The sequence below is a fragment of the Garra rufa genome, chromosome 4, assembly GCF_049309525.1.
Source record: "Garra rufa chromosome 4, GarRuf1.0, whole genome shotgun sequence".
Taxonomy (NCBI): domain Eukaryota; kingdom Metazoa; phylum Chordata; class Actinopteri; order Cypriniformes; family Cyprinidae; genus Garra; species Garra rufa.
The window spans coordinates 36,984,757-37,045,851 of NC_133364.1; the positions used below are offsets into that span (position 1 = coordinate 36,984,757).

The window sequence follows — 61,095 nt, forward strand, 5'->3', positions numbered from 1 at the left end:
GGCCGGGACACAAATCTTTGGAGCTTCAGCGGAGTTTTATCAGAAGAAGAGAAACTATAACACCTGCGGCACGCGAACCAGGCTGGACTTAAGTTGCAACCGGCATTAATGCACCACCATTAATGCACCACACATTAATGGGGGCAGTCGTGGCCTAATGGTTAGAGAGTCGGACTTGTAACCCAAAGGTTGCAGGTTCGAGTCTCAGGTCCGGCAGGGATTGTAGGTGGGGGGAGTGAATGTACAGCGCTCTCTCCACCCTCAATACCACGACTGAGGTGAGTCCCTTGAGCAAGGCACCGATCCCCCAACTGCTCCCCGGGCGCCGCAGCAATGGCTGCCCACTGCTCCGGGTGTGTGTTCACGGTGTGTGTGTGTTCACTACTGTGTGTGTGCACTTGGATGGGTTAAATGCAGAGCACAAATTCCTAGTATGGGTCACCATACTTGGCCTCACCTCACCTCCTTTCCTTTCCTTTCCTTTCCTAATTTTCTCCGATGTTTTGGCGTTCACACTCGGTCTGCGCAAGCAAACAATCCAACACCTTTGGTCACAGTTTCTTTCAGGTACCGTTTCCTTCACGTTTTTTTTCCTTCCGCTAACCCCAAACAAGGTGCAAACGCCGGTATAGATTTGGATCAATATCGCCACAATGTATTTACAAAGATGAAAACGAAGGACGTTTTTGCTTTAATATTAGTTAGTTTAAGTTCGTTTTGTATACACACAAAACAGTTTCAGTTAGTTTTCGTTTTTTTTTTAAACTCTCGTTTTTATTTTTATTTCAGTTAACGAAAATGCTTTTTCAATTCTAGTTTTAGTTTTTTCGTTCGTTTTCGTTAACTATAATAACCTTGGTTCAAAGCAAATGTAATCTTTTTCTTTGTTTTCTAAACACTCAGCTGCTTAACATGCTGTACTTTAAATGCCAATGTTTAATATTACTAAAAAATTCTGGTTGCGTTAATTGGAATTCTGTATATTTGTCTTGCATGAGAACTTCATCCATTACTGTTAAAAAAACAGGTGTGAATGTTACCTTGCCATCTCTGAGCGGCTGCTCGGGCCCGTCGTTAAAGCTCGTCTGTGATCTTGTCCCAGAACCTCCATGGCAATCAGGTTCCATCCATTATTGTCTGTCTTTATGCTGCTGATTAGTTTATAAAGCGCCAGGTTTTTATTTTTAAACTCTGAGTTTGGGTTTTCTATGAACGTCTGAGCCAGTCTGATGGAGTCCTTCGGTGGAATATGGCTTGTGTTAAGTGTCCCTGCGGTGTTCTTACTGGACCTGCGAACACTTATAACACTGACCAGAGAGAATGAGAATAAGAGACAATTTGAAAGAATTAAATTAGCATTACATCTGCTTATTTGAAGCAGTAAGCTAGTTTAGAGCTCAGGTGAATATTTCAGAATCTAGCTTCTGTTGTTGTGCAGGATCAAATAAATGGACACGACACTCCTAGATATGCACACTATTTTTGAATACCTAAAAATTAATTATCTTTCTTTCATGGACCTACATACACAGTGCTGCTGTGTTGTAAATAAATAACAGAAAATACCTTCAGTAATCATATTCTTTACCTTTTATATTCCCCAACAAAACCAAGGTGGTACATTTTGATGAGGACTCGTTCGCCACTTCTGATGAATTTAACACTCTGTAAATATTTCTGCATTGCAACGTTTGTCTTCTTTTCACTTCCTCCAGTGATGCTGTATTTGCCAGGGTTTTTGCGACAGAAGTCGTATCCTCTTTGGAGAATAAGCAGGGGTGTGTACAACTCAAGGTTTGTCTGGATCTAGTGAGAAATTACAAGTCTGAGAATAAACATAATCCTGATCATCTCTAGTCACGTGCAGATGACTAACTCTCTACACTGATTGATACGGAATCAGATTTTCATCCATCCATTTTCTGTACTTTCACTTATTCTTCACAGGGTTGCACGTGTAACCCCTTCACCAGGGTCCTACTCTCACCTGCTCCGAGCTGGTCTTAAACCCCAGTTTCCGGCATGGGAGCATAAACAAGAAGGCTAAAGACTGCAGACACTATTGCTGTTGCTAGTGTGCTTTTTGAGATCAGGGGAGTGAGGTTTACCTGCGCAGCACCTACCGCTGGCCTCCGTTACACTCACTTGCATCCGGGTCACGGCACCAATGTATCCCCTCCATCCGGGTCCTACTCGCACCCGCTCCGAGCGGGTCTTCGGCATGGGAGGCGGGTACATTAACAAGACGGCTAAAGACTGCAGCCTCTAACATCTGTTACCTCTTGAGATCAGGGGAGTGAGGTTTACCTGCGCAGCACCTACCGCTGGCCTTCGTTACACTCACTCCCATCCGGGTCATGGCACCAGTGTAACCCCTCCACTTGGGTCCTACTTGCACACGCTCCGAGCGGGTCTTGAACCCTAGTCTCCAGCATGGGAGGCGGGTACACTAACAAGGCGGCTAAAGACTGCTGCCTCTAACATCTGTTTCCTTTTGTGAGGTTTTCCTGCACAGCACCTACTGTTGGCTTCCATTACACACACTACGGAAAATTTAAAGATGCCAATCAACCTGCATTGCATGTCTTTAGACTGGGGAAGGAAACCAGAGTACCCAGAGGAAATGCTATGGGCATCCCAAGTTTGAGTCTCTGCTCGTGGACCTTTTCCCAACTAAGGACAAGCTGTTTACGGAAAATAATTAACTTGGGTGGTAACAATAACTGGTTAATTTAATAAACCAGTAATTGGTTATTTTTCTGTAACAACTCCCCCATTGTGAGTGTTTTAATCCTTACACAGGAATTCTGTTCCATATTTCAACAAGAGGTTGATTTCCTAAAATGTAACCTGGTGATAAACTTCTATAGTAGTGGCAAAATCTTTGGGAATTTGCCTCTGAAATGTATAAAATGATCTGTCTGTTGATCTGTTTATCTGATTGAGAAACATCCAGTGATTTCAGTACATCAGTAAATTTGAACAGATCTGGAAAAAAATTGCCGCTCAGAAAGGGCACACATTGTCACATGAAGAAATCAGAGTCATAAATTAAGTTTACTCACCTCATTTTTCACTTTCTTTTGTAGTGTCAAAGCTTCCATATTTAGGTCCTTTGTCTTGCTGCCTGTTGCTTGTGCTACAGCATGATAAAGAGCATTCTGATGATCCGAGTTAACGCTGACTGTCCTGCCATCATCCTGTATGATGTCAAAACGGCCAATGTACAGCTGTGTATCAGCTCTGTTTTAAAAAGTCAGTACACAAAGTTCATAAGCATTAACACTGAAATTTATTTTTTAATGTTATAAGTTATATAATGCTCTAGTGATTAATCTTACTCTGATGGATGTGTGGCTTTTGCAGATTTGGTTAATATCAATTTTATATCTCCTGCTGATTTGTTGGTTCCTGGGTATCGTTCCACAGTGAGCTGTTTTCCATTTCCATCAATGACAGTAAGTTCAATTCCTTTTCCATTGAGTAGGTTGCTTTCTGTTAACACGTACACATCAAGGGCTGTAGTAGGCTGATTGTCTTTGCACATATCTTCTGAATACTGCATTAGCTTTGTTTTTTCCTCATCTGACAACTGTTCTACTTCCTTGTGGCTTGCCGATCTCTTGTTGTGTTTTTCCCTCTGGTCATCAAAGAAGCGCTCAGTTTTATGTCTGCGCATGATGTTGTCCACCGCCTGTCCTGCAGCACTGTTCACTTGACTCTTAAATGTGTTTGTCATTAAAGAAGTGATATGTTCTGAACAGGAACTGATGAACTGCTCAGACACATTCTGGGCGATAGTCTGTAGAATTTCCTTTTTAAGGCGCTGTACATCATGTAAATTGTGTCGTCCATCTTGGTCATACTTTGTCATTTCTTTCTGAAGCTCACTGATGCTCTCCAGCAATTCAGGAACAATTTTTTTTTGTATTATGTCATTTGTTGGTATGGCGCCCAGTATTTGAACAAGTGATGTTGAGTACTCAGCTACTTTCAGAGCCAGCTTTGCCATTTCATACACTCCGGACAACTTTGCTTTATTCATAAGCTCTTCTGCTGCTCCACACACCTCAGAGAGTTTGCTGATAACATCCTGTGCTGTGGTACAGTCCAGTATAAGTTGAGGAATTATTTCCTCACAAAGCATACCAACTGATTTTTTTACTTGCTTCTCATAATTCTGGTCAATCTTGAAATTCTCTTTTTTCAGTGCAGCTTTTGGAATCCCTGTGCTGACAAACTCCACAAGAGTCTGATCCAGTTGACTGCTCTGTTTCACTGATGAAGTAACAATGTTCTCAAAGCTGCTTTGTAAAATCTTCTTAAAGACTTCCTGAAGTGCTTTATCCATTGCATAGTTCATGGCAGTGAGCACAGACTGTTTCCCAATTTCCTGAACAGCATATTTAGCTGCAAATTGGAAGTTCTGTTTGAGCACTGTTGAAGATGTCATGTTTTTCATTGCAGTCTTAAAAGATTCCTTACTGACGGACGATAAACCAGACTGAACGCCTCCTTTCAAAGAAGTAAACATTACCTTGCCTGATTTGATGAAATCAGATGCAACAGAAGAGAAAGACTTTGTACCATTGAGGAGACATTTTGTCACTTTATACACTGAGGTAACCGCTTTCTTGATAGCGCTAAAGCCAGCTGTGATCAAAGAAAGTCCAATGCTGATACTCTTAGATATTGCCCATGATGCCCAATCGAATGTGCCCTTTATCATCCCCTCTATTCCACTGATCATGTCAGACACTCCTTCTGAAATTAGGGCCATTCCAAACTGGGTGGCTGTTCCAAGTGTCAGCGCACAAACAAGAACCCCAGCAAGAACCTGCACCATCCCGAGTATGAAACATATCAAAGCATCTATACAAAACTTGGGCTTCTTTTTCACCTCAAAAACAACACCGAGGCCAAAGTCGTATAACGATCTCAGCTCATTAGTGATGATGAAGTTCTTTTCTTCAGACAGTGTGTAGACTGAACACTCCTCTGTTATTGCGTCACTGTTGTTTTTTTCCAGCTCTTCAAGTTTTATGATTGCATTATCAATATATGTCATCCAAGACTTAAAGATGTTCATTCTGGCCTCCATTTGACTCTGAAAGTTGTTGTTGTCTGTGTTGTGATCTTTGCTTCCAGTGACTGATAAGTTACATGAGACCATTGTGTTTGAGACTTCTGAGATGTAGACGTCAATGGATTTCTTTGCGTCTTTCATCAGGTTCATAGCATCTGCTTTATAGTTACCTTTACTGAGGTTAATTGTGATGTACGCCTGGTTATAGAGTGCCACAGCCCGATAGTGGGGGTCAGACTTTGCAACTTTTTCCCAATAGGATTTCGCTCCATAATCATTGCTGGATTTTTCACGGCAGTGTAGATCAGTTCTAGCAATCGCCTGTTTGACATGATCATAGAAATTATCACATTCTCCTTGCAGCAGCTTTCCACTTGTTTCATTTATTGTGCTGATAAGGTCTTCTTCAAGTTGTCTGAAATCATCATGCCTATTGATGTGATCCTCATGAAGGGTTAACCACAAGGCCCAAGATTCTTTCAAAGCATTGACGGCAGGCTGATAATCAAACTTTGGCTGATGATGTTTAAAACAATCAGGAATATCACTGAGCTCCATTTGCATGGGGTCCTGTTTTTCTTTCTCTGAGTAATGCCCATCAAAGTCCTTCAGCAATTTACAAAATGTGGAGAATAGACCTTCCTTCAGGTTTATCTCAACAAGCTCATCACTTTCCATGTCGTGGATTCGTTTAATTTCATAATCCTCTCTTAGCTGCCGCATGATTTCTACAGACTGACCTTGGTAAGCAGGTGCGAGATGATCGCAGTTCACAACCATCTGGACCATCCCAGGATTGCCTTTTCGAGATGTGCGACCAAATATTTGTTTCTCCACTCTTCGGTTGTGTGGAAAGTGAGTAAGAAGAACAAAAAGACCACCACACTTATTCACACTTTCATCAACCTTTATGTCTGTTCCTCGTCCTCCGAGATTTGTAGCAATGATGATTCTGCCTGCGCAGAACTTCTCTCTTTCAATGTTGTGCTTCTCACTGATTGTGTAGAGAGTAATCTGTTCTGCCTTGAATCTGCCTTCATCTTTTATTTTCTTGTATAGTTCATCTGCTGTTTTAACATCTTCGCAAATTACCAAGACAACTTGTCCTCTCTCTGCTACTTTCCATGAAGTTTCAGAAATTGCTTGGATCCATTGTTGAGTGCCACCTTTCACCTGGATGACTGGTAGCTCCACCACCCTTTTATGTCGATGTGCAGGTACAGTGTAACTTGTTGCTTTATAATGTCTTGCCAGAAAGTCCTGATCTGCTTTACCTCCTAATGTACCAGAAACACCAAATATACCTCTCCCGCTTATGTACCTTTTGAAGTAATGGAAATTTGACAAGTAATTTGTCACAGTGGATATTGGTGAAATCGCAAGTTGGTGCTTAAACTCTAAAAATTGCTGCAGACCATTACCCCACTTCTTGTTTTTCTCCAACACACCACTTGCTTTGAAGTCCACTGGAATTACTGCATTATACTTGTCTTTGTCTTGACTGCTGGCGACGTCTCTTTCAGCAGCCGGTGAGGTGCAAATCATGTATTCTCTGCCACGTGTCATCCCGACAGCCTTTAGTGCATTCTCCACAAATACCGGTAACTGATTCTCAATGTAGCTTTTCAAGAAAACAGGGATGATAATGAAGTTGGATTCTTCGGATGTCTGGAGATAATCTGAGTACTTTATGGATGACTTTATTGTGCTTACAGTTGCATCAATGAGCAATTTCTCAGACATGATTTCACATGCCAGTCCTCCTTCCAGCAGTAGCATTTCAACTTTCAGGTCACCTTGTTTTTCCTGAGCTTCAATACATCTGGCTTTCTTGTTCTCTAAAGAATAGCACTTAAACACTACACTGTTTTCCAAGACCTCCTCAAATATTCTCAAGAGATCGTACTGTTGTGAAACTCCAATTTTTTTCAGAACTTCAGACAATGCTTTGGACATTCTGTCCTCATTCCCATCACCTTCATTTTCTTCCTTACTCTCAGCTTGATGTATCATTTCAATATCTTCGTGGGTGTAGAATCCTAAAGTCACTCCGGGCAACAAGATCTCATTTGCAGAAAAGTTTGCTGATGTTTCCAATCCCATAACAGCTGCCGTTGCGGCTTTATGTAAGTGTTGGATCCTTGTCGCCCATTTTATCTCCCCTGTTTCAAACATTTCAACTGGTTGGCAACTAGATATCATGGCCCATATGTTGGAAAGCACTTGTTCCACATGCCTAAATCCACTAGATTCATGGGATAGGAATGTTACTTGAACTCCATTATCCAAGGTCATATAGTCCACTTCATCCACTATTACAAGCTCAAACTGTCTTGTATCACGAGTAGTCCTCTTCTCAAATTCCTGTTTAAGTGTGTCTGCTGCAAAGGCTCCCACTGTGCCGTATACTATTTGTTGCCTGTAAGCATCTTTAAGACGTTCCTCTTGTTCCTCTGGTGAATAGGCACTTGAATAACGTGGGGGTACTACAGATGAGGTGACATCAAACATTTCAAAAAACTTTTTCCACTCTTCTTGGTCTCGTCGGGCGAGAACCGGAGAGCTTGTAACAATGTCCACTTTTGATCCACGAATGGCCAGAATTGTTGCAAACATGGCTAAGATACAGGACTTGCCCTCACCTGTGCCAATCTCTAGAAGACATCCCTTAATTTCTGTCACTTGTGCCAGAAGAAGCAAAAGCAAAGATGCTAGTTGTGTAAGTCTTGGAAAATAGCCTTCAATCTTCACATTGTCTTTTGTGATGATTGTTGAGCAGTCTTGCACTGTTATTGACATTCCAATTAACACGTCTTTCAACAGGGTGACATTTACGTTTGTGAAATTAAGAGATCTTATCTTTCCTTTCAATTCGGCAATTTGTTCCTTGGTAAGGTCCACCAATTGATATTTTGGGAGTTCTGACTCCATGTATCTTAGCACATCCTTCAACAGCACCAGGACTTCCTCTGGGCAGTTTGCTTCACGAAGTTCCTTCACAATTGTGTCAACATCTTTTTCTTTGTCGTTTTTTATTTGCTCATGGAGAAAGTTTAAAGGTTTTTCAGTCGTAAGAGCAGAGAGAACGAGGATACAGTCCAGGTGGTAGGTTTGTGCTGCATGGAGAACTGAATCGATCTGATGGCATTTGATAGCTGGACTTCTGCATAGCAAGAGCATTATTTCTGTTGGTGTCCAGATCCTGTTGAACAATATTTGACCCAAAATGTCCCTACTTTGTGGTGAAAGCTCTGAGATTGTGTCAAGTACATTTAATAAAATGCGTTCCGCCAAAGTTGGATTTGTGACATGAAGCTGCTCCACCAAACCTAAGAAAAAGTCATACTTCTTCTCCCAGCCAAGTGGCTGATCTTCATCATCTTTAGCATCTTCAGTGCTACTGTGCATAATGAACAATAAAGATGCCTCAAGAACTGTGAGCTTCTCTGTAAGAGACAGTTCATTATATCTTACAGCATGATCAAAGGTAAACTGAGACCATGCTGAAAGGTTGTTTTCTCTACAATATTGAACTGCAAGTTCATTCTGGAGTATCTTGATCCTGGTCCAAATCTGATAGAGCACTATCTCTTTATCTTCTGTGACCTGATACTTCAATAAAAGATCTTTGAATTTTTCTTCAACATCAATAACCTACATAAATACATGTGAAAAACAAAATTGGATCTCAGTAAAAAGTGATACTTTATCATATGCTGTATATACAGGTGCACCTCAATAACTTGTGAAACTTGTGTACTAAATTAATGAATAAATTCACAGACTGAAGTAGATTAAGTCTTTGGTTCTTTTAAATGGACCTATTATGCTCTTTTATGAAGTCTTTATTTTGCTTTGGGGTGCACTAGAACATGCTCTCATGATTGGTGGTTTGTCTACGCCGGATAGTCTATGCCGTTCTAAAGCTTGGAAGTGCCAGGATTATTTTTAATATAAGTCAGATTGCATTTGTCTGAAAGAAGGAAGTCATGTACACCTAGGATGCATGGAGGGTGAGTAAATAATATGCTACAGTAGTGTTGGTCCTATCATCAGCCTGTGAGATCGCCAATACATGATATTATCATTATTGCACTAATTTATTTAATTATTTACATGCCCTAAACCAGCCCCAGCATAGAGTAGTGAAGCTAGTGGTCTACACGGTATGATAAAAAAAAAACATTACCACACACTGTACACGTGAAAAAGCATAATATGACCCCTTTAATTGTGATGATATCGGCTCACATTTAACAAAAACTCACCAATTCACAACAAATTAGAATATGGTGACATGCCAATCAGCTAATCAACTCAAAACACCTGCAAAGATTTCCTCAGCTTTCAAAATTGTCTGTAGTTTGGTTCGCTAGGCTACACAATCATGGGGAAGACTGCTGATCTGACAGTTGTACAGAAGACAATCATTGACACCATTCACAAGGAGGGTAAGCCACAAACATTCATTGCCAAAGAAGCTGGCTGTTCACAGAGTGCTGTATCCAAGCATGTTAACAGAAAGTGGAGTGGAAAGGAAAAAGTGTGGAAGAAAAAGATGCACAACCAACCAAGCAAAAGCGATTTAAGAATTTGGATGAACTTCACAAGGAATGGACTGAGACTAGGGTCAAGGCATCAAGACCCATCACACACAGACGTGTCAAGGAATTTGGCTACAGTTGTCGTATTCCTCTTGTTAAGCCTGGTAACCTTCTCCTTAGCCCAGGTAAGAGGTGTCTTACCTGGGCTAAGGAGCAGAAATGGACTGTTTCCCAGTGGTCCAAAGTCCTCTTTTCAGATGAGAGCAAGTATTGTATTTAATTTGGAAAGGTCCTAGAGTCTGGAGGAAGGGTGGAGAAGCTCATAACCCAAGTTGCTTGAAATCCAGTGTTATGTTTCCACAGTCTGTGATGATTGGTGTGCAATGTCATCTGCTGCTGTTGGTCACCTGTGTTTTTTGAAAACCAAAGTCACTGCACCCGTTTACCAAGAAATTTTCTAGCACTTAATGCTTCCTTCTGCTGACCAGGTTTTTAAAGATGCTGATTTTATTTTCCAGCAGGATTTGGCACCTGCCCACACTGCCAAAAGCACCCAAAGTTGGTTAAATGATGTTGGTGTGCTTGACTGGACAGAAAACTCACCAGACCTGAACCCCACAGAGAATCGATGGGGTATTGTCAAGAGGAAAATGTGAAACAAGAGACCAAAAAATGCAGATGAGTTGAAGGCAACTGTCAAAGAAACCTGGGCTTCCAGACCACCTCAGCAGTGCCACAGACTGATCACCTCCATGCCACACCGAATTGAGGCAGTAATTAAAGCAAAAGGAGCCCCTACGAAGTATTGAGTACATTGTGGCGAGGATCCCGAAGCACAATCAGCGTCGCCCTGGCAACTCACAACGAACACCTGGATCCACTCACCACGGACCAATTGTTCACGGACAACGCCGCTATAAAAGCAGTTCGCTTACCACAGACAGATGAGAAACTATCTCCAATGAGGTTGAAGCTTACCTGCTCTTTGCTTTCGTTTCCCCGCAGATTCGCCGTGAACGATTGGGCGCCATCACTTCCTGGACACTGCCACCGCAGCGATCTCACTCCCAGCACTTACCTGCTTGTTTGCACCTCCCCGGGAAACCTGCACGACGAAGACTTCACCTCTCACCGAGCACCAAACAGTCTTGTCTTTTCGTGCTGTTCCCTGCCCGGCCACAAGGTGGTGGAGAATGCAGGCAAGTTTACGGGCCTGAGAACGCCGACGAGCAAGACTCACTGTTTGTTTACACCACCATCTTGCCCCCATTCACTTCCGGTTCTTTTTGTTTCAGGGCGCGCCGCTCCCCGTGATCATGGAAGAACTGGTAAAACAACTCACCGAGGTTAGCGTCCGCCAGCAGCAATGTTTTGAACTACTGACGGAACAAAATGGACAGATTCAAGGATATTTGGCAGAATTACGTGCCCCGGCTGCTCACACCGTCCCGTTGCCGGACCCCCGCGCCGCCGCCACTTGACTGCTACCCAAGCTGACCGCAGATGATGATATTGAGGCTTATCTCAAGATGTTTGAGTCTGTCGCCCGCACAGAGGGTTGGGCGAGAGGAAATTGGGCTGCGGCATTGGCATCGCTGCTTTCTGGTGAGGCCCAACGGGCGTATTTTTCATTGTCAGTAGCGTCACAAAATAATTATAATGAATTAAAAAGAGAAATTTTAGGGCGTTTGGGGCTTTCAGCCGTCACGGCCACCCAGCGCTTCCATGACTGGGAATTTAAAGCGCGGCTGCCAATTCGCGCCCAAGCGGCCGATCTGATGCGGTTAGCTGAGCATTGGTTATTAGAGGACTCGCCATCTCCGGCTCAAGTTGCAGAACGGGTAGCAGTCGACCGGATGCTGAGAGCGCTTCCGCGTTCGATGAGGCAGGCCGCCGGTATGAAGTGTCCGAGGACCATTGCAGAACTAATCGATGCTGTGGAGCTGGCGGACGCTACCTACCACCGGGAGGTCGGGGAGCGAGCGCTGCCTTTTCCCCGGAGGGTGAGCCATGAGCGACGCACGCCAGAGGCGCCACCCCGAGCAGTATACAGACCGACCAGTCCCCGCGACGAGCCGATGCCCACTGATCCACCGTCACCGACCCCCAAAGCTTGGATGGCAGGCTGTGTGGTGCATCAAGAGACACCGAAAGGGGCCCCCACAACCTCCGTGGTGAATCGCGGACGACGATATCAAGCCCTCCTGGACTCGGGAAGTTCGGTCTCACTCGCCAGGCCCGGGCCCCTGGAACCCAGGCCAGCCCCTAAGTCGACCATGCCCATCAAGTGTGTCCACGGCGACACCCGCCAGGTACCCACTAAGCTACTTACCTTTTGCAAGGACGGAAAAGCCTGGACCCTGGAGGTTGGGGTCCTAAACGACCTACCTGTCCCGCTGCTGTTGGGCCGTGACTGGCCGGGGTTGGAGGCTGCCCTCACCGAAGCTGCCCGGTCCTCTCGTCCTCGTCGCCACCGGCATCGGCCACCGTCGCGGGGGTCTGGGGGCCACACCAATCTGCTGACAACTGACAGTGGGAGAGATGGTGAGTCCCCCTCCCGTAATACTAACCTCTTCCACAATATCTTCCAGCAGGTTACTGAAGGGGGAGATTTTGGAAGGGCCCAAAAGGAGGACGACCGACTGAAGCACTGCTGGCGACAGGTCCGCATCCTTGAGGGAAAGGAAGTCCTCCCTGCACCTCACCCTCTCCCATACTTCGTCGTCCAGAACGGTCTGTTATACTGCATCGTGGAGCGACGGGGGGAGGTTAAGCACCTACTGGTGGTCCCGAAGACCAAGACAGAGCTGGTTCTGGAGTTAGCCCATTCACACCCCATGGCTGGTCATTTGGGAGCCCAAAATACGACGCAACAGATTCGGGACTGGTTCCACTGGCCCGGCCTGGAGGCTGAGGTAAGAAGGTTCTGCCAGGCCTGCCCTACGTGCCAACGCACGTCACCCAGGAAACCTCCCCCCAGCCCGCTGATACCATTACCCATCATCGGGGTGCCCTTTGAGCGGATGGGGATGGATATCGTGGGGCCGTTGCCGAGGTCTGGTCGGGGACACGAGCACATCCTGGTCATCGTGGACTATGCCACCCGGTACCCGGAAGCAGTCCCCCTCCGCCAAGCCACCACACGCAAGCTGTTCCTGCTCTCCAGCCGGGTGGGTCTACCGTCAGAGATACTGACCGACCAGGGAACCCCCTTTATGTCCCGGCTAATGGCTGACCTCTGCCGGCTGCTGAAGGTCAAACAAGTGAAGACTTCGGTCTACCACCCTCAGACCGACGGGCTCGTCGAGAGGTTTAACCAGACCCTGAAGCAGATGTTGTGACGGGTGGCTGCCGAAGACAAAAAGGACTGGGATCTGCTGCTGCCGTATGTGCTGTTCGGCATCCGGGAGGTTCCTCAGGCCTCCACAGGGTTCACTCCATTCGAGCTCCTCTTCGGCCGGCAGCCCCGTGGCCTCCTCGATGTAGCCCGAGAAGCCTGGGAGCAGCAGCCGGCAGTGTACCGGACCGTCGTGGAGCACGTCCGGGACATGCGGGATAAGATCGACCGGGTCATGCCGTTAGTCCGGGAGCACCTGGTGAAGTCCCAACAGGCCCAGCAACGTCACTACAACCGGGCGGCCCAACCGCGGGAGTTCCAGCCTGGAGATAGGGTGATGGTCCTGGTCCCCAACGCAGCCTGCAAATTCCTGGCCCAGTGGCAGGGGCCATACACCATCGAGGAACGGGTAGGCCCGGTTAACTACTGGGTAAGACAGCCCGGCCGCAGAAGAGTGAGTCAATTGTATCACATTAACCTATTGAAGATGTGGGTCGGGGACCGGGACCAAGTAGCCGCCCTCGCCTCCCAAAACCCCGCTGTTGTAGATGTCAGCTCCAACCTGTCAGCCACACAGAAGACGGAGCTGCGGCACCTGGTCGGTCAGTTCCTGGACGTCTTCTCCGACAGCCCCGGCCAGACTAATGTCCTGGCACACGACATCTGCACCCCTCCTGGCGTCATCGTCCGGCAACGGCCCTATCGAGTCCCCGAGGCCCGCCGGCAGGCTATAGAGGAGGAAATCCAGAAAATGCTCAAGCTGGGGGTAATAGAGCCCTCACGGAGCCCGTGGTCCAGCCCGATTGTCCTGGTCCCGAAGCCCGACGGCACTCTGCGGTTTGGTAATGACTACCGACGCCTAAATGAAATCTCCGACTTCGACAGCTACCCCATGCCCTGAGTGGATGAGCTCCTGGAGCGGTTGGGGAGGGCTCGGTACATCACAACGCTCGACCTCACCAAAGGCTACTGGCAAGTCCCCCTCTCAGCCGACGCAAAACCCAAGACGGCCTTCTCTACGTCCTCGGGGCACTGGCAGTACCGGGTTCTCCCCTTCGGCCTACATGGGGCCCCCGCAACATTTCAACGTCTGATGGCTGTGATCCTCCGTCCCCATCAAGCATACGCCGCCGCGTACCTCGATGACGTAGTCATCCACTCGGAGGCATGGGAGGACCACCTGGAGCGGCTCCGCAGGGTGCTGTTGGAGCTTCGCCGGGCTGGACTAACCGCCAACCCCCGCAAGTGCCACCTAGCCATGAATGAAGGCAGGTACCTGGGCTTTAAAGTGGGAAGAGGACTCATTCGGCCCCAGGAAGATAAGGTCAAGGCCATTATGGACGCCCCAAAGCCGTCCACCAAGTCTCAGGTACGTGCCTTCTTGGGGTTGGCGGGTTATTATCGGTGTTTTATCCCCAGCTTTTCCTCTATAGCGGCCCCCCTGACAGACCTGACCAGGAAGGGACAACCGAAGCGGATCCGCTGGTCTGGGGAAACCGAGGAGGCCTTCCGGCGCATCAAGAGGGCCTTAACCACCGAGCCCGTCCTACGTGCCCCAGACTTCAATTGTCCCTTCCTGTTCCAGACGGATGCCTCCGACACGGGATTGGGGGCCGTGCTCTCCCAGGTCCAGGAGGGAGAGGAGCATCCAATCGTGTACATCAGCCGGAAGCTGTCCAAGGCCGAGTGCAACTACGCCGCTGTTGAGAAGGAAGCTCTCGCCATCAAGTGGGCAGTCCTGGAGCTGAGGTACTATCTGTTGGGCCGCCATTTTACTTTGTTCACAGATCACGCACCCCTACAATGGATTCGCCGTGAACGATTGGGCGCCGTCACTTCCTGGACACCGCCACCGCAGCGATCTCACTCCCAGCACTTACCTGCTTGTTTGCATCTCCCCGGGAAACCTGCACGACGAAGACTTCACCTCTCACCGAGCACCGACGCACATCCACCTGCCTCACCAGCTTTTCACTTAAGTCTGTCAATAAATCCACCCTCCGGGGCTCACCAAACAGTCTTGTCTTGTCGTGCTGTTCCCCGCCCGGCCACAACATATACAGTAAATTAATACACTTTCCAGGAGGCCAACAATTCACTAAAAATTTTTTTATTGGTTTTATGAAGTATTCTAATTTGTTGAGATTTGGTGGGTTTTTGTTAAATGTGAGCCAAAATTAAACCAACCAAAGACTTACTTCAGTCTGTGTGCACTGAATTTATCCACTACTTTTCCACTACATTCTAACTTATTGAACTGCACCTGTAAAGTAACGTTGCTTAATTTGAATTAAAGTCATACCTCGTTCCTCTCAATCGCAGCAGCATCATCCTCTATTTGCTGATGGAGAACATGTGTGCGTTCATGATGTTGTTTGTGACCTCTGAAGTTCTGTTTTTCACGAAGCCGTTCAGTCGCTCGAGAAAGCTTGAGTCTGGATGATTCACTTTCTCTGTCCAGCTCCTGTTGAATCCTTTGCTCACGTTCCAAACGTTCCAGACGTCTTCTCTCCTCCTCTAGGTGTCTCTGTTGTTCATCTTGTTCAATTTTTCCTGTTTAAAAAAAGCATCTGTGGTTAGATGATCTTGAGAGTCAAGGGTGTATCACATTACACATCTACAATGGTGCAAGAAACTGTAACAGATAGGTAGAACTTTATAGTCTAACCCAATTTCACCTCTCTATTGTCGATCTGATCATTTTAAGGCACAGATGCCACACTGCCCTCCAAAGGCAAAGCGCAATAACTACACATTTGGTCAAAATTGAGTCAAGGCTTAAAATTGACTTTGTGACAACTGTTTTGTCTTGTGGCAAAGTCACCTGGTTCATTTTTGTCCCAGAGAAATGAAAGTGTTTCAGAGAAAAAAGAGTGTCAACATGTTTGACTAGCTGGCATAAAAACTTTAAAGGCATTTTTCTCAGTTTCAGTGTTGGCGTAGTTACTGCACTTTGCCTTTGGAGGGCAGCACAGGCCTGCAGAGTTTAGTTAACCCTGCTCCAACTCACATATTGGTCATTTCTATGTCATCCCCTGCTGAAGATAAACTCAGCAGGCTGGTTTTAGAGGGGGTTTGGCCACTTTAAACCAGCTACTTCCAGCTTAAACCAGCTAAAATCAGCCAACCAGCCTAGGCTGGTTTTAGCTGTTCTTTCAGCAGGGCCTACAGTGACTTTTTTGTCTGTATGATATGAAATGGCTTAACCCTCCTGTTACCCTAAAATCCGCTAACACCTTTTATCCACTGGGGTCAATTTGACCCCAAATTTAAAACCTCTAGAATATGATATTTTTTTGCTAAAAGGTTAGTGTCAGGTAATTGATGTCTTTGTTGACTACTTAACAACACTCTGAAACACCCCCCCACTTTCACTGTCAAACACCTGTGACAAAATCTCACTGACAAAACCTTTGCGTAGAGGCCATTTTCAATTGAGAGAGCAATACTCGCAATACTACAGGTATGGTTATGTTAGTTTTTTATTTTATTTTTATTATACTTAACATATAAAATTATAGTGTATATTTTAAAATCATAGCATGTTATAGTGACCTCAATATCACCCAAAACAAATGTGTGTAAAATTTTTTATATTTCTTATGTTTTATACAGCTAAAAGAACCTGGGGTCAAATTGACCCCAAAGAACACCGATGTGACAAAATGTGTACAGGGCATTGAAAAAATAATATTATGTTAATTTTATGTTTACCAAGTTTTCCCCATTAAATTAGGAAAAGTCATTCAATCTGAAGCAAAAAAAAAAAAAGTCAATTATATATGTTAGGGATGGGAAGATTCCCCGATTCACTCGGTGCATCGGTTTAAAACGTTAACGATGCGATGCATCGGTTTAAAAAGTGCGCATCGGATACAAATTGGCATTTGTATCGCGATGCATCGTTTCTAACATATCTGCATCGGTAAATCCCGATTTATTTCTTTATAATTATTAGTAGACATACAATACTTTTATTATTTAGAAAGTGGAAAATATTGTCAGATTGTTTTCTCCCCTCTGAACTGTTTCTCAAGCACGTCTCCCTTCACTGCTGCGTGAATGACGTAGACTATCACAACACTAGAGAGACCGGGGCGTGTCCAGAAAGTCACATAGAGCAGGGATTCTCAATCGGTGGCCCACGAGATGGCTTAAAATCAGTGGTGGACGAAGTACACAAATCAAGTACTTGAGTAAAAGTACAGATCCGTATAATAGAATATTACTCCAGTAAAAGTAAAAGTACTCCTTTTTCCATTTTACTTGAGTGAAAGTACAAAAGTACTACATTTTTTGTGTACTTAAGTAAAAAAGTACTGACATATTTTGCAATTTTATAAAGGCTATAAATTTATATTAGCATATATATTTTTTATAATCCTACTATAAGCCTTGGTTTTTCCCAAAATAACCACTAGCCTATATGGAGTCAAGATAGATTTTTGTTGCTGATATGGTCTACGTTGACAATGTTCACTGTGAAGCTTACATTGCATTGTAACGTTACCTGAGAGAAAACTGATTTAACCATCTCATTTTCACCAGTAAGAAAAGTGTTTTAAAGCTTGTTATTTTGCGGAACGGCACAGTTATAAATGATATGAGAATAAGGCCTGAAGTTAGGAAGAAAAATTTAATTATATTTTCATAATATTTTTCTTTTTTCTCAAACATTGTCTGTGGTGTAAAAACACCCCTGGCCAAATGTCCCCAGAGGGCATCACTTCCCACTTTGATAATTTCTGTAGTTACCATCTGAACATCACATATTTTCTTTTCCCTCAGATGTAATCTGTCTAGATGGTTGATTATAAATATTTGGACTTCATATCTGAAAATTACCTCAACTTAGCACCCGCAAGCTTGTTAGCTAGACAGTTAGCATCAGCTAACAATATTTACTTATTTTCAGTATGGTTATGAATAAACATTTATTTCTGTATATTAGGCTAGTTGATTCAAACAATATAAAAAAGTATACCGTTAATAAACAATATAAAAACAGACGTCACATAGGGCTAAATGCGTAGCATTTTAATAAAACTGTTGAGGTTACAGCAGCGAGGAATATGAACGTGTAACGTTATGATTTATTTGATTTAATCTGTGTTATTTTAATGTTTCGTTTTTTTTACCTAAAAAGAGACGATGTTGATGATGTGTCTGCATTTAATCATTTCAGCGGGCTTAAATCACCCTTTACAGCAGATTTAGTTCGCAAACAACTGAAAGTTGCAATAATTAATCCTAAAACTCGACATTATATCTTACTTTTCGCAGCATCAGTCGCGCGCGCTCACAATCTCCCGGTTCTTATTTGTGAATTCAGATGACTGCAGACTCGCTCTAAACGGCTCATTTGAATCAGTGAGTTTGAACAGCTGCAATTGGATCAGTCCAATTCGTGAATGAATCGCTTGTGGCGATTTGCGAACCGATTGAAAAGAATCAGTTTGTTCATTAATCAGACACTGCTTCTGCGTCTCGGAGCACGTAATATATTATAAGGAGTAACGACATGTTTTATTAAATGTAGTGGAGTAAAAAGTACGATATTATGCTTTGGAATGTAGTGAAGTAAAAGTAAAAGTTACTCAAAATAAAACTACTCCAGTAAAGTACAGATACTTGAAAAATGTACTTAAGTACAGTAACGAATTACAACTACTTCGTTACTGTCCACCACTGCTTAAAATTAGCTTAAATTTTATCCTAAAATGGTCAAAGCACGGCCTCTTTCGTGTTCTTTGATTGATTGCTTTGGACTCGGCGCAGCAAGCCTCATCGCATACAGACTGAACGGCGGCTCAAAACTTTCAACCGCGGCACGCAAACATCATCAGAGACCTGCAAGGGACTGATTTTTTTTGTCCCGCTCCTGCAGAAATGTATGTTATTTTGTCCCACTCCCACCAGCAAAAGCCCACATAAAAGTAACCTATACCCCCGCGGAAAAACGGGTCTCTACTTTATCTCTTGACTGCATGAAACAAACCCTCACACTAATGTAAAAGTAAAGACGATCAGAGTAATAGTAACAATGACACTCTTGCATATCGGAGTCTAGGCACACATAAGTCCGCTGTTGATTCATGAACTAGTCATGCTTTCGGGGCTCTGATCCATAGTATTTTTGTGTGAAATTTCTAAATATTTGCATAGTTGTCAAAATGAATGTCTTGTGAGTGTTTTATAATGGATGCTCATCCATAAAGGTGGATCTTGTAAGGGTCAGTGGTGTTTATGCACATATGAGCACCAGCATCAACAGATATAGTATGTATTTGCTGTATTTTTCATTTGTATGTTCATTTTATGATGGATACAAACAGTAGATATTCGGTCAGTCCAGTTCAAATGGACAGGTTTAGTGAGTGGTATTTTGGCATCTCCCTGTTGTTCTGTTTGGCAGGTTTACTTACTTTAGAAAAAGTACTCTGTAGTTGTTTAGAATGTCTGAATTAAAGAATTCAGGAGCTTTAAATCTGTCTAATATATATAAATAAATAAATATACATATATACATAATCAAAAAGTCTTGGTTTTACTTGGTTAATAAATAATCAAACTCCGCATCCTCTTTTACATCATCACATAAACTTGATCTAATTAGTTAGTGCTGAATTATCGCATCGTATCGTGATATGGGTGTGAATCGTATCGTATTGCATCGCAATATGTCACAAATGTATCGTTAATATATCGGATCGGATACTTTGTATCGAGATGCGTATCGGATCGGCATTATACCTTAGATTCCCAACCCTAATATATGTACATATGTTAAACATTGAATGGGGTCAAATTGACCCCAAGGATAACAGGAGGGTTAAATGATATATTTAGGATTTTTATCACTTAAACAGAGATAACAGACATTAAAATTACTATTTTGTATTTTACACACCTTTTTTGAAATATGCATTTATTGTTAGCATGTCCTCAGTGTCAAGTAATCAACTTCCATAAGAAATATAAACCATGAAATGATAAAAACCTCAAAATATTTTAAATTATGTTATAGACTAGGTTAAAATGCATCTAATCATACATTAAAATCATAATTTTCTTAATTTACCATGTCCCTAAAGTCCACCCTGTTAGTGTGTACTTTCTAGCCTTCCAAAATAGATGACAAATCCATTGAGACCATTTTTATAAAGTGATTTTTTTATTTTTCCTACTTGAATTCAACTGTACAAACTGAGGTAAGTGTCTCAAAACTGAGGTAAATATCTCATTTCTTCCTTTTTTGTTTTTTTGTCTTTTAAATGTTATTGCACTCCTAAAGTTCCACCCTGTTAGGCTACGATATAGAGCATTTTTGTAAAAATTGTACACATATCTGACATAGTTGTAAAAATTTCTGTTTGTCTGTAGACAGTTAGAAAACTAAATGTTGATTACTCAAAGAGATACAGTTAACGTAGCTCAAAATGTTCCACCCTGTTAGGTTTATAAATGTGAAATGTGAATGTGAAACTAACAGGGTGGAAATTCTAATGGAATAAATAACATTTATTAAGTACAATTTCTTAAAATAAATGTTAAGAGATGGGGAACAAGACTAATATCTTAATTACATGTGAAACCCAGAGAGAAATACACTTTTAAGTGCAAATAGTTATTACCAAAGGTTTGCCAAACAGCCAGGCAGTTAGCTAAACAAGATTAAAAAAGAATTTGTAAAGATAAAGATGATTTAAAGAGAGAGAAATTTACAGTATTGTCAAAATTGAGAAAACATGAGTATGAGGAAGAATATGCAATGCAGTTAAAAAGACAGATCTTAATTTGAAATACACTTTCTAAGACTAAACTGAACTAAACAAGATCTCAAGTACTGCACCACATACAATGAACTCCACAAATATTGGCACCCTTGGTAAATATGAGCAAAGGCAGCTGTGGAAATAAATCATTTATCTTTTTGATCTTTCGTTCAAACAATTCACTAAATGTAAATCTAAACTTTCATTGAAGTGAAACAATTTAAAGTGGGGGAGAAATCTCATTATGAAATAAAAAACAATCTTTAGTTCACATCGGCCACAATTATGTCCTTTTCCCAATATAACAGTTCTGAGTTTTCTCCTATAATGCCTGATGAGTTTGGAAAACAGCTGGCAAGAGATTAGAGACCATCATTTCAAACAGAATAGCAGATATTTGTGCTTGTTTTAAGCAAAAACTAACAAAATTTGTGTTTTTTTCAGAAAACAAGACATAATATCTTAAGGAATTTTCCTTGTCAAGTAAATGCATCCTGATTCAAGAATTCTTAGATATTTATACTAGGAAACAAGACAAAAATACTCAGGTTGAGATTTTTATCTATTGGTATTTGATAGAAACCATTTTCTGTTGATTGGAACTTCTTAATCATTGCCCTGATGGTGGGAATGGGGATTTTCAATGCTTTAGCTCTATTCGTACAGCCGCTCTCTATTTTGTGAAGCTCAGAAATCTTGTTCCGCAAATCAGAACTATATTCATCTCCTTGTGATGGACGATTAAGGCAATTTGGCCTTTGTGTTCCTCAAATTTATAATCCTGTGAAACAGAAAGTCACGACTGGATTGAAATATACCTCAGATATTTTTTTTTGCTCAATATAATTGAGAGATGCCAATAATTGTGGCCAATGTGAATTGGAAAAATGATTTCAGAATGAGAACTTTAATGACAGGTTAGAATTTTGTTAATTATAAATAAAGGATTGAAAGGATAAACAATGAAGATTTATTAGAGAGAAAAAACAGCTGCTTTTGCTCATATTTACAAAGGGTGCCAATATTTGTGGAGGGCACTGTATACCGCTAGAACAACTAATATTAAAGATCTCATATTAGAATATTGGTACAAAGATGATCCCGAAATAAAGGGAATATTTAACAAGGAGCCATTAATTACAAAGGGCTAGCCCTGGTGATAAAAAAAAAAAACTTGCAGAGGCTGGTTGGCTGGTTTTAGGTGGTCAGCAGACTGGTTTTAGAAGGGTATTGGCCACTTTTCCAGCCTGGTCAGGCTGGAAAACCACCAGCTAACACCAGCCTGGGAGACCAGCTAAAACCAGCTACTTTCAGCTTAAACCAGCTAAGACCAGCCAACCAGCCTAGGCTGGTTTTAGCAGTTTTTTTCAGCAGGGAGAGTGGTAAAACCCTGTCCTGTCCCAGATAGCACATCTACGTCTACAAGATGTCTGTTAAAAATCTCTTGATCTGGAAAGCATTTGCTGTGTACAAACGTCTGGCAGACATCTGTAAGATGTCAGTTTTACATTCATTCTAAATCATAAACATCTTAAAGACATCTAATAGACATCTATTTGACATCTGATAGGAAACGTCCAATAGACATATTGTAGATGAGCAACCCTGATAGCACACATACATCTCAGAGACGTCTATTTGACGTCTACATTTACATCTTTCCTATCAGATGTCAAATAGACGTCTATTAGATGTCTTTAAGATGTTTATGAATTAGAATGAATGTAAAACTGACATCTTACAGACGTCTGCCAGACGTTTGCACACAGCAGATACTTTCCAGATCAAGAGATCTTTCACAGACATCTTGCAGACGTATGTGTGCTATCTGGGAAACTACGTCTTGCAGATGTAAACGCAGATATCAAATAGACGTCTCAGAAATGTATGTGTGCTATCGGGTAAAACCCTGTCCTATGAAACAAACAGAACTAAATATTACTACAGCTCAAGCTCCCTTGGTAATTTTAAACAACACACACAAGCTAAAAACATGGATTTTTCTGTAATAGAACAGCAAAGAGGACATTTTAAATGGGATGTTCATATAGCACATATAGGTGTGATGGTTGGGGTGCAAATACTTTCGAATGTTTAGTATATGTTTGCAGGAACTTACCGTAGTTGGGACAGTAATGGGTGCCACCCTCTGAGGTGCAGTGCATCTGAATCTGGGAACGGTCGTAGGTTTCCCTTAAGATAAAAGACGTGTCGCCTTTATGGGTGTTAAACTCGTACGAAAAACTATTCCACGAGTGATTTTCATATCTGACATGGATGTAGCGATGGATTAACCGGGCCTCCTCATAGGATGTTGTGCAGCCAGCATCGATGCGTGTATACTGTAGAGCACAATTATCATCAAAAAAGAAGTGGAAAAAAATGACACGTAAATACAAACTGATATTGTTGTGAGATATTATGTCATGCTGGAATTAGAATTAGAACTACATAATTAGAATATAGAATTTCATAAATAATTTCATACAAAAAAGTGTCCTGAAGGCACAAAACATCCTTACCCCTTTGTCCTGAGTGGCAAAGTACCAGGTATAAGGAGTCTGATTGACGACTGAAACCTTGGCACCCATGGTTCTGGATATTCTGTTATGTTAAAACTTTAACCTTGGTCAACATTTAATAGTGATGGAAGACAAATAAGATAAATGTAAGAAAAAGACAACATATTAGAAAACAGCAACAACCAGAATGGTATTAATCATAACTAAAGTAAAAGAATAACCTGATTTCATTCCTGTGTAGAGTCCATGACTGTGAGAAGAGTGAAATAGATCATGCTGTAGATCTGCTGCTCTTTATAATCTGTCCATCAGAATGGGAGGACAGAACAGAAGGGGGCTGAGCTTAAGACTATTTGAGATAAATAAATAAATATACAAATATATAAATAACTTGGTTAATCAGTTATCATATGGTAAAGTCTTAAAAAGAAACCAAGAGTTAGGTATTATCACGGGTGACTTTAGGTGTGTTTTGTACTTTGTACTTAAAGTTACAAGTGATAATATTTAACCCCTGGGTTCTTGTTTAATCTGTCATCATACACTATACACAATGTATAACTCATACACAATATTTAAAGGATAACTGTTGCCAAAATGCAACCTGGGCTGTTTTTTTTTTTTTACTGTAAACGAGACAAACTTACATCTAAAAGCATAATTACGACAAACGAGACGTTTTTGAGACTGACCGTGATTTCGTTTTGTGGTCAGTGGCCGGTGAATGGGAGTACTAGGGGCATAACTTTGAGCGCATCAAAATCGATATTTTTACAACACTAAGAAGGCTCAACACACCATGAAACTTTGCTCGAAGTATCGCCTGGGTCTCTACACATGAACTCCAGCATTGAGAACATTGTTTGTGTACACAGAGTTTACTTGAGTTTTTGTCGATCTCCGAATGCGAGGAGAGTAAAGATGGATAGCTCCTAAAGCATATTTCCATATAAATGCACGGCTAATCCGTTGTTTTGTCGCAAGTGAAAAACAATATTAACCTTCTAGTTGTAAAAAGAGCCTCATATAAGCCTAATATTTTGTCCTATGGAGTCCATTCATTCGCATTCGGAGATCGACGCTTCTTGACTGGCAAGACGGCCGCGAGCGGAAACTCAAACAGTGAAAGTGAGTTGTTCAAAACCTTTCTTTTTAGTAAACTCTGTGTACACAAACAATGTTCTCAATGCTGGAGTTCATGTGTAGAGACCCAGGCAATATTTCGAGCAAAGTTTCATGGTGTGTCGAGTCTTCTTAGTGTTGTAAAAATATCGATTTTGATGCGCTCAAAGTTATGCCCCTAGTATTCCCATTCACCGGCCATTGAAAACAAACCGAAATCACGGTCAGTCTCAAAAACAGCTTGTTTGTCGTAATTATGCTTTTAGATATAAGTTTGTCTCATTTACAGTAAAAAAACAGCCCAGGTTGCATTTTGGCAATAGTTATCCTTTAACTCCTTGGTTTATACACTATAGTGTTTTAAATCTGATTAATGAAGAACCTAGGAGTTAAATATTATCACTGGCAACTTTAAGTGTGTGTTTTGCATTTTGTACTTATTAAGGACCATTTAATATCAATTTCAGATAAATCTTACTTCCACTTTCAGGAAATGTCTGTCTTCAGACTTGCATGTAATTACACATCTCAGTTTATAGAAAACAGGAACATAAAGAAGAGAAACTCTCAAACTGAGAGTTCGGGGTTTTCAGAGAGTTCACAGAGAGTTCAGTAGAAGAAGATACACTATAACATAAAATAAAATGACATTAAACTAATTTTAAAATATGAACGTTTTCTAACAAACTGTTTTTGTCCTTTTCAGAAAATTTTCTTGCGCTTTTCAAAAAGTTCAGCCATTCATGTAGGTCCTCCCATTACTCTGATCTGCAGTTATTTTTTTTATCTGCGGCTCTGATGAGATTTCTAAGTCCATCCTGAGATGAGTCTTGTCTGATTCACTCTAATTCACACTCTGGGTGAATCTTAAGTTTGCAGGTCGGGAGCAACAAGCCGTGAAGGAACTCATTACAGTTTTCTCCAGAAGTTTGAGGTTATTGGCTACATTTACATTTTTATTGTATCATACTAAAGTCCAAAAGACAATGAACATGTCACGGGTGACAAAAACGCTCAGTGAGTGGAACCCTTTGGACGAGGTACGAGTTTCCAGAGGGAACGATTTGGGTGCGACACATCTCACTCTGACTCCCGGTGTGGCAGAAACATTGGCCGGCCTGATTAGCGCTAACACACGGCAGGTGGGTGTGCTTCATGAGACAGACATAAAAGGACCATTCAGAGAAGCTTCTGGGAGAGAAGTTGGTTGTGCCAGGGCAGTTCCAGACACGAGTTCGTTTGTGGAAATTTGCTGGGCGCGGAAGTCGCCCATTGACGTCTACTGGATGAATTTATCGATTGGATCTCGGCTGGGAAGAGAGAGAGAAAGTTAAGTGAATGGATTCCATCTTTCCAACATTTAGAAAGTTGAAGAGGATACAGCACATGTAGATCTTACTGGTGGGGAAGTTATGTGTTTCAGAGTGTGCTGAAGAGGAATCGAGAACTGAATATCCCCGACGTGAGTGGAACGGATGGATTGAGGCTCTGATCAGCCCTATTGTGTGAGTGGATTACAGTGCTTTTGTCTCATTGATATATATGGACACATTGCTGTGGATTTGAAGTGAACACGAGTGTGGTGTGTCTTCGCTGAGAAGTGGCCCAACCCCTGCTTGCACGTTTGTGGAAAGATATGATCAACCTCTTCACTGCCTGAGCCCTGTGAGTGTACAGCAATACTGATGAAATATAATTAACCTCTTCTCTGCCTGAGCCCTGTGAGTGCACAGCTACGCTGGAAGAAATATTATCAACCTCTTCACCGTTTGAGTCCTGGAAGTATGCAGCATTGCTGGTGAAGTAAGCTTTTAAACTACTGTCTTCCTATTGTGCACTGATGGAAGTATCCTGTACTGAGAGGAATCCTTGCCTTCCTACTTACTGCTTGAGTCTGGAGGTATGCAGCATTGCCGGTGAAGTAAGCTCGTCAACCACTGCCTCCCTATTGTGCACCAACGAAAGTATCCTGTACTGAAAAGGAACCTTACCTCCCTACTTACTGTCTGAGTCCTGGAGTATGCAGCATCGCTGGTGAAGTAAGCTGTTGGATTACTGTTCAATTACTGTGCACTGATGAAGGTATCTGTAATGGAAAGAAGACGTTGAAGTCCATTACGTCTGAGTTCATTGATAAATTGTGTTCAATAAAGACTGTTATTCCTTTGGAAATTTTCTCCTGTCTGTTTTGTCCATCTGTTGCAGGCCTGTGGTGTCGGCTCCTCGCGGTGGTGGTGTTCAAGACAGGGGCGGCTGGTCATTCGATTCAGTCCGCCCCCGGTGACAAACATCTGATTTGACATCTGATAGAAAACGTCCAATAGTGCAGATGAGCATGCCCCTGATAGCACACGTACATCTCAGAGATGTCTATTTGACGTCTGTATTAACATCTGCAAAACATAGTTTGCTCATCTGCAATACGTCTATTGGATGTTTCCTATCAGATGTCAAATAGATGTCTATTAGATGTCTTTAGGATGTTTATGATTTAGAATGAATGTAAAACTGACATCTTACAGACGTCTGCCAGATGTTTGCATACAGCAGATGCTTTCCAGATCAAGAGATCTTTAACAGACATCTTGCAGACATATGTGTGCTATAATGCAGATGTCAAATAGACGTCTCTGAGATGTACATGTGCTATCAGGGATGAGTGCTATCAGGGTAGCGACTTCCATAAAAGTCAGGGATGAGTGCAAAACTATTTTTGGGAGTCTAAAATGACCAAACAATACTAGAGGGTTAAGGATATGGGAAGGGGGGACTGGGGGGTGTGGGGGAGTTTGGACACAGCCGAGGTCAACCAAGGCAAACAGGAACTAAGACAAGAAAAGAGGAACAAATTCTATGCAGAAAAATGGTTCACAGGTTCACTTTAGTAGAATGTATTACAAAATCTCAACAACAATCTAAAACGAATAAAGAGTGTGCAAACAGGAGATTTTGAGTTACGTCACAAATGTCTACAAACTCTTCTGTAATTAACTAACATCACCATATTTTGGTTTCTGGCATATTATTAATGTGTGTGTTACAACATTCTACAGTGAATCCATATAAACTATGTCCAACTATTTAAAACAGGGGTTCCCAACCTTTTTTACTTTGGGGCCTCTCTCTGGTCAATTTTTCAAGGCCCCCCATGCCTGACTGTACTTCCGCAATAAAGAAAAAAAGTGTTTATATTTAAACATTTGTTATTAACCTAAACATTTGTTTTGCCTAAATATTCTTCTACTTCATGTTATAAAAAAACCATCAAAATTCAAACAAACTTTAAATTAAAGCTATACTTTATAACCTTAAAAGAAAGCCTCTGCTCAATCCTAACTTAAAAAATAAATCATACATATATACATATACAGATTTAAAGCTCCTGAATTCTTTACTTCATACATTGTTTAGAACTTCAGAGTACTTTTTCTTAAATAAGTGAACCTGGAAAACCAAAAAGGACAACAGGGAGATGCCAAAAGACCACTTACTAAAAAGGCCCCTTTAAACTTGATTCAATTGATGTTTGTATCCATTAAAAAAATAAACATACAAATTAGACATACAGCAAATATATTCTAAATCTGTTAAAGCCTCACTAAATCCTCCTTTATCGGTAAACATCCATTATAAAATACTCACAGGACATTAATTTGGACAACTAGGCAAATGTATTAATATTTCACGCAAAAATACGATAGGAATCAGAGCCCCGAGAATCAATAGTGGACTCATGCGTGCCTAATGTACGACTCTGACATAGATGAGTATTACATATCAGGCATGCGCAAGTTCATTATTGACGGCTGAAGGTCTGGAATCCATGGCAGCTTTCATTGGCCAAGGCTCGCCCATAAGGCCTTAACCGACATGTCAAACAACCAATCACAGTTTGTTTCGTTCAGCGTCACGTTTCGGGGTGTGGAAAGTCCCTACAACAACAGACTGGTGTGCAACAAGTCAGTCTTTGAAATAACCAGCATTGAAAGTTAACAAAGAAGAGAGAGAACAAGCAGAAAGTTAGTAATTTGTTGCGAATATGTAAAATAACAATGGCGTCTACATAAGCACCTCTTAGCTTTATTTCAAAAGGGACCATGTACAATTTTAACATAAATGTTTCCATTTCATGCATTGTACTGAATTTAGCCGATGGCTAATTTTCATTCGCAGTCCCCTGGCAGGTAAACATGGGCAAACAACATAAGACAACCACACACATACAATACATTAATACTTATACATCTTCTATCAGGGCCACAAAGATCAATAAAAATGACATTCCGTTAAAATGACCATGTCAGTGTTTACAGAGTTGAGTTGATTTTAAATAAGATTTCAGTTTAAGTTTAAAAATATCAATTGATGTGCACATCCTTGTGTCTTCTGGTAGAGTATTCCAATGAGTAATAGCTTTCACAGAGAAAGATGATAATCCAAAGGCAGAGTGACGAAAAGGAACAACACAATCACTAATAGATGATCTAGTAGATCTTACAAAGTGTGCAGAACGAAAATGCACAAAATCACTTAGTATGGAGGGGGCCAGACCATTTAGAATTTTATACACCATACACAAATTTAAAAAAAAAGTCTAAAGTTAACAAAACTCAAGAAGTTGTATTTCTCCAAAACCCTACAATGATGATGTTGGCTAGGCTTTTTATCTAAAATTTTTAAAGTCTGTTTGTAAAGAGATTTTAAAGGTTTAATAACAGTTTCACCTGCTTGACCCCAGCATGTCAGACAATATGAGAAATGAGAAAAGATTGTAGCATGCATGAACATCTTAGCTTCATCAGTGGGAAGACATTGTCTAATTTGTTTAAAATTTACCACATTGTATTTTATAGTCCTCACCATTTTCTTTACATGTTTTTTTTAAACTAAGATTTGGGTCCAGTGTTAAACCAAGGTAATTAAACTCAATAACAATTTCAATCTTTTCACCTTTTATAAAAAATATCTGCATTGGAACAAATGTTAGTTTTAGAGAAAAACACCCCTTTTGTTTTACCAGTGTTCAGGGTGAGACGCGATTGCTCTGACCATTGTGTAATCCTTTAGCATTATTTAACTTCTCAGCTACTAACTCTACATTTCTTGCATGTGTAAAAATAACAGTATCATCAGCATACATTTGCAATTGTATCCCTTCACACTGCTGCGGGTGATCATTAATGTACAAACTAAATAATAAAGGGCTTGGTATTGATCCTTGAGGTACGCCAATTGTACAGTTTTAAGTTTTTAGAATGAACCCCTTTAAGTTTTACACATTGCTGTCTATTTGCTAAATATGAGGAAATCCATGCTAAAGCCAGAGATGAAAATTGAAATTTAGATAGTTTAGAAAGAAGAACATTATGATTAACCGTGTCGAAAGCTTTACAAAAATCTATAAATATAGCACCAACTGTTCCACCTTTATCAAGCCTAGATCTTATTTGCTCTGTTAAATGTAAAGTTGTTGTTTCAGTTGAATGATTTACTCTAAAACAAAAATTGCATACAATGTAAACCAACCTTAGCTGTGTTAAGATAAGATGTCAGTTGTTCAAGAACTACCTTCTCAGCAACCTTGGAAACTACCGGCAATAAGCTGATAGGTCTAAATACTAACCTCAGAGTAATCCCCACATTTAAAAATGGGAGAAACTGGCTCGCTTCCATGCAGTAGGATAAACACCTTGTTTAAATTATAAATTAATCAGATGATAAATAACAGGAGCTAAAGTATCTTTATGAGTTTTAAGGAATTTAGTATCAAATTGATGAACAACCCTACAGTACATTTAGTATTTCGAAGTGAACTGATAACTTTGTTAACCTGCATTTCACTAGTCACGGCTAGGTTAAAACTTTGTCCATCAACCTCAGATGGCAAAATATATCTTTGGCTTTTGGCAAATTTATCCCCTAATTTGTTAACAGAATTAATAAAATAATTAATAAAGTAGTAGCTATAGTATAATCATCTAAAATAAAATGTCCTTGAACTTTAGGCCCAGTTTACACGAAGGGAAGACGCAGATATTTCCCTGCGGTTTGGCCTCTCATTTACACGAAAACCCCGTTTTTATCACAGAAAATGATTATTTCTAAAAACTCCGGCCAAAGTGGATACATTTGAAAACGCTGTTTTCACTTTGTAGTGTGGACTGTGAAAACGGAGGCTTTTGAAAACGATGACGCATATTTATAGTCATGTGACGCATATTGTACCAACAGATAAGATATATACCAGTAATTGTGCCTGTGCTATTCACTGTCACACTGCTGCTAAAGAGATTTACCTTGTACACTCTCCAAATTCCAGTCCTAAAATGATGACGGAAAATTTACTCACAGTTGCTGTCCTACAAAACATGTCGACAACTGCTTTTCAGATAAAATGTGAATGAGCGCGATATAGACACATCAGTGGATGATGAGATATTTCCATAAATGATCCCGGCAGAAGAATTGGGTGGCTTTACGCATGCGCAGTAAGGCGAATTTGTTGTTTTCCTACGTTTCAGTGTGGATGAGAAACTTTTTGGAAACGCTAGTGTGGACAGAGAGCGTTTTAAAATGAAAAATCCGTTTTCAAATGTATCCGGATTAATGTAAATGTAGCCTTAATCTTAAAATAGAGAAATTGGAGAAATTGTCTCCTTCTGTAAAAGGCTGTTAACATTTTTCAAGATCAACTGGCCACTTCCTCTTGCCTCATTCAATTGGTGAAGATGATAATTTGATTTAGCTATTCAGCTCTCGAACCACCCTATTCCGGAGTCCTTTATAACAGAGCCTAACTAAACTAGCTATTTCCTCATTAAACTCTGCTAGATTTGCTTTAGGCATACAACTGAAGACTTTAGTAGAAGTTGCAGCGTTATTCCTAAATCTATTTTTGGTCAACTTCCTAGCAAGCAAGGTTAAATTATGATCAGATAACTCTTGATTATCCTTTCAGGTTTATTTGTAAATATTAAATCTAACTGAGTCTTGTCTGCAATAGTTTTAAATTTTTTCTCTGAAATTTGTCTTTCCAATTCAAATTAAAATCACCCAAAAGAAATAACCTTTTTTTATGATTATATTCCTTTAAGATTTCTGTAAGTTGTTTATAAAATACATCATTTGCAGAGGGGGGTCTGTACACACATATGATAATAAATGACATTTGGGTCGACATTTATTTTCAACCCTACAAGCTCCAAATCATTGACAGAGTTAAACACAAGACGCTCACACTTCATACTATTTCTCACATATATTAACACTCCCCCTCCCCTTCCCGAGGATCTGTCACATCTAAAACACTGATATCCAAGCATCATAAACACACTTGGAGAAGATAATTGATGCAACCACGTTTCAGATATGCAAAGGAAGTCCAAATTTGAATTCGACAGTAAATGAGACAACTGTTCATTCTTTGAAGCAATGCTCCTGATGTTCAAGTGTCCACCAAAAAGTCCTCTAGGTTTCACATTCGGGTCCCACAGAACCTTCGCGGGATCTACAGTCTGAAAAATTCTACATAAAGTCTGCTTGGACACACTTCGCTGTTTGACGGGCCAAATAATGCCACTGGCACTCACCTCATCATGAGACGCTGCCAAAATCTTCCACAGGTGAGGATCAACGCCAGAGTCCGGCTGTGTTCTTGGGTTAGTCGGACCCGGATTTAGTTGAACATCCCCAGAGAGCAACAATAAAATGAGCAAAACCCCATAGTCCTTCGTGATGGTGCAACAAAACCCTGCTGTCTAGCGGTGCATTTACACGCCACGACGTGTCCGTAGTCCAAAACACATGAATAAATTGCGGAGTATCCAAACAGGTTGTGATGAAAACTACCAGCACCAGTAGGTAACTGGAGAAAACCTGGATGTAAGCAGTATTTCGCCTGAGCAACATAGCTACTGGGGTTCTTAGAGCACACCTGATCCACGTGTAGAGATCTAACCACAGCACGTACCAGCAGAGCAGCCATAGAAAATAGTAATAAAAATGTTTTTCGTGATTGCAACATTTAACTCTGCAAATAAAATATAAAGTGGCCTCTGATAAGAGTGTATAAAGAAAAAGAAAACGGCCAGCCAGATGTAAAAAAAAGTGGAGTCGCAGCACCTGCCAAGATACGACACCACGCCACTGCCGCTATCTTTGAATCGAAGTCAAAGTCGAATCGAAGAATTTATTCCGTCACATATGGTAAAAACTACCTTTTGATGGATCTGAGCAGATTCCACACAAAAATTCAAAGGGCCCTCTTTTTTGCAACCGGTACAGTCAAAACTAAAGCGTTAACTTTTTCCCAAAAATCAAGTTGGATGCCACCACCACAACTCTTACCTAATGAAACTTGGGATTTTTTTTTGACAAAAATGTCACAGATTTCCAAACTTTATTGGCTCATCCCTCCACCCTTACCTCCAATCTAACACCACAGGAAATTGAAGCTCTAGAAGACCTTTCTCATAGAAAGGACATCGTGATTAAACCAGCAGATAAGGGTAGTGCTATAGTGGTCATGGACAAACCCCAATAAGTGCAAGAATGTTTCCATCAATTACAAAATACAGATTTTTACACCAAATTGGCAGCACCCATTTTTACAGACTCAATACCCCGCATCCAGCAAACAGTACAAAAATTATTGGAAGGCGGATACCTTCATAAAAAGCAGGTGGATTATCTGACAGGAGAACAAATCCCAAAATCTAGACGCTTTTATATTTGACCTAAAATTCATTAACCACGAGATACATGGCCCACCCCAAATATGCCTCCAGGCCACCCCATAGTCTCGGACTGTGGGAGCGAGAGCTACAGGATCGCAGAATTTATAGATTTCTATTTAAATCCCCTATCGACCAAACACAAGAGTTATATCAAAGATACATACGACTTTGTAGAAAAGGTCAAAAAAGAATAAATTCCACCCCAGTCTTTCCTATTCTCCCTGGACATGGACAGTTTGTACACGAATATAGAAACTCCATTGGGATTACAACCTGTAAGGGACATTTTCAACAAACATCCTGAGCCCTCCCGACCAAATGAAGCACTACTCAACTTATTGGAACTCAGCCTTACTCGTAATGACTTTAAATTCCATGGAGAATATTATCTCCAAACCAAAGATACGGCCATAGGGAAGAAGTTAGCCCCCGCATATGCAAATATTTATATGGCCCAATGGGAAGAAACAGCATTTTCCAAGTGTTCGAGACTACCACATTACTAATACAGACATTTGGATGATATATGGGGGATATGGGATCACAGACAACAAGAATTTGAAGAATTCCTACAGATCCTAAATAACCATCACAAATCAATCAAAATCAAATAAGTCACCAATGACAAAACCATTGACTTCCTGGATACTACAGTTTTCAAAGGACCAAATTTTCCTGTCACACACCACATAGACCTAAAAGTTTTTCAAAGAAACGGACACACATGCAATACTGCACTATAGGAGGCACCACCCTCACCACACTTTCAGAGAAATAGTGTGATCTCAGTTACTAAGATTCTCAAGAATTTGTACTCAAGAATCAGACTTTCAGGAAGCCAAACAAATTCTTTTTCTATTCAAGAACAAGATTACGACCAATATACAGATAACATTGTAAAACCGGAACAGATACTACCACAAGACCTACACCAAGCAATAAAATACTAGTCCCCACTACTTTCACTTACACACCAACGTAAGTGGCTCTAACCAAACAAATCAAAAACAACTTTCTACAAACCTTGGCTTCCACTCATACTGGACAAAACATAACTCTTCTATCCGCTTACAAACGGAACAAAAATCTGAAAGACTGTTTAGTCAGGAGTCGACTACCAACGAACAAAGACAAAATAAAGTTCAAAACAACACCCCGTATAATTAAACCAATAGGACAACAAGTACAGTAGCATATTCATTGCCAAATATCTCCCTGAACACAATGAACTGCGTTTATGTTATTACATGCAAAAAATGTAAAAAACAATATGTAGGACAAACAAAGAACGCCATAAGAACAAGACTACACCACCACAGATACTGCATTCGCTCCTGTACAGTGGATCCAAGGAACAGGACTTTAATAGACCATTTTCATAGACATGGACTTGAAAATGTGCTCATTCAGGGTCTTGAACACAATGTAAAATGGACTGAAAAGCAAAGAGGTCGTGCAGAATGGTTGTGGATAAAAAGACTGAACTCCAAAGTCCCTAATGGCCTAAACGAACGGGCAGGAGGAAAATAATGTAATCATATTACATTTTGTATATAGTTTTCTCCTTAAGTGCTGTTGCACCTATTTAAAAAAAAAGTGCTGGGAAAGGTGTATATGAGGACGAAGGAAAACAAAGGGTAACTACCCAACTGATTTCCAGATCTGAACACCTCCCTGACGAATTTATTGATTGATTTATGAATTCTATGATATGTCTACATAGACTACCAATCTTAAACCACAGGGAATCCTTAACCCTAAATCTGACATAACCTCTGCACAACGACTTTCATAGTACAGAACTTAGTATTAAATATTTCAGACTGGTCGTCAAATTTTCAAACTAATTACAAATATAGGTTTCAATCATAGTAAGGACTTATACAAAACATTATAACCATTGATAAAAAAATAATTACAGTAATACTAATCTTGATACAACAGATTATCTAGTACCTTGATAACTTGTTTAATCTTTATCTTGTTAACGGTTTCTACAACTACTCATAATTCTTACTATACCTCACCTAACACTACTTATACTACTCCAAGCCTTAACCCTAAGCCTAAACCTAAATTTAAATCCTAAACCTAAATCTTTCTTACTAATGATTTTTTACAACTAATCCTAAACCTAAATCTTTCTTACTAAAGTTTTTTTTACAAATACTCCTAACCCTAACTATGCCTAACCCTAGCACTATCCTAACCCTAGCACTATCCTAACCCTAAGGGGATAAAATATTAAAATAAATAAAACAAAAAATAACTTTACATTGACAGCAGAGTCCGTAGACTCCACCCCATGATCTCGATGGTCAAACATAGCCAAGGCTGTCCTTTACAGTTCAAACCTCGGTTTTCGATGTTTGTTTTTCGTCGTCGAAATTGCGAGTTGACATAAGTTTTTGATTCGATAAATCAACTTGTGTCATTGACTTTTACCGTCATTTCGTCATCGATTTTTGTTGTAGATTTGACATCAATGCATCAATATAAAGACCAATGAGGACCAACAGAACCCAATGTTAAGAGATCGCTTTCTCATCAAGGGTGAGACAAACACAAAACATATAGGGGATTATGGGTAAGAAGCAAAGGATTTAGAGTAAAAACCTTAAAAACAACCATCATTAGAAATACGAGTCCCAAATAGGAAATCAACTATTACTTCAAGGACGTAATTACGGTTTACGCAGCCAACGGAATTCCTCGGTAAAGATTATGTCAGTTTGGTCTTTGCATTTACCACAGAGGGGAGGGCTGGTAGAAGCTTGGCACGCCTCTTCGGGGGCGTGCCCGCCAGTCCAAACCTCGACCTAGACTCTTAAAGATCCGTTCATTTACATTGGTGAACGGGAAAGCTAGGATGGCCCGTAAAGTGTTTCTGTGATTCCTTCAGAGGGTTTCTGAGTCAATCGGGGGGGTGGGGGGGGATGTGTTCATGCCTTCCCATTTTCCAGTGCTTCAGGATGTAGATCGGAGTGCCCTGGGGTTTCCCTGGTCCCGGTCCCGAGGGCACCGATCTATGGAGGGGTGGCGATGCGTTCATGCCTAGTCTTGGCCTGGGACGACCGGATGTGGGCTGTGGTTCCCCGTATTGCGTATTCCTGACTCCTCCGGGGAGCGCCAGGTCATGGGGGAGGTGGCGATGCGTTCGTGCCTGCTCCTTGTCTGGGGCTCTCAGGATGCGAGCCAGGGTATCCCGGGCTAAATCAGCAAGGGCAGATGGGTAAGCGACGACTAGCTCGTGGCGGACCTGTTTCCCTGGGTTCTTGGACCCAGCTGGTTTGGGCAAGGGTACTTAGGTGTTCTGCGGGAATCCAAGTGAGTCTGGGTTCCGGTGGGCACTCAGGGACCTGATCTCTGGCTAACCGGAGAAGGCCCCCACAAAATCGGCAGGGGTGAGGGGAGAAGGATGACCTGGTCGCCGCAGATCCCTGAACCTTTGTTCAATAGGAACTCCGCTGATTTGTGTAAGGAACCGTGGGTACTTGGGGGTTCGGACCCCTTTGGCCCTAACGGAACCCTACTCGTATCCAGAGTACGCCCCGAGATGAGACCATTATACGCAGACTCTTTCCGGGTAACCTGGGCAACATCACGGTGATAACTAACAAAATGGTGAGCTTAGTGCAAGATTAGTGGTTTGGACTTAACACACACAGCAGGGAAGAGTGGGGACAGTTGCAACACTTTTTACATTTCCTTTAGTTTCTCAGGGACTGTTTGTATTAGAAAGTCAACATTTTAATACAATAAAGCCACATGTGTCAGCTACTCACCCATATTGCTGCAACATGTGTACATATTATAATATACGTAAAATTTACACTTAAATAGTCAAAGTGAAATGTTGCAACTGTCCTCACATTAGGGGAAAGTTGCAACATTCAAAAAAATGTAATGAAATCATTATTAAATATCATTTTGCAATTTCTTTATTATATTTGTGCATAATCACGGTCTTTAATAATGTAAATTCGCTGTAAAAAAAAAGAATAGTAAATGGAAAACATTCTTAAGTAACAAGTAGATTTTTGACCTATTCACTTAAAAAAGGAGAGATACATAACTGTTAAAGGGGTTCATTAGTATTATCATTATAAAATTACAATTACCTAATGTTATGGCAAGCTTTTTAAATCAATATTGTGGTAAGGGACAGCATATTGGGACGGTTGCAACTTGCAACAGTGTGTCCCTACAGTACATTACAATACATTAGGTATGCCTATTAGAAGCTAAGAACGCTTTTTTTTTTTTTTTCCCCTTCCTTCTATCCCCTCTGTCTTCTCCTTTCCTGCCTCTGGGCCCCAGTTGACTGTGTCATCTGTGACCCTGTTCTATGTGGCTCGGATTGGCTGCAGGTGGGTGTGTTGGGTGGCCGGGGTCCTTTTACCTTTAGCTTACCCTGGATTTTTTTTTTTTTTTGCCACTTATTAGCACTACATGTCTGGCTTTTTAATGCATCACACATTAGTTGACATACATATACAACATGAAGAGAGAGGAAAGGGAGGAAAAAGGGAGAAGAAGAAAAAACAAACAAAAAAAAACATTTTTACATACATATAGGGTAAGTGTGACGTGGGCGTGGTGGCCTGCATGTCACACTTTTCTTTTAATGGATTACACATTAGTTGACATACATACATCTATCACAAATAAAAAGGGGAAAGAAAAAAGAGGAAAAAAATAAAGAAATAAAATAGTAATAAAAAATAAATAAATAAATACAAAAAGTACAATCAAATAGGGTAAGCAGGACATGTGTGTGGTGGCACGGGGATGGGACTTAGGGCTCTGTGCCTCCGCAGCACCTTTCCTAGATGGCCATCCGGGTGACATGAGCAGGGGATTACCTGGGCAGCTTTACAATAACTCAATTTTTGTTTTTCTTTTCTTTTCTTTTCTCTCCTGTGTTGTTTTCATTAATACTAAGAAAATACTAATAAAGAACAATTTTTTTTAAATAAATATTTTATTTCTATATCTTATATATTATTAAATACTATTATTATAATTGCCCTCTTCTTGATCCTCAAACCTCCCCTCATTCTTGAATAAAGGAGCCCACTTAAAATGTTATTATTGCTGCTATTATTATTATTATTATTATTATTATTATTATCAACAAATCATGTTTACTGTCATGTATATTTTGTTGACCTTTGATGTATCACCTGTAAATAGTATTTGTTGGCAAAAAAAAAAAAGAAGCTAAGAACGCACTGATTCAAATGTTATGTTTTTACAATGCGTCACACAAACAACTTAGACACTATGACCAAATATCTCACCTTTAAAACAATACTTTTTTTTTTAGCAAGAAAATGATTTCGTAGTAGGAAGTATGAGCGGCCAATAAAGCATGTGCAGTATGAATATCATCACTGTATCTTATTCCTGCTTGAAGAAATAAGCAATGTTGCAACCATCCCCACTCTCCCATACTCATGTTATTTTTCATCCCCAATGGGAAGGAGGGTTGGACGTACCAAATGTGATATGGATTCATACCAGCATGCGGATTTCCCATCTTCTGAATATGCTGATTAACAATGACAAAGATGTAAGGGAATTGGCTCGATCTTCGCTGTTTTTGGATGTAAGGAGACGCAAGGTGCCACTGGCCAGGGATTCACAGCCCCACTTCCTTGGATTCAAAAGAAAACCCAACTGGAAACTTGACGGTCACTCTGCTGGTTTTGGTGTCTGGTCAGATTGGCCGGACCTGAATGTTCTCTGTGTTTGAACTGGAGTATCATTGAGTATTATTGAAGTGGGTGCGGTCTCACTCTGAGATCATGAGAGTTTCAGAGGATATTATCACTGACCCCAGGACTTATGTCAAGGTTATAGTTACCCGTTGACAGCTGAAACTGCCCAGCGAGAGCTCGCTGGGCAGTTTCAGCTGTCAACGGGTAACTATAACCTTGACATGGATTTACATCAATATTATCAAAAACAGCATTGGACTAGACTGAAAAGTTAGGGAAAACTTGCATGTCTTTCTTCTGCTGATCATTCTGTTTCACATTTATTTCTTAAGAATACTGCACACAGTGAGGACCTTATTATTTTTACAGTAAAAGCCAGATTGCAAGTTCTTCCTACTAGACACAACCTTTCTATCTGGTTTCCTGCAAATCTGGGGCCAGATTCACAAAACATTCTTAACCCTCCTGTTACCCTAAAATCCGCTAACGCCTTTTATCCACTGGGGTCAATTTGACCCCAAATTTAAAACCTCTAGAATATGATATTTTTTTGCTAAAAGGTTAGTGTCAGGTAATTGATGTCTTTGTTGACTACTTAACAACACTCTGAAACACACCCCCCACTTTCAATGTCAAACACCTGTGACAAAATCTCACTGACAGAAAACCTTTGCGTAAAGGCCATTTTCAATTGAGAGAGCAATTCAACTGACAGTGGTTCTCGCAATACTACAGGTATGGTTGTGTTAGTTTTTTATTTTATTTTTATTATACTTAACATATAAAATTATAGTGAATATTATAAAATCATAGCATGTTATAGTGACCTCAATATCACCCAAAACAAATGTGTGTAAATTTTTTTATATTTCTTATGTTTTATACAGCTAAAATAACCTGGGGTCAAATTGACCCCAAAGAACACCGATGTGACAAAATGTGTACAGGGCATTGAAAAAATAATATCATGTTAATTTTATGTTTACCAAGTTTTCCCCATTAAATTAGGAAAAGTCATTCAATCTGAAGCAAAAAAAAAAAAAAAAGTCAATTATATATGTACATACATTGACCCCAAGGATAACAGGAGGGTTAAGAAGAAATTTCTTCTTAACTGCCATTTTTTAAAATAAGAAAAAAGTTAAGAATGTTTTGTATTGCCAAAAATTTTTCTTAAGAATATTCTTAGCTTTTTACTTAAGATTGTTCTTAAGACAAAAATCAAGAAAATATTAATTCTTGAAAAGAATCTTCTTAAAAACCATCGTCAATAACTTCTTAAAGTTAGGATAGCCCCAGACTTGTCTTAAATCCCAAATAGTAAGAATTATTTCATTAATTTATTGGGTTATTTCAAATTAACTGCTATATTTAAGCATTGCAACACTACTAGCTACATATAATACATATTAGGACTATAGAGATGAGCACAAGTTCTATGAAGTGACAGCAATCATCGGTCATGATTAGCCTATGACCCTAATTTTTATTGACGTCAAACCTCAGTAGTAAAAATGAGTCAGATAGGGAGATTTAATTAATTAATTTATTTTTTGTTTAGCCTATAAATATGGCATAACCTTTGGCCACATTTGAATGCGCAGGGCGCGTTTGCTGTAGTAGAGCGTGCACACAGCGGAAGCGTTCAATCGGATATTTTCATATTTGGCAGCTTAGGACACACACAGGCTGGTAGTAAGAGGGCTTTAACAACTTGGGATGCCCAAAAAGAGGGCTAAATGGCTAGCAAAGTATTGTGCCTTGTCTGCTATTATTATTATGGACAGTCGCCATATACAGTATGGCGGACACGTTGTTTATATCCATATGCGTAATATTGTGAAGATCTAATGTATGCCACTGCTCCATTATTTTTGTACATGTATTTAACTGCATCTGCATCTGCATCTTATTTATGTCCCTGTAAAGTAAATAGTTCAAATATGTGTTAAGTTAGAAACTGAGCAGAGGGTTTTCTTTTAAATTTAAAATCGGTATTTACATATACCAATTTAAAGCTGCTGAATTCTTAATTCAGAATGAATCTTTATGTCTGAATTCAGACATTCTTTAGACATATTATAACTTCAGAGTACTTTTTCTTAAGTAGGGAGATGCCTAAAGACCACTCACTAAACTTGTCCATTTGAACTGCCCTGACAGCCCTGTCTGTCCTGTCTCTGTTCAATGTTTCTTTGTTTGTTTTATGTCTAAGCACATGTCTGTGTCTTTGTTTGTCCTGGCCATGTGCTCCCTTTACCCTACCCCCTTGTTTTCAGTTTCCATGCCCCCTTATTTAGTCCTTGAGTGTAGTAACCTGTCCTTCTCGTTTGGTCCTTGTTTGTCTTAGTGTTTTCACCTGATCCTCGAGTCCTCTCCTCCCTTTTTATTGTGCTCATTTCCCTCTTGTCTTGGCTGGTTTGTTTTTTGTGTGCGCCTTTGAGTACATGTTTCTAGCTAATGTCTTTAGTCTTGTTGGAGCTTGTTATTCTGTGTTTTTTCCCCGGTTTAGTTTAGTTTTTTCCCCCTCTCTTGCTAGATTCTAGTTTTCACTTTTGTTTCTAGTCTCGCTCCTGTCTTTATTGTTTATTTATTTAGATTTTTTTTTTTCAGCAAGATAGCTGTCCTATTTCTTTTTGCTAGTAGTTCAAGTCTTTTGTTTATAGCTTACCTATTCTTTCTCTTTTGGTTTTATTAAGTTTAATTTAGTTTTTTTTCCTAGTATTTTACCTTTTGTTTGCACTTTTCAGTCTTTTCCCCCCGTCTTATTTTATTTATTTTTTTGCAAGTTTTTGCTTTTTTATCCATTTTTTGTTGTTGTTGTTGTTGTTGTTGTTGTTGTTGTTGTTGTCGTCTTGTCTTTGTGTTTGTTGAGTTGAGTTGGTTCCTGCCCTGTCTCCTGACCAAAATAAGTGAGCCAATGCAACCTCATTGGATTTGCATTTGACACACAGAGGGATAAATATTCTGTAATTTGGTATGAGAGAAATGCAGTCTATGGATAACTTTAAACTGAATTAGCTGAAAATTAGAGTTAAGGGAACAAGACCTAATGTCTTCCAGTGCCTTAGTCCAGTTATCCTCTGAAAAATCTAAGCCCAAATCCTTTTCCCAAGACATGTTTATGTATTGTGTAGAAGGAGTTCTATAGTCATTTAAGTATTCAACATATTGAGAGACAAGACCCTTCGAATCAAGTTCAGAGGTCATACATAAATAAAGATATTCAGGGGGCTTTCAAAATTAGAGATATTACTTTTAGCGTAATTCCGTTCTTGTAAATATTTGAAAAAGTGAGAGGGAGGTAGATTGTCATTGTCTATATATAAATCTTCTATAGACTGAACTCCTTTTTCTTTCCTGACTGTGAGGGGGGAATGCATGATTGCAAACTTTTTGCAGGTCTGAGGGAGTTTAAAGATCTTTCTGAGCTGATACCAAATCCAAAGAGAATTTAAAACAATAGGGTTACATTTCTTAAATGTTCTGATAGGTTTGTTTTCTGGGAGGATTCCTGCATATCCCGCTCAATAGCCAGCCAAGCAGGAAGGTTAACGTTTGATTTCCCAAGACATGCAACCCACCAATACATTAATGCCCTTACAGTACATTGGCTGCCCAATAGTAATGCTGAAAACAGGGAAGACCAGGTCCTCAGACCTCTCTTGTTTTACAAATGTGCGCTTTAGATATACAATGGACTCTATATCCCCAGATAAATGGCATGATTACAGCAACAAGTGTTTTAAAGAATAACTGGGTTAAAAAGACAGGAACATTTTGAAACAAATAAAGAAATCTAGGTAGGGTAACCATTTTGGGTTAGAAAGTTTGTGGCTATCTCACTTAAAGGAGTACTTAACTTTTAGAACAAAAATTTAGAGATAATGTACTCAGCATCTTGCCAAGATGTTCATGTCTTTCTATCTTCAGTCATAAGGAAATTATGTTTTTTGAGGATTTCAGGATTTCTCTCCATATAGTGGACTTCTATGGTCGAGTTTGAACTTCCAAAATGCAGTTTCAATGCAATTTCAAATGGCTCTAAACGATCACAGCCGAGGAAAGAATGGTCTTGTCTAGCAAAAAAAAAAAAAAGACAATTTATAAACTTTTTAACCTCAAATGCTCATCTTTTCTAGCTCGCTGCCCAGATAGCACAGGTATGTCTGCAAGATGTCTGTTAAAGATCTCTTGATCTGGAAAGCATCTGCTGTGTACAAATGTCTGGCAGACATCTGTAAGAAAAAAAACAAGTCAAATTTAAGTGCGTTTGTGCTTGAAATAAGCAAAATAATCTTCCAATGGGGTAAGAAAAATAAAAAATGTTTTGCCTGTTCTAAGTACAAATTCACTTAATTTTAACTTTTTTTTTTAATCCTTCTTGATTTAAGAATTTGTAGATATTTTGGTTAAAAACAAGACAAAAAGATCTAAGCAAGAAAAGCATTTTTTCCAGTGTACACCTATTTAAGTAAGTCACCCAAAAGTCTATAGCAAATGCAAAACACTTTGCACTTAAGAGCGTCCAGGAAAGGGAACAACACGAATAACAAAAGCTTCCCTTAGCCGACAACTTAGTATTCTAATGTTAATAAGTGCAATCAAAACTACAATTTAAAAAGAAACCAACAGCAAGAGAAAAATGTTTCTAGCAGCAGCTAAATGTACAAACGCCTACTGAACGTCATTATTAAGCAAACACTTATGCGTTGCTGCCTTCGTTGTGTAATCGCTTCTCCGCAACAATTCAAATGAGAATGAAGAATAATAGTATTGCCGTTACAATATTGTGAGCTTTGAAATTAGAAACATCAGGACAGAGAAGCAACTTTAGTCATATGAGGTTGTTTCTTTCAAACTTAAATGGCTAAACTAAGCTAACAGATTTATATAATGCAGTTTGGAGAATTATTGTAATATATTAGCCTATATTTTAAATTATAGAGGTTTCAGGTTTTCCTGTAGAACCCCAGAAATAATCTTCCAGAATAAATAAATAAAATAAAATGTAATAATATTAATATTACCTTTTATTTTAAATGATCTCTGTCAGTTTGTGAGCAGCGTCCATATTAACTGGTTACCGAAAGACCATTTTTGAGGCACGTCAAATGCTAAACTCAGCAATGTAAAGATTAAAAATCACGGACGTCTTATATATATTTCTGCAAATATCGGTGTGTTTCACTTATTGGTAGTATTTCTGATAATTGTTCAAGCATCACATCTGTGTTTATTTCACATTTCACATTATTAAATCAAGAAGGATTTTCTAGATGAGTAAAAATTATTGTCTTGTTTTCAGGAAAAAAAAAAGTCTAAATTAAGTACATTTTTGCTTGAAACAAGCAAAATAATCTTGTTTTCTGTTTGAAATAAGATTTTTTTTCTTACCCCATTGGCAGATTTTTTGGCTTGTTCTAACCAAAAACTCCAAAAATTTTGAGTTGTTTTTTCTGAAAACAAGATTTTTTTTTTTCCACTTGTTTAGAAAATCCTTCTTGATTTAAGAATTTTTTGATATTTTGGCTGGAACATATTTTCTTACCCCATTGGCAGATTTTAAGTTTGTTTCAAATAAAAACTCACTTAATATTGACTTTTTTCTTCTGAAAACAAGACAATTTTTCTTGTCTAGAAAATCCTTATTGATTTAAGAATTTTTGGATATTTTGGCTAAAAACAAGACAACAAAATATATATAAGAATTTATTGATTTATTTATGCATCTAATTTTTACCCTTTGTTTTGACCCACATATTGTATTCATTCAGGATTTCGAATGAATTATATCCACATTAAATGGCACTTTTATTTAAGGAAGCATATTTTTTAAATTGCAAGTGTAGTTGGAAAAGTTTATCAGAATACCAATTCATCTGGAATACCACTACATCTATACCGACCTGATAAAGTGCATATATTCAGGTATTAACATGACAGTTTCGATAGGTAGACCACACCCACATAATGATGTCACAAGAGCGAATGATATATAAACTTGAGTAGGAATACAGCTGAGGATGCAGAGATTGATTGTACATCCTTCCACACAGACAAAATGGCAATCTACAAGGTGACTGTATATACTGTTAGACAGATGAATATGGAGAAAATGGACATTTTCCTGACACTGATGGACTCACAGAAGCAGAGCAGTAAAAAAACCCTGGTGGATCGATCCTGGTTTTCTTGTTTTAAAACGGTAAGAACTTTAAAAAATATAAATGTGTGTGTGTGTGTGTGTGTTTGTGTGTGTGTATATATATATATATATATATATATATATATATATATATATATTCAAGAGAAAATTTAAGTAAGAAAATAATTTTTGCTGCAAAAAATGTGTCTTGTTTCCAACCAAAATATCAAAAACTTCTTAAATCAAGAAGGATTTTTTAGACAAGTAAAAAATATTTTCTTATGTTAAATGTGTTTTTGCTTGAAACAAGATTGTTTTGCTTAATTAATTTACACTTAATTTTGACTTGTTTTTACTGAAAACCATGAAAATAATTTTTACTTGTCTAGAAAATGATTCTTGATTTAAAAATGTGTAGATTCTTTGGCTGGAAACAAGTAAAAAAAATATATATATTTTACAGTGTTATATATACAGTATATAGACACTTGCTGCCACCTATTTGCAGTTACTTTCAGATTTAAAATATATCTTAGCTTTGCATTTTTCCCACCATTTCATATTTTCACAAAAAAAAAAAAAAAAAGATTATAAACACCAACGAGTTTTGCATGTAAATGCATACAGTGCCCTCCACTAATATTGGCACCCTTGGTAAATATGAGCAAAGATGGATGTGAAAATAAATCTGCATAATTTATCCTTTTGAGCTTTCATTCAAAAATTTCGCAAAATTCGAACCTGTCATTGAAGTTAATCAATCGAACCTATGTTTTCTCTATTTCACCTTGGCCACTATTATTGGCACCCAATTATTGTAACATCCTTTTCCCAAGATAACAGCTCTGAGTTTTCTAATGAGTTTGGAGAACACCTGACAAGAGATCAGAGACCTTTCCTTCTTTCCAAACAGAATCTCTCTAGATTCTCCAGAATCTCTTTATTTTTAGCTTCATGTTGGTGCTGCTTCTCTTCAGTTTCTATACAGGGTTCAGGTCAGGGATATGGCCATGGTAGAAGCTTTATTCTGTGCTCAGTGACAATTTTGTGTTGATTTTGATGGAGTTTTGGATCATCGTCCTTCTGGAAGATGCAACCACGGCCCATTATAAGATTTTTTTATCTGCTGGTATTTGATAGAATCCATGAAGTCATGTATCTAAACAAGATGTCCAGGACCTTCGGCAGAGAAATATGTCCACAACATTAAAGACCCAGAAGTATTTTTAACCGTGGGCATGGGGTACTTTATTATCCCTGTCTGCACCAGAACCATCTGGAGGGTTAGCTGCCAAAAAGCTCATTTTTAGTTTCATCTGACCATAGAAGCCAGTCCTGTTTGAAGTTCCAATCATGTCTGACAAGTGAATATGCTGGAGTTTGTTCTTGAGTGAGCCAGGAGAATTTTATCTTGAAACCCTCTGGAACAACATGTGGTGATGTAGGGGCGGTTTGATCATTTTATTTTAGGCTTTCTAACCCCAAGACTCAACAATTCTCTGCAATTCTCCAACTGTGATCCTTGGAGAGTCTTTGGCCACTCAAACTCTCCTCCTCACCGTACATTAAGATGATATAGACACATATCCTCTTCTAGGCAGATTTGTAACATCTTTAGTTGATTGGAACTTCTTAATTATTGCCCTGATGGTGGGAATGAAGATTTTCAATGCTTTAGCTCTTTTCTTACAGCCACTTTCTATTTTGTGAAGCTCAACAAACTTGTTCTGCATATCAGAACTACATTCTTTGGTTTTAGTTCTTGTGATGGATGATTAAGGGAATTTGGCTTTTGTGTTCCTCATATTTATAATCCTGTGTCATGCCTGGACAATTTTATACTCCTAGCCAACCTGGTGTGCTAAAATAATTGTAATATTAATGGGAATATCCTTCAGAGATATTTTACTTAGACAAATTGCTAGGGGTGCCAATAATTGTGGCCAACGTGAACTAAAGACAAACATTTATTTCCTAGTGAGATTTCCCCCTCAGTTTCCATCATTTTACTTAAAGGAAAGGTTAGAATTTTGTGAATTTTTCGAATGAAAGATCAAAAGGATAAATTATGCAGATTTATTTTCACATCCACCTTTGCTCTTATTTAACAAGGGTGCCAATATTAGTGGAGGGCACTGTATAGATCCCACTTCAGCTGCTACAGTTTCTTCTGCACTGGAAAAATTGGTTTTACCATTTTAATTGAAATTAATTCTCTTTAAAAATTTAAATAACTTTTAGTATGCAGTAAACGTAATTTCCTACCAACAAAATTGTGGCCATGGAAAATGCCAAGTGGATAGTAAATCTGGAAAACCACTAGCCATAGTTAATGTCATGCTCAGCACCAGCCAATGTTGGAATGTAGGTTTGAATTGAGCACCTTCTGTTTGCATGTAATAAATGTAAATGCAACTTTAGGAAGGTGGTGGCAAAGGGTTTGAACACTGCAAAAAATGCTTTTCTTACTTATAATTTTTTGTCTTGTTTCCAGCCAAAATATGTACAAATTCTTAAATCAAGAAGGATTTTCTAGACAAGTTTAAAAAAAAAAATCAGTCAAAATTAAGTGCGTTTTTGTTTAAAAGCAGCAAAATAATCTGCCAATGGGGTAAGTAATAATTTTAAAATAACATTTATTTATTTATTTTTATTTTTTGCTTATACCATTGGCAGATAAATTTGACTTGTTTTTTTTCTGACAATAAGACAATTTTACTTGTCTAGAAAATCCTTCTTGATTTAAGAATTTTTTGATATTTTGGCTGGAAACAAGACAACAAATCTAAGTACGAAAACTCTTTTTTGAAGTGTTCCCAATAAATAGATTTGTTAAGTTTTTATTATTCTAACCAGTGAGACTGGTCTTGTTAGATTCTTTGGGACATGGGTTTTGAGCTTTCTTGAAAAACCTGCTTTTTTGAATTCCCCCACCCCACCCCACACTTAACATGTCTAATAAATGTTATCTTTAAGGAGTTCTCCCTTTACATCGATGTGGAGACGAACATGGGCAAAATTGTCTGGGTGAAACTTGAAAAGGAGAACTTCATTGGCAATCATCCATGGTTTTGTAAGCGTATCAAAGTGCAAACACCTTCTGGAGACTGCGTAGATTTCCCCTGTTACTGCTGGTTAGTGGACGAAAATGAAGTGATGATCCCAGAAGGCACTGGTACGTGCAGACCTTTCCAATGAAGCATGTTTAAAATTCAGTTGTTATTGAATCATGTCTTAAATGCCTTCCTACTATTTATTTCTTTATGTGTTCATTTAGCTCGACTTCCTCATGCTGACAACGGATATTTTCATGAGCAAAGAAAACATGAACTGGAATTTAGACAGAAAAAATTCAGGTTTGATACAAGATTTTTTGGTTCCTTCTCAGATACAGCTCAAAATGCTTGACATATAAATATTGGTCTTGTGAACAAATGTTTTGTATGTAGCTTTTCACTAACCACGCATGAACGTTGCTTTCTCAAAAACCCAATCATTTTGCTCACATATTATTGTAGCCCAGTTTGTTCTGAATACAGTTTATACAGATATTAACCATTTATATGTTTATAAGCTACTGAAAAAAGCACCAAAACACCCTCAGACCCCAGAGGGAGAAGCATCTGTTCCTTACCATTTAAGACCAGAAAATATTCAACTGTACCATTTGAATTTGGAGTCCGTGGAAGAATAATTGCAGGAGATGGGGGGAAAAAACACACTTACTCTCTCACCCCTGCTGAAAAAAACTAACTAAAACCAGCCTAGGCTGGTTGGCTGGTCTTAGCTGGTTTTAGCTGGTGGTTTCCCAGACTGGAAAATTGGCCAAAACCCCTCTAAAACCAGCTTGCTGACCAACTAAAACCAGCCTAGGCCCAGCATGCCCCAAACTCAGACCCTTAGTTGAGATGGAAAGGGAAGTGTTGGGTTTAGACGAGGAGGATTTCCATTCAACTCAATGGAAACACAGTATTTGAACTGAACATTGACCTGGATCTTTGCTTCTTGGGCACTCGGTTCTGGAAAAACACTTCACCTTTAAATGTAATCCTTGGTCTAACTGTACAAAAGTAAAGGTTGTTGTTTTTCTTGTTGAAGATGGAGCGAGTGGAGCCCAGGCTTCCCTAGGAGCATAGACGCCAAAGTGGATGAACTTCCTAAAGAAGTTCAGTTTGATGCAGAAAAACAATCCGAGTGGAATTGGAATTTAACGAAAGTGTAAGTTTGATTTGTTATGAACTTCAACACAATGAAATATCATCCACTGTTAACTGTTCGTATTTCTAATTATACTGTATGAATTCTGTTTCAGGTCTCTGGAACTCAAACTTGGCACATTAAAGGGTTCATTCGATTCCTGGGAAAACATTGCAGACATTGAAAACATCTTTGGCTTTTTAATAAGGGAGAACACAGTACAAGGTTTGGATGATTACATCCTCAAGAATGTTTGTTCCTTTTCAAAAGGAGCTACAAGAATGCCTCTTGGAAGTGTTTTCATGAACACACCCCTGCTGAAAAAAACAGCATATGCTGGTTAGGTATGTTTTGGTGCTGGGATGCTGGTTTTAGCTGGTTTATGCTGGTCCTTTGCTGGTTTATGCTGGTCCTTTGCTGGTTTATGCTGGTCCTTAGCTGGTTAATGCTGGTCCTTTGCTGGTTAATGCTGGTCCTTTGCTGGTTTATGCTGGTCCTTTGCTGGTTTATGCTGGTCATGTTGCTGGTCAAGGACCAGTATAAACCAGCAAAGGACCAGCATAAAACCAGCCTGCTGACCAGCTAAAACCAGCATCCCAGCACCAAAACATACCTAACCAGCATATGCTGGATTTTTCAGAAGGGACTGCACTAATATGCAATATGATACAATGCTGTTTGCAAACACTACTCTTCAACTCTTCAGCAGGCTGGTTTTAGAGGGGTTTTGGCCACTTTTCCCAACCTGGCCAGGCTGGGAGACCAGCCTCTTCCAGCTTAAACAAGCTAAGACCAGCCAACCAGCCTAGGCTGGTTTTAGCTGTTTTTTTTTTTTGTTTTTTTTTTCAGCTGTTTTTTGACTCAATTTCTCCTTTGAAATCTGGACAGAGACTGTGATGCAAGACTGGAATAAGGATCCCATGTTTGGCTATCAGTTTTTGAACGGCTGCAATCCTGTCATGATCAGAAAGTGCATGAAACTGCCAGACAAATTCCCAGTCAAATCTGAGATGGTCCAGAGCAGTCTGAAGAGAGGACGCACACTACAACAGGAAATACAGGTCAGAAACATTACGATATAAAAATCACTTGCTTGTATTGTGACTTCATTCATGTATTTCAGTTTATATAAAAGACTCAAATCAGGGTTCTTTTGTATGCGTGTTTACAGGCAGGAAACATCTACATAGCGGACTATGAAATACTGAACGACGTGGAAGCAGCCAAAGGCCGCTATTTGATTGCACCCATCTGCCTACTGTACAAGAATGAATCAGACCAAATGTTGCCAATCGCCATTCAGGTATCTGTCTCATAATCTGTATCACATGAAAACAATTTCGTAAATAGGTTGTCTTGTTTACTGAAGTAAAACATTGTCCCGTTTGCCTTCATTATATCTGAATCAGCTGAGTCAAACCCCAGGAGAAATGAGCCCAATCTTTCTCCCAAGCGATAATGAATTTGACTGGATGCTGGCCAAGATGTGGGTGAAATCGTCAGACTTCAATGTACACCAGCTGGTCACACACCTCCTCAGGACACATCTGGTGTCAGAGGTTTTTGAAATGGCCATGTACAGACAGCTGTCTCCAATCCACCCTGTTTACAAGGTACCTGTATTTCAACTAAAGAGGTTGAGGTTTCATGTATGTCAATGTGTCGATGAAGGGTTGCTGGTTCTGATATCCTTGCCTGTTTCAACCACGCTTTTAATGTTAACCAAAAGCCTCCAGAGCACTACATGAAAACCCATTTTTCAGTTTCACATTATGCTTATTTATCACTTTTTTGTGATTTAATTCACGTTTAAATGCATAATTTGCTTCTTACAGTTGCTGATGCCTCATGTTCGTTTCACAATCGCGATCAATGCAGAAGCCCGTGAAAAGCTCATCAGTAAAGACGGGACCTTCAGCAGGGTATATCTGAAGCTTATTTATTATTCCCATACATAACACCATAATTTCTGCCTAATATAGATTAAAGATGCACCCAATCTTCATCATGACAAAGCTGATTTATTATCTGAGTTTTTGGCTTGTGATTTTATGTCTTTTTGCTTAATGCTATTATATTATATTTTGTTAGCTGGTGTTTGCTTTAATAGACTGTGGACACCAACAGATCTCTTTAGCTTCTAAGTCACTACCAATGCAAAAACATCCACCAGAATAAAACTTAACCCATTATGCCCTAGATGGTCACTGAGATAATTTAAATGCTTTTAAGTTAATTTCTGAAGATATTAAGGCAAGAGTTAACTGTATTCTTGGTATCCAAAGGTTACTAGCTTGAGTGAAGATGGGATGGGGAAACTGATGCAGAATGCCATGAAGACTTTAACCTTCAAGTCCCTGTGCCTCCCTGAGGACATAAAAGCTCGAGGAATGGAAGATGTGCCCAAATACTTTTATAGAGACGATGGCATGAAGATCTGGAAGGCAATACACTGGTAGGTGGTTTCAACAGTTCCTATTCCATGCACATGTACAAGTCATAGTGAAAATATTTGACACCCAGAGTATTTTTCTTTCTATCTTTGTTTAGCTTTGTTTCTGATGTGGTCAACATCTACTACAAAAGCGATCAGGTGGTTCAACAAGATGTGGAGATTCAAAGATTTGTTAAGGACGTTGCCTGCTTTGGCATGAACAAGTCTGACAGTGAGTACGGGTGTAACTTATCAAAATGTCAACGTATGTTTGTCTTTGCAAGCATGCAGGAAATGCATATTTGATAAGCATCTTTTTGTGTATCAAGCAGTGTTGGCGAAAGTTACTTTTAAAAGTAATGCATTACAATATTCAGTTACTCCTAAAAAAGTAACTAATTACGTTACATCGTTACTTTTTACGGAAACCAATGCGTTTCTTTTTTTTGCGTTACTTTTTAAATCTGGGCAGGGCTATTGTTTGTTTTTTAATATAAAAAGTGCTATTTTTGGCAAATGTAAAAGCCTTTTCACAACGAAAGCATCAGGCTTAGAGAAAAGTAAATGTCAACTCTTCAGCAATAAAAAGAGAAAACAAATGTTAGATTATCTTGAGTCATTTTTGCTCATTAGTATGGATGAATTGGATCATCGAAGGTTAATAAAATGGGATTAAATACATAAAGCATATTTGTATTATCTAACACATTTAATTATTGGAGGTTTGCATTGAATTTCAGTGTTTTTATTCATTTTGATGCATGTTCACGTTTATTCTAGAACTAAAGTAACATTTTCACAATTTCTCTCAACATAGGGACAGGAGAGTTTTTAATCAATAAATGGGGTGAAAAAGTAACTGGCATTACTTATTTGAAAAGGCAACTCAGATATTTTCTTGTCAATTAAAAAGTATTGCATTACTTTGAAAAGGAATATTATTATGTAACTTGCGTTACTTGTAATGCATTACCCCCAACACTGGTATCAAGTCACCTTTAAATGTGTGCAAAAATTAAATGCACACTTCTACCATTTACAGACTTTCCCAAGTCTCTGGAAACTCGAGAGGAGTTGGTCGAGTACCTGACTGTTGTCATATTCACAGCTTCAGCACAACATGCTGCTGTCAACTTTGGACAGGTGAGGTTACTTGCTGACATATCATTGACAAGAGTGTTTAAAATTGATCTGTAAGCTAATATCTGTGAGTAAACATTTATGTTTCAGTTTGACTGGTACGGCTGGGTCCCCAACAGTCCGTCCACCATGCGCAAGCCGCCTCCCCAGAAGAAGGGACAAGTGGATATGGACTTTATCATGGACAGTCTGCCTAACCGTGGATGTTCCAGAGAGCTTCTGGGAACAGTTTGGGCCCTCACTCGGACTCAGAAGAATGAGGTTTGATGTCTGGTTCGCACACTTGAAATTGTAGAGAACATGCCAGCACTCTACTCTGAATCAATTTGAAAAAGAATGAATCTTTTACTAGCTGAGGGTACAGAGCATCGATGTACGGGTTAAAAACAACAGACTGACAATGATGTTTTGAAGTGTATTTTAGAAAAACTAATTTCAAAATCTTATTGTTGTAAATAGTAGTAAGTATTTTTCAGTCAGACAGCCCTGGTGAAAAAAACAGCTAAAACCAGTCTGGTTTTAGAGGCGTTTTGGACACTTTTCCAGCCTGGCCAGACTGGGAGACCAGCTAAAACCAGCTACTTCCAGCTTAAACCAGCTAAGACCAGCCAACCAGCCTATGACCCTTGGCCAATTTTTGGGGGCAGTAACAGTATATTTATTTATTCACTTGATGGTGTTTCTCTGTTCTTTTATCGTCCAGTATCAATCGTAATTATATCTCCTAGAGGAGAATGAAATGTCTACTAGTACATGGGTTATGTGGCACATTCATACATTTTAAAATTCAAAACCATGTTGAATAGGTAATCGAACAATTTTTACACTAGATTACTGTTACTTACCATGAGTAATTTAACTGAGGATATGTTACAAATGACAATTTACGCCGTATATTTTGTAGTGAAATACATTTTCCCCAATCCTTTCCTCAGCACAAAAACTTAACAGGCAAGCTTCTGCTCTTCTCTAATGTTGAATGCCCCATGTGTCTGGACAGTTTTGAACTAAAATATCTGAAAGTTATAAAAGAGACCATTTTGACCAAATTGTTTAGAAATAGAGTAAAACGCTGTTGAAGCACATATAATATCAACACATTCATGTTATGATTAAGGTCACTGAAGGGACAGTAAAAAAGCAGTATTGTGATTTTGTAGTAGATGAAGTGACATTCATTGATCAGTCACATTGATTCTGATTTGTAGTCAGCTGTTCTGCAGTTCTTAATCAGGTTACCACATAATTTGACATGTTCTATAAAGAAACACAGCAAATATCTCCAGATATTTCCATTTTATAAACACACATTGTTTTCTGGGGTGTTTTATAAGCGTATCTGAATGATTGACAGCCACCAAGGGGGTGGAGTTTAAAAAAGAGTTTATCTTGTAAAAAGAACGAAAAATATTTTTCTGTTTTCTGAAGAACTTTTGTTTCTCCAGCGGTTCTTAGGCATGTATCCAGATATGTACTTCACAGACCAACCAGCAGAGGAAGCCATAAAGACTTTCCGTGCCAAACTAGAAGAGGTGACCAACACCATCAAGATACGGAATGAAGAATTAACATTGCCTTATTGTTATCTGTCCCCTGATAAAATCCCCAACAGTGTTGCAATTTGAAGAAACATTTTGCCAGGCCTACCTATAGTGTTTTTGTGAAACAGAGCATTCTGCCTTTTCAAGACACCTTTTTGAAATGATGTTTGATTGAACTCTGTTGTTGGGAAGTAAGGGATTTTACAATCCATTTATTATTCACTTTCTTTTTAATTCTCTTCTTAATTCATATACTGTAAACGTGTGTATTCATGCATCTATACTATGGTATTATTTATTTATTCTTCTTTTGATTCAATTGTTAATATTCATTTCAGCATCTTTGACTGTACTTTTATGTTTATTTTCCTTTTTTCTCTGTGGGAGCTCTCATAATAAAGAATATTTTAATTAAATAAATAGAATTTATAGACCACTCAAAATCCTCCAAACTGACCAAAGCTTAAAAAGCAGAATAAAAAGTATTCACTCAGAGACTTGGTTTAAGAGAGGATTATTCAAATTGCCATCTGATATGGTTTTGGATTATTAAAACAATAACTCATAAGCAATAAACAAATTAACAAGATAAAGTCTTCACCTGAGGAATGGCAACAACTCATAGTTCACCAGGCCATTTTATAGTCTGAATACAAATCCCCTCCTTCCATAAACAGCTTCATCTTCGGTCCACTGTGGTATCGGTCCATGCCGACAGTCTTTTTTCTTTTGTTTTTTTATTTGTTTGTCATAATCCAGAGGACTCTTAGGCGGAGCAGATGGCTCAAAGTCTGTTTAGAGGTAACATACCAGCAGCTGGTCTGTCCTACACCACAGGGCAGCTCTGGTATGTCTGGAACTGTGCACATGCAATTTAGTTTCCGATGTTCGGGTTCCACGAACAGAGGAGGATAAAAGGCCTGAAGTACGACTGGCTGAGGTTTAGAGGTTGGGACCTTGGGAACATATCCTGCTCTAGGGTAAAAAAAAAGGCTTTGGCCATACCAGGCGCAAAGTCGAGACACAACGGGGCCACTGAGAGGGCCTACAGTTCCCCCACTCTCTTTAGTGAAGACAACGCTAGAAGCAAGGCGGTCTTAATAGAAAGGAAGCGGTCTGAGATCTCCTCAATAGGCTCAAAGGGAGGATTACACAGAGCTTCAAGTACCACAGCCAGGTCCCAGGTTGGGACACGAGGTCGTACCGGAGGCCTCAGTACACCGCAAAGAAAGTGAATGACTAGCGGATTCTTGCCCACTGAAAGGCCACCAAGAGGGGTGTGGTAGGCCGAAATTGTCGCCACTAGCACCTTCAGGGCACAGCATCGGCCACGTCTGTACCATAGACTGTAAAAAAAGATGGACAACGCGTCTCCGCCTCTTTCCACTATAGAAAAGTGAAGCCAAAACATCTAAATATGGCCGCTACCATCTTGGGGGAAATTGCGTCATTTGGAGCCAGAGCATGCGCAGTAGAGACTCGTTTGGAGCCAGAGTCTGCGCAGTAGAGTCGTGAGGCGGAGCCGCGGTGTCAAAATCCCGCCCAAACTCCCGCAGACCCAATCGCACGATCACAATCATGACACCACACCACGTTTTTATAGCATCAAATAACTACTTAAAAGCAAACTTATTAGAAAAACGAACACCTGAACATGAATCAGCATTATAGGAACCACCTCACATGATGGAAATCATCTTTGGAAAAAAATTATTTGAAGTGTAATTCGATTATTTAGTTTGGCTCACGTCCCATTAGATTACATGGAGAGGGCGGGGTTTATGACCTATACTGCAGCCAGCCACCGGGGGGCGATCGAAAACTTTTGGCTTCACTTTTCAGGACACCTACGGCACGCTTGGTCTGTACCATGGCATCCAGCCCCAGGGGAGCTGGCTTCGTCAGAGAGTACCAGAGGGGACAAAAAGATCCTTCTGACCAAACACTCTCCAAATCTGCTTCACTACATCTGGGTGAAGCCTCCTTTCCCCGGGCCTCAGCCCCTGCCTCGACAGGATGTCTGCTCCCCAATTGAGATGCCCAGGAATATGAACTGCTTTTAAAGAAAGGAGTTTGTCCTGGGACCACACAAGGATCTGGTGCGCCAGCTTGTTCTGCGCGAACGCAGACCTCCCTGGTGGTTGATATAGTAGACCACCGCTGTGTTGTCGGTGCATACCAACACATGGCGGCCTCTCAGGTCTGGGAGGAAGTGTCTTAGTGCATAAAACATGGCCAGCATCTCTAGACAGTTGACCACTCCACCATCAAAGACATTAATTCACTAGTAGAGTGGGCACAGATGGCGCACTTACCCTGTATCTACATGGAACATGAGTATATTTTCCCAGTAATTTAAAAAAGCTTACATATAGATACATCAAATGTAGATTTATGCCTGGCACAGTAATGGAATAGAGACCTGTTAACGCCGTAACTTCAGTTTGCTTACGCAGTTTTTTGCAGGTTGCATATCTGGTTGTTATGCCCAATTATCAAAACGTAACATGTTCTCTTATACCTACATGTTCGTTCTATATAGGTACACTATAATTACAGAAACATACACTGTAAATTCAGTTTACTTACGTAGTTCTTTGCGGGTTGTAATCTTAAGCGTTACCAATATTATATTAAGAAATACGAAGAAAGTAATACTAAGAAAGTTGATGTTTAACTTTATAAAATGAAGGAGGGAGAGGGTAGTTAATGCTGTCTCATGACACTAAAGACCTGAGGTAATCATTTAAGGGTTAAACTAGCATTAAGGCGATTTTATTAAGTGACGGATGGGCTGATCTCAGTGGGACTTGCGTCGCACCATGGAAATTTATCCAAAACTGGAGGAAGTTTCAACAAAGGTTTGAATTGCATTCAGTCACAACAGGATATGCTAAATCTGGAAAGGTTGCCAGTTGCCAAGATTTGATTCTTGCAGTTGGGTGGGAGTTCAAAACAAATACATTTCCTTAGTGATGCTTGAGCAGTATTTTATCACTGAAAAGGTGTATTAAGTGCAATATTTGTCAGATACACAGTTATTTCAGACGTTTTTAAGAACTTGAACATGACACTGTGACAGACTGGAAATGCAATAGTGAAAGAAAAGACTATTATAATAATAGGCACCCCTAAATATATAATTTTTTTTGGGTTGTTTCCTCAACTTCAGTTTCAACTCGTAAGGGTTGAAAAAGGCATCTGCATCGACTGTTGAACATTAATTGTTCACTCCATCAACTGGAGTGTGTTGCAGCCTCGTAGTGATTGTGATTTCTCTTTGTATAGAATTTCACGAGATCTATAATAGACAAAGTGAAACAGTAAGACACAAGACAAGAGTTAGTTGTATCCAGGTGTTTATTGTGGCTGAAAAAGATATAATCAAAGATAAATTGTTGTATTGTTTCAAATGTATTACATTTGCTGAAGCAAATTTGATTTGAAATGCTGTGAATTGTCCAAAGCATGACCTGTCAAGGAATATTGTCAATAGTTGGGAACGCAAAAGTGTTATACTTGCCTGTTATTTGCAAGAAGAGTAAAAAAGAGACAAGGCCATTAAAGAAAGTGCCACAACGCTGCAGATTCTAATCTGTGTCTGTCTCATCATATCTTACCCATATACTGTAGCAAGCGTACGTCTGCAAGATGTCTGTTAAAGATCTCTTGATCTGGAAAGCATCTGCTGTGTACAATGTCTGGCAGACGTCTGTAGGATGTCAGTTTTACATTCTTTCTAATTCATAAACATCTTAAACACATCTAATAGACGTTTATTTGACATCTGATAGGAAACATCCAATAGACCCCAGATATCACACGTGCGTCTGCAAGATGTCTGTTAAAGATCTCTTGATCTGGAAAGTATCTGCTGTGTACAAATGTCTGTCAGACGTCTGTAAGATGTCAGTTTTACCTTCATTCTAATTCATAAACATCTTAAAGACATCTAATAGACATCTATTTGACATCTGATAGGAAACGTCCAATAGACATATTGCAGATGAGCAAACTATGTCTTGCAGATGTCTTCCAGATGTAAATGCGTACGTCAAATAAACGTCTCTGAGATGTACGTGTGCTATCAGGGACATATTGCAGATGAGCAAACCACGTCTTGCAGATGTCTTCCAGATGTAAATGCGTATGTCAAATAAACATCTCCGAGATGTAAGTGTGCTATCAGGGTACAGTTACGTTTTCTCATCCTTCACCGTTTGAGACCGGAAACAACATAATATAACGGTACGGTCACATCATGAAAAGAGTTTTTACAGTTATTAAAACACAAATTTGTGACTCGTTAAGAAACAAAGCAAGTGTCTTTGGTGAAAATAAAATTACAATATTGTGTCCTACTCAATATTAACTTGTAACTCACTCAATATTAACTTCTTGTTTGTTGTAATAAAATACAAAGATACTCTTACTCAGTTGAGTTTACTTTAAAAGCTGTGTGGACACTAATGTGCGCAAAAAAACTGAAAAAATATGGATATCAGTAATATTCAACACTGAGTAATGTGATCAGCTGCAGCTGATATTCAGATCAACAGATCACTCTTACTCATGTGATATGATTTAAACTTTAAACACGATGAAAGCAGGAACATAGAGACCTACACTGCCCTCCAAAGGCAAAGTGCAGTAACTACGCCAACACTGAAACTGAGAAAAATGCCTTTAAAGTTTTTACACCATATATGGCATTAGTTTGGATTTTGTAGCTACTGCGATTTTGACACCCTCGTTTCTCTGAACCAGGAGACTTTGCCACAAGACAAAACAGTTGTCACAAAGCCCATTTTAAACCTTTACTCAATTTTGACCAAATGTGTAGTTACTGCGCTCTGCCTTTGGAGGACAGTACTGCTGTAACCATTACTGACTATTGAACGGTAAGATCCTCAGACAGGAAAACAAATCACACCAGAAGAAAGGAAAGACAGTGTCAGTGAAGGTGGTTGTGAATGTGTGTAGATGTGTGTTAGTTACAGGATCAGAGAATGACACCGTTCCTCTGTCACAGTCCAGATCAACTCTCACACGCTCAAGCTTCTGTTCAACAGAAAATTCATTAAAAGAACAATCAATTAGACCATACGGGTCATATTGCACATTCCAGACATCGGTGTTAAAGAAATCACGTCCCTTCCTTTGGTTTAATGCTGTAGTTAGCCCAACACTCCAACATCGACTCTCTTTAACCTCCACATCCCAGCAGTGTGTTCCTGAGTCAAACCCTTCTGAACCCAGAACACAGGGATAACAGTCAAATCTCTCTGGATTATCAGGAAGTAGTTGTTTGTTCTCACTCTCTCTCACACTGGTCAGATCATCAGACAGGACGAGATGCGGATGAGCCGTGTTTGGATCCAGAATGACAGGAGCTGATGAGACACAATCAACAGCTGCTTTTATTCTGATGTTCATGTAATGATCAAGAGTGAACCCAACACAGATTATTATGAACTATGACACTCGTCCTATTGATCGTTTGATTTATTTGATAAAGGTTGAAAAGCTAGAGAATATAACATAACAGACAGGGTGCAACAGGCCAAAAATAAAAAAAAATACATTATATTTATTTTAATACATTATATTGCAAAAATATTCATACCCCTTCATTTTTTTCACATTTTGTTTTGTTGCAGCATTATGTTAACCTGCTTTAAATTAGTTTTTCCCCACATCAATTTACACTGCATACACCATAATAATGACAAAGCACAAACCAGATTTGCAAATTTGAAAATAAAACACTGAAATAAGTACAGTGTATAAGTATTCATACCCTTAACTCAGTACATAGTTGAAGCACCTTTACAGCCTCAAGTCTTTTTGGGTCTGATGTGACAAGCGTTGCACATCTGCATTTGGCAATTATCTGCCATTCTTTGCCTCACCTTTTCACCTCTCAAGCTCTGTCAGACATTTTCTAGAGTCCTAGTTGTTGCAATCGTCTTCCATTATGGAGAATGCTTCTGTCAACCTTCAATGCAGCAGATTTGTTTCTGAACTCTTCTCTAGATCATCGCCTTAACACAAGTCTGTCACTGAGCTCTACTGGCAGTTATCTTGACCTCAGGACTTGGTTTTTGCTCTGATATGCATTTTCAGCTGTTAGACCTTTTCTGAGAGGTGTGTGCCTTTCTAATTCAGACTAACTCAAACGAATTTGCCAGTTTAACTCCACTCCAAGTGTAGGAACATCTAAAAGCAATATGAATGCTCCTGAGTGTCCCAGAAAAGGGTATGAATACTTATGCAATGAGATGTAGATTGATCTGGGGGAAAAAGTAATTTAAAGTAGTTTAACATAAGGCAACAACATAACAAAATGTGAAAAAAAATTTAGGGGTATGAATACTTTTGCAAGGCACTGTGTGTCACGATTTGAGCCTCCGTCGTCCTGTCATCACAAACTCTTGCACTACACATCATGGACTTCATCCCCCACAAGCCACTGCACCAATCACTGCTCACACCTGCTCCTCGTGACCCACTGCACTGATTGCTGCACACATCTGTTCCTCATCACACTGACTGCTTATAAGCTTCTCACACAGACAGCCACTTTGCGAAGTCTTGTATTGCCCCGGCTGCATTTCTGAGCGTTTCTTCCTGTGTTTGTTTTCCCGTGTTTTTGATTCCTGGACTCCCTCCCGTGTTTGATTCTCGCTGCCTGCCCCGACCTTTCTGCCTGTGTTTGGCTACGATTTCTGCCTGCCCCTTTGTGTTTGTTTGCCTGTTCAATTAAATGCTGAATATGGATCCGCTCGTCT

General features: G+C 39.6%; 1 protein-coding gene across 1 annotated transcript; it reads left to right on the top strand.

Annotated features, from left to right (window-relative positions):
• Nucleotides 1-25,378: 25,378 nt before the first annotated feature.
• Nucleotides 25,379-54,736, top strand: LOC141332916 (polyunsaturated fatty acid 5-lipoxygenase-like). Its single transcript, XM_073837877.1, has 15 exons — nucleotides 25,379-25,528; nucleotides 26,592-26,666; nucleotides 47,969-48,167; nucleotides 48,270-48,348; nucleotides 49,091-49,210; nucleotides 49,305-49,414; nucleotides 50,078-50,250; nucleotides 50,361-50,492; nucleotides 50,599-50,802; nucleotides 51,025-51,111; nucleotides 51,475-51,644; nucleotides 51,740-51,855; nucleotides 52,666-52,766; nucleotides 52,854-53,024; nucleotides 54,209-54,736. Exons 1-15 carry the CDS (start codon nucleotides 25,379-25,381, stop codon nucleotides 54,386-54,388), a joined length of 2,067 nt encoding a protein of 688 aa, XP_073693978.1. The 3' UTR covers nucleotides 54,389-54,736.
• Nucleotides 54,737-61,095: the final 6,359 nt, after the last annotated feature.

Excerpts from the sequence above, each read along its gene's own strand:
- LOC141332916 (XM_073837877.1), top strand. The coding sequence starts at position 25,379 with ATGTCACGGGTGACAAAAACGCTCAGTGAGTGGAACCCTTTGGACGAG. Across the intron at positions 48,349-49,090 it reads TTTAGACAGAAAAAATTCAG|ATGGAGCGAGTGGAGCCCAG; the intron begins GTTTGATACAAG and ends TTCTTGTTGAAG. Across the intron at positions 50,251-50,360 it reads CACTACAACAGGAAATACAG|GCAGGAAACATCTACATAGC; the intron begins GTCAGAAACATT and ends GCGTGTTTACAG.